This window comes from Primulina tabacum, chromosome 8 (genome assembly GCF_025594145.1).
Source record: "Primulina tabacum isolate GXHZ01 chromosome 8, ASM2559414v2, whole genome shotgun sequence".
Lineage (NCBI taxonomy): Eukaryota > Viridiplantae > Streptophyta > Magnoliopsida > Lamiales > Gesneriaceae > Primulina > Primulina tabacum.
Window position 1 is genome coordinate 33,771,299 of NC_134557.1, and position 72,089 is coordinate 33,843,387.

The following is a 72,089-nucleotide window of genomic DNA, read 5'->3' on the forward strand; positions in this document are numbered from 1 at the left end:
GGATTTCAAAGTATATCAAATGGATGTTAAATCTGCATTTTTGAATGGATTATTAAATGAGGAAGTTCATGTAGAAAAACCACCTGGTTTTATTAATCACACTTTTCCTGATTATGTTTACAAACTGGACAAAGCTCTGTATGGACTGAAGCATGCACCAAGAGCATGGTATGAAACATTAACCAAATTCTTGCTTGAACATGGTTTCTCAATTAGAACGGTTGATAAATCATTGTTTACATTCTCAAAAAATGATCATTCATTGTTTGTACAAATATATGTGGACGAGATTATTTTTGGATCAACTAACCAACCCTAAGCTATGTGAGATGATGCAGGAGTAATTTGAGATGAGAATGATGGGCGAATTAAATTACTTTTTAGGACTGCAAGTCAAGCAGTCCGCAAATGAATATTTATCAATCAAGCCAAAGACACTCGAGATATGCTAAAGAAGTTCGGCATGAAAAATTGCTCTCAAGCTTCCACCCCAGTGAGCTCATCAATTAAACTGGATAAAGATGAAGGGAGAATCTCTGTGGACACAAAAATGTACAGAGGGTTAATAGGTTCTTTGCTATACTTGACTGCCAGCCGACCAGACATTATGTTTGCGGTTTGTTTATGCGCACGGTTTTAAGCTAAACCTATGCAATCTCATTTTATTGCCTCTAAACATATCCTTAAATATCTTAAAGGAACTGCTAATGTGGGTCTTTGGTATCCCAAAGATTCAAGTCTTAATCTTGTAGGGTACTCAGGCGCAGATTATGCTGGGTGAAAGATCGACAGAAAAAGTACGAGCGGTTCATGCCAGTTTTTAGGCGAACGGTTGTTTTCGTGGCTTAGTAAGAAACAAACGTCAATAGCTACATCAACCGATGAAGCAGAATATCTTGCGGCTGGAAGTTGTTGTGCTCAGATGCTTTGGATACAACAACAATTGAAAGATTATGGCATCCAAGCTACTGAATCACCCATTTTCTGCGATAACACCAGCGCAATTGCAATCACATACAACCCAGTTATGCACTCTCGGACAAAACATGTTGATATCAGACATCACTTCATCCGAGAACACATCATGAAGAAAGAAATACTGCTTGAATATGTTCACACGGATCAACAAACTGCCGATATTTTCACAAAACCATTACCAAAGGCTAAGTTCTCTCATTTTCGCAATATGCTTGGATTAATTGATTTATCTTGATATATTTAGTTCTTGTGTGTGTTTAGTTTGTATTGCAGGAAATAAATGGAAATATAAAGAGATAGTCGGTAATACAAAATAAAAATTTTCTTGAACAAATAGACGGCATCGTGCATCCCTAACTTCATCTTCTACCGTCCTCAACCAGTTGCGCAACCAAGCGGTCAGCTTACCGGTGGAGGTACGTAAAAAGTCATCTGAGCAAGCAATCTTCCTCAGAGTCCTCTGCTCTTTTAAGAGCATGAGGAGGTAAATGCCATCATCAGAGAAGGCGTATGATGCATCAGCGACATAAAGGAGTCGCTGATATTTCTTCAGGAGAGACATCTCCTTAGCAGTAACGCCTCGTCCTCCATCAATGGAGGACCGAAGCTCTTCGATCTTTGACCAGACTGCCAGCGTCTTCTCAAAAACGCTATCTTCATAAGCAGCCTTGCGGGAGGCTATCATTGACTCCATAAATTCTTTCACTTGATCTGGCTCACTTGAACTGCCTGCTTTCGCCATGTTGATATTTGTTGTGTGTAAAACTAACTTCTCTACCTGTTTTTATAGATAAAGTGATTGAAGGGTCTTTCTCTCTCATGTTGACAGACACTAGAATTTAAAAAGGCTTTCTATCTAAGCTATCAACGGTTCGTTATCCAGGATTAGTCTTCAATCCACGTGTTTAAGGGGAAAAATGGTTAAGTCATTAATTAAATAGACTTCTCAACCGTTTCCTCCTAACTATATTACGCATACGGTTCATTTTACTTGGGCGAGATACTTCCACGTCATTGCGTAAAAATTTGTTTCAGACTGACGTGATAGTTTTTACTTTTGAAATTTCAAAATTAATTTTTTACCGCCGCCCAAAATTTTTCAAATATTACAAAATTCTCTCACTAACAGTCCTCCACGTGGACTGACTGGTGAATATCTAAACCGCACATACATACTCTACATTTGCAACCTCGCTGAGCTTACCTTGCTATTGCAACTCCATCGCATTCTCATTTAACTTGCAGGTGCTGACGTTCAAACCCTTTCGATATATCAAGAAAATGGCGGCTTCTATCGCTCAGAACACAATCGTTGTTAACTTCGCGTCGATATTCGCCATGCCCAACAAATCGATGCAAGCCATGTTTCGCAACTTAGAAAATTCCGGGCTTCACTCCTTTCGGGGCTGCAGCTACAAATACTCAGACACACTACTTAAGGAATTCTTCGAATCTGCGCATATGAAGAACGGCGAAATTCTTTGTGTAGTCCAAAACAAGAAACTTCTGTTCACACAGAAGATGTTTGCTGAATTTTTCCGCTTACCAACGGAAGGAATAACTAATTTCTCTACACTGCCTAATGGAAATATTGATATCTGGCGTAGTGATTTCTCAGACACAAACTCTCCAATTTCACATCCCACTTGTCAGAAACGTGACTTAAAGATTGAATACAAACTGCTAGCAGATATCGTCGCCAAAGGACTGCTTGCCAAAGCCGGTGCTTATGATAAAATCACTTTGGAGAAATTTCTGATTATGGCCACTATCTCATCCAAACTGCAAGTTAACTGGTCCGACGTTCTCTTCAGAATATTGGTGGCCATGATCAACAAAGAAAACCAATCACAAGGGTTTGCAGTTCCAATCTGCCACATGCTGATCGATGCCGGGGTTCAACCGGTTGATATGATAGATGTTGGCAAAACTAATCTCTTCAACTTGATATCGGTTGAAAATTTTATCCAAAAGAATCGACCGGCTGAGGAGATAGTCTCCATAAAGACTGAAACCGGGGAAGAGTTTGTCAAACAAAAGAAATCATCTACAACCGTTTCAACCGCCAAGGAAACCAAGAGAAAGCTGGTTCTAAAGACAATCTCCGATGATGAGTCCAAAGATGACATCCCAGTTGCTCAAGTTTTTAAGAAAAAGAGAACTGCACAGCCAACAAAGATAAGATTGGTCAAACATCTTTCGGCTCCACTTGTTCCTGCCCCTATTCCTGCGATCTCAGTCACAAAACAAAAGGGGATTCGTATTGCTGAAAAAGAGATTGAATCGTCTTACTCTGGAGTCCCTATCATTCTCTCTTCAGATAAGGGCAAACAGGTGATGATCGAAAATTATGACTTTTATGATCCTATCCCAAAGAAGAGGATTATGACTTTTCTCGTATACGGTGATGTCAAAAAGGGGGGAAAGAGAGCGGCAAAAGGCAATTCAAGAAGCAGAACTATCTGTAATGAAGGAATTACGTGAGTCAAGAGAAAAGGAAGACAAAGCTAAATCTGGGGAACAAAGCTCAGGTTCAAAGAGGGGAAAGTAGTCATCTTGAACTATTATGAAACATTTTGAGACATTGTAATTTCATTCACTTAATGAAATACAATTCTTTTGCTACTTTAAATTTATGCTAAATAATCTTCCAGCTGGGTTTTGTCATCACCAAAAAGGGGGAAATTGTTGAAGAAAATATTATTCCCAAGAATTTTGGCGTATGACAAAAACAAGACAGGTCTGCGGTTCATATGTATATCAGTTCAACCGTCCAGCTCAAATAATGATGTATCTTTCTAACCGACAAAAGATAAAAGAAGTTTCAACCGCTTATCAGAACCGGATCATTTAAATGACCATTTATTACTCAAAGACATTCTCTGACCGGTTTTATACATTCGAAGTATTACACCATCTTGAAGTCAACATATATATATCTGCTCCAAGATTGATCCACATTTATGATCCTATCCCAAAGAAGAGGAACCAAGTATAGACTGCATGTTCTGATGCTAAATACAGTTACTATAAAAGGAACTCCTCAGGAAAAGCACTTCAGAACTGTGCTGAGCAAAAGGAAGATTAAATGCATTCATTAAAGGACATTTAATGCTCATAAAGACCACAACGACTCATCTGTTCAGAGATTCAGGTTAACGTTGCTATGTCCTTCCCAACCGTTAAGAAAATCGTATATATTAACGGAAGAGTGTGCCAAGCAGAACCAGTTCTTTTCAGCTCACATTTGAATCATAACAGCTTGCTGGCATACTTGAAAAGATCTCCGAGCGCTCCTAAAAGTTTACATACTTCTTCGCTCAAATCAGCACGCTTTGAACAGAAAATCATTTGATCATCTTAGGATCATTTTCGTGCTACTCATACCAAGCCGTTTATTCTCATCAGTAACCTGTTGGTTATTAGATCAAGTCTTGTTATCTGGTGAACTGAGTGTTCTTAATATCCAGAAGTGTAAAGTGATCACTAAGAGTTCCAATACAGGCAGTGTGATAAGTCCTGATTGGAGTGGGCTGTTGCAAATACGTTGTAAAGGCAAAGTCTTTTAGTGAAATCCTTCCTGGAAAAGGAAGAAGGGGTGACATAAGAGTATTCAATCTTCGAACATCCATAAAAATCTTGTGTTATTTACTTATCGCAAGCTCTTATCTTTTTAACCGCAATTTGTTAAGTCTGCTAAAAGTGTTTGAACCGTCATTTGAAATTGTGAACCGTCATTGGAAATTTTGAACCGTTTCCGCACTCATCAGCGGTTCAACTTTCCAACCGTTTGAGAAATAAATTTCAACCGCCTAAAAACGTTTGACAAACTTAATTTAAATAAGAAAATTTGAAAGAGTTCATTCACCCTCCTCTAAACTCTTTCTCGATCCCAACACATCTTAAATCTTTCAGGGATTTTCATATATATATATATATATATATATATATATATATATTACTATCGAGTGATCCAATTCAACCTGGATGACCTATTTCTGTTTTATCCAATATTGTCGATTTTTACATTCACCAAAAGATTTTGGTTCATGGTTTTCATTGTCATTTATGATGTCAAATGTCACATTGTAAGAAATATCTCATCAATTTCTTTTATATCTTTTCGGTTCCATATTTTTCCTGTATTAATATAAAAGAGATTTCACGATTCTCATCAGTTTGTGTGGTTCTAACAGAATATTTTCATCATCATGTGTTTCTGCCGGAATATCATTCTTTATTTTGTGATCATCGTGTTTCTCTATGCATTTTTTTTAGAGGATTTTTATCCTTGGAACCGATTGTCCTTCCACGCTTCAATCGTTTTATGACATCATGAGTGTCTTCATTTTGTTTATTTAGAATTTCAATTCGAGTAGGGGCATTTTCAGCATGTATATATGATTTAGTGACTCCTTTTGTGTCTGCAAATACATCTGTTATTTGATTTGCTAATCTTTGGAAGTGCACAATTTGTTGTACAACTTTTTTACATTTTTAGTTCTTGGATCCAAATGTAACAATGATGATGTATACCATGTAATTTTCTTTTCGTTATGTTTCTTTTCTCCCCTAACATTGAGAAAATTTTTCATTAAAATGACAATCAACAAAACGTGCTGTAAACACGTCGCCTGCTGAGTCTCAAGATATCGAATGATTTATGCTCTATCATAACCAATATAAATTTTGATCTTTCTTGAAGGTCCCATTTTTTCCGTTGAGGCGGTGCAATAGGCACATATACTATACATCCAAAAATTCTCAGATGAAAAAATCTGGTTCTTTACCAAAGGCAAGCTGCAATGGGGAGAATTTATGATATGCGCTTGGTCTGAATCATTGATTAAACGCCTACAACTGATTGTTAGACCAATGATTATGAAAACAAAACTCCATATTTCTATATGGGACATGAAGTTTTACATGTTGCCGCATTAATTTGTATGAGACCAAATGCATATCATAAATACTCCCCATTGCAGCTTGCCTTTAGTAAAAAAACTAGACATTCCTCATCTGAGAATTTTTTGATGTGTGGTATATGTGCCTATTTCATCGCCTCAACGAACAAAAAGGGAACCTCAAAGAAAGATCAGAATTTCTATCGGTTATGATAGCCCATAAGTCATTCGATATCTTGAATCTCAGACAGGTGACGTGTTTATAACACATTTTGCTTACTGTCATTTTAATGATGAAATATTCCCAATGTTAGGGGTAGAAAAAAACATATCGAAAAAGGAAATTAAATGATATACATCATCATTGTTACATCTGTATTCAAGAACTAAAAAATGTGAAAAAAATGTCCAGCAAATTGTGCACTTGCAATTTCTTACAATACGTGGTTCTTTAGTTCGATTTCTTGCAGACGAATACCTTGTAGACTCATTGTTAGCCAAAAACCAAAACAATCGATGCAAGGAGGGTTGAGTAGAAGAAATGTTTCGTGAAGATTGAGAAAGAATGAAGTGAGATATGGATTGAGTTGATGATGATTGGGTCGAATAAGTTATGTATTTAATTAAATTATAAATATTATTATATATAAAATTAAAATAAAAAATTTAAATACACTGATGAAAAAAATTAATTTTTAAACAAATTTAAAAAAAATAAAAAAATAAATTACATTCAATCCCTCTCTCTTAATAAACGCTTCTTTCCATCTCGTTTTCCTCATTTTCCCCTATTTTTGGTGTATTTACGAAGCGAGTATAAGGAGAGCAATTTTCAACTCCAGCAATGGTGAAGATGGGCTCTTGGCGGCAGAAGGAGCTCGCATTTCTCGTACTATACGCCGCCGTTTTCTACATCTACCTCGTTCGCCGCTCTCTTCAGCTCTCCCACGGTGCGACTTCTCTTCCACCTCAGCTTGTGTATGCATTGTTTTTTACGAATTTCGTTAACTGTAATGGCAGATCATCACGCCAAACTTTATGGTCTGCGTCACGGCTGGATCGCTGGACGACTTAATGTATGTCAATTTTGCTATACTGGATGTTGTTATTTGAATTGTTCTTGACTAATTTTAGTTCCTGACTGTTTTCTTTTTCTTATTGATTTGAAACAAAGTTTGTGCCTTTTGAACAAGAAGACTATGCGTGACAGCATTCTGATGCTACTTTAATGAACTTAGAGCTAATTTTAGACAAGATTTTTATTTGATTCTGTTGGTATCGGGCACTCGTCAATGTTGTTTTTTCTTTAGATATCTTGATTTCCATTTTTTATTGATTCGTAAGTTATTTGGGATTATAAATTTCTTATGCATTTTTTTTACTTGTGCTTCTCTCCTATTTGTTATATAGGATGTCTCCGATGCCCAATGGAGAAATTTTCGAGGGAATTTACCAATTCTCGTCTTGGTTTTTGGGATTTTCACCTTGGTCGCCAGCATTTTCAGAAGATCATTTTGTTTAGAAGCAAAGGGGATGTCTATTGTTTGGGTTCTGATTTCTTTAGCTTATTTATCGTATCTACATGGAGCCTGGTATGCATTGTCAATATAGGAAAGATATATATGTTTTCTCCTTTTTATCAGCATTTATATATATTAAGATGTGTCATTATGATGTTGTCTCCTTTTTTGCAGCATTATTTTTATCATCGCCATTGCTTCATTTAATTTTCTTATAGTAAAGGTCCGTTTTCTTCTAGCTCTTGATATTTTCTCTGCCATTGTATTGTATTTATGTAAAGTTCTACTGATTTGTAGAATACTGATGATTTATAATTTTCACTTATTCTATATGCTCTTTTTAATGAATCATTAAAAGCATGGCCTATGATTTAGTTATTTAATTTTATTTTTGTGGGATAACAATGTTGTACGTTGCAGAGTTAATATTCTCTAAACTTCACTAAAAAAGAGTTAATTGGACCTGAAAATGTCAAATGAAATAAATAAATTTGGTGACAAAACTTTCTCTGTTTTAGATGCCTTGCTCTTTTTTTATTTTGTTCAAGTCTCAGTCATTTAGGATGGCCACTTTGTGTGTTAACTTCAATAAAGCTTCATGATTTGCGGGTTTCACTTTTTCATTTTGATTGCAGTTTATATTTTTAGGTGAAGCTGCTATTCTTGTGCATGTAATAATAAAACTTCTGATCCACTAATGTTTACCCTTTAAATTCTGCAGATATTTGGAAGGACAAGATATTTCCCATTTGTACTCTGGAGCTTTAACTTATTTTTTCTATTATTCAATCGTGTTTATGAGGGATACCGATTCTCTAGTTTTGGGTAAGGTTTGTTTTCTATATGATCTTTTTGAACTTTAAAAAAATGTGTTGTTTTAAATATTTTTATCCATGATCGTTTCAATTGTTTTTCGTGTTGTAGGGAGTACTGGTCTTACTTGGATAACTTTCGAGGAACGTTCAGATGGCATATCTGCTTTAACTTTGGTAGAAATCTTGTCATTTATTTAGATTACCTTATCTTAATATTTGTTCCACCCATGAATGTTGTTGTTTCCCTTTACCCTGAAGAGATGTTTTCGAATGCTTGAAATGCATACCTTATCATGATTTTAATCTCCTGTATATATAGAGAGAGAGAGAGAAAGAGAGAGAGAGAGAGAAAGAGAGAGAGAGAGTGTCACACTGATTTTTAGATGGCCGCCCCTTTCCTGTCTAGAATGATTTCTTCAATTATTTAACCGGCCTAAAATATGGGCGCATGCTTTCAGGTGTCTTATGGTCCTCACTCTATCACTGATTATTGCAAATTGTTTTTCTCTTGTCTGGCCTTTCTTCACACTCTGTTATATTTTGGCAGTTGTTCTGCGTATGATAAGCTTTGGTTATGACTACCATTGGGCTGAACAGTACAATCGTTTTGATAAAAAGGTATGGAGTAAAGCGTTAACTATCTGTCATTACTTATCCGTAAGGGAAATGCATGAGGTATAGCTTTTTTACTTCTCTGTTGCGCAGAGATGCGGGAATCATTCACACATATTGTCTTCCCCAGTTATATCTTTTGAAAAGCAAAACATAACTTTTTATCCTTTTTTGTTTATTGAATTTGCTCTAATCACATTGAGAGGTGTTTGTTTGAGCACTCAAACTCAGCTCAATTAAAAATTCATAATTTTACTAAACATCAGAGTTCTCAGAAGGGCAAGGGGCACTAAAACAGGCATGGGTTTTGGGGCCTAAGATCTAGACACTAGCTCAGATCTTTCCCTTGTAGTGAGACATACCGTAGAATGATATTTTTGAATTTAGCTATGTTAGGAAAAGTATATCATATATCATCTAATATGAACTTTACATATTATTGAATTATAAAACAAATATTCATTAATATATAAGCAAATATGAAAGTGTATAATATGATTTCATTTAAAACACAAACACAAGGTGCACAAAGAGACAAACTTCATGGCCAAGGTGTACGCTTCACTAAAAAGGTGTGCCTTGAAATGCCAATAGCATTCGTTGGGCCTCCACTGATGAGCTTTTAATAACCATTCTTTACGTTCAAAACCTTCAGTTGGTTGGATTTTTTAAAATTTTCAATCAAATCGTTATCTTACATTTTGAAGTATTATCTAAAACATATTATTTTATTCCATATTTTTTCTGCACCTCTTTTGTCCAATCAACATTTCGAAAAATACTCCAAAATGTTTTTTTTTGTAATTTCTAGTTTAGTTGAGTTGAAAGTCTAATCAAACATCTTTTGTTTTTTTCTCGCTTGGGTTTGTGTCTGAATGGAAAGAAATTAGTAACAAAACTGAAAAGGAAATGCTCTTTACGAGGCGAATAAAAATTGAATGTGTGGTGAGGTTAAACACAGTCCATTTTGACAGATGTATGTGATGTTTTTTCTGTAACAACTGGACTAGATTTGACAGTTATATTGCTTGTACAGTTCTAATTTTATAATCCTAGCACTATTTCCCTATTCCTGCAGATCTTGTGTGGTTACAGTGATATTGACAATGAAAGTGCTTGTTATGTTCCACCTATAAATAGAAGGAACAGAATTAGAAATGAGGAGAATGATAAGTAGCTAATTGTGATTCCAAAAGCAACTTTATTTGAAGGCGGGGAGCTAAAAAAGGGAAAGCGTTGGGGAGCTACGAATGAAAGACTTAAAAGCTGGGGATCTACGATGGAAAACAATGTAACAACAATGGATTTACATTAAATGATAATCAGGACTGTTAAAGGAGCCAACTTCAAACAATTTCTACTCTCTCTTGTCTACCAATTTTTAGACTTGCATTTCTATTGGCTTCCTGCTCTGCCGATTTTCTCTGATCAATGCCCTTTGGAGAACAATGATCATAACTGCCATTTCCTTATAGACCTTCCGCTCTTTAAAAAATGTGGTAAATGTGTTGGTGAAAAAATTCACCTACGTTTGAAACGACCTCAACTTTTTAAATCATAAACTCGAAAATACCAAATAAAATAAACTTAACATTTTCATAAATCATAATAATTTAACATTTGAAATCTCAAGTGCATAAAAATATCCATAAATCATCAACTAACCAAAAATCCTACGTCGACCTTTAAAAAGATCAACTAACCCATAAAATAAAGTATAAAAATGTCTCTAATAAAAACTTTAACATAATCTTTCAAATCTCTTATCTATCAAGCTAGTGCGGAAAATAAAGGTCCCTCGGGAGTGCACTGCCGCACTCGATCCACTCAAGCGTCAGCGCCTCTTCCACTTATCAAATCCTGCATCATCAAACCTAATGAGTCTAATGACTCAGCATGATCTAAACATGAGTAGCAAATAATACATATACAATCACATGCATTGAAAATCATACTTTTATTTAAAATAATCTTTTGAACATAAATAAACCATTTAAAATAATTTTAAGCATAAATAAATCATAAATAGTAAAAATCATTTAATCGTAAATCTTTCAATCCTTTATCATTTTGGGTGAAGTTTGATCCTTGAAAGCGGCTAGCCTTTATTCTTTGGTCGACTGATCAGTTTTCAGCTCCACATGGTCCATGGGGACGGGCACTAGGCTCTGCCGTGGAAATGCAATCGTCAGGGTCCCTCTGGGGCCTTTTCCCATAAACGGGGTCCCTCTGGGGCCTTTTCCCTCACGACATCCCCACAAAATTGTAAATTCACCGTTCCTTCTTAAAACGGATCCCTCACATATCATATATCATTTGTCACAGTCAATTCACACCCCTCAAAATATTTTTCATTTTCTTTAAAAAGTATAAAATATCGTAACTTTTCAAAAATAGCATTTTAACCGTAAAAATTGCACAGCTTTACCATAAATCATAAAATATCATATTTTCATCAAAATCAGCATTTTAAATCATAAAATATCATTTAATATGCATTATGATCCTTCGGGACGCTGCCAAGATTTTACGAAATTCCCAAGTGTAAAATGATCGTTTTGCCCCTAGACGTAAAATTTCTCGATTTTGACTTTTTCTTACTTTTAATGACATGAGCTTATCCCAAATAATTATTTAAGCATAAATCTAGTTTTCATAATTTTATTCCGCTTAAATTCGAGGCTTTCTATTTAATTTTTTAATTAATAATTCGTGAGGCGTTTAATTCTCAAACAAATTCAAAACTTAATATTTTGATCCCAAATTTTAAACATAACATTTTTATTTCCTAAACTACCCTTGTGAGCCATGAACCACCCCCGTGAACCCATGGCTCCAATTTTTATTCTTAAATTCGAAATAATGACCCTTAGCTAAACACACCGAGCCATCTCCCTATTTACTTGAGCCACGCCCGAGCCACCTCGAGCCAAACCCGAGCCAACCCATCTAGGAACCCTACTGACCAACCCTGACCCTTAGAACCTGACCATAGCTCGCGCACAAGCCCAGCAACCGAGCCCTACAATTTGCGCGCAAGCTTCCTTCGAACCTAGGACTCCTAATGAACTAGGACTCTTCTAGTCGAGCCACCACCGAGCCCACCTGACCTTGGACCATGCCCAGACACAACCAAGCCTAGCCCAGACCCTGAACCAGCGCCGCGAGCCACCTGAACCAGGAACAGCAGCCTGCGTGCTCCCTATGTGTTTTCTCACGTCTTGCTCGAGCTGCGTCGAGCCACCCTGCACCAACCCATGACTCAACCCTTGGCCAACCTCCCTTGACCCTACTGGACCAACCCCGAGCCGCCCAGCCCTAGCAGCGAGCCCCCCCTTGGCCGCTGCTGCACTTACACGTGCGTGGAGGAGAGTCCTAGTTCACTAGGACTCTTCCCCAGCCCAAGACTCGAGCCCTAGCCCTCCTAAGATTCTTCCTAGGACCTAACCACGACCAGCCCAGCCACCTAGCCAAGCCCTGCCCAGCCATGCAAGCTAGCCACCCCTTGACTTGAGTGCAAACCCTTACAAAACCCTCGGTCCTCTCCTTAGCCTTTCCTTCGGTTTTCCAGCTTGTGTTTCCCTTTGAATTTGTTCAAGTTTTATTCAAAACTATCCCTAGTTGGCAGCCTATCCCTTGGAATCATAACTTTTTCGAAATCAAGCATTAAATCATTGAAACTTTGAAAATATTTGCCAAAACATTGAACCAATCGTACAAACGTATTTTTCATGCATAAACAATTAAAACACGCATAATATGATTTGAATGATGCTTAAAAGGGTTTAGAAAACGTGCCTTTGCGTTTATATCGCTCGAATATTCACTCGTCGGCGAGGGTGTGAAGTTGGACGACCGGATGACGAAGAACCCTAGCTTTTATTCCCAATTTTTTTTCGAAAATTAGTGTGTGCAAGTGTGTGTTTTTCGACTGCTACAAGGTGAATTATGGGGTGGAAGAAGCCCTAGGCACTTATTTATAATTTTAATCAACATGTTAATGGGCTTGAGTTTTGGGCTTGCAAGCTTAGGAGCAATTGAGCCTACTTTAAATAATTAAATTGGGCTCAATAACACTTATTTAATTAAAACATAAAAGTTTATAAAATTTAGTTTTCAAAAATAATATTTGGATCTTTTAAAAACTCCTTGTTTGTCCAAAATCGACTTCCCGGGAAAAATCGAGCTCGATTCGTAAAATAATTCGAACTCTAATATTTCTAGAAAAATTAAATCATTTTTTAATCATATTAGGAAGTCTTGAAAATATTTAGTGAAAAATAAATATTCTTGTTTTGGTCGTCTCCGGTCTCCTTTCCCCTGTCTATTATCGAATATTCGGGTAAAATCCTCAATTTTATGAAACCATGTTATATAATCATTTAATCATGCAATCATACCTTTAATCATTTAATAAATATCATGCAAGCATTTAAAATCAATTAAATAAAACAATTAAGCAATTTAAATAATCTTGCATGCATGTGGCTTACGTAGGTTTGGTTTTTCGGACGTTACAACGTCCATGCTGTACTCTCTATAGGTTATGAGGAAGTTGCATGGTCTAAAATACGCACTTGGTTGGAAATTCCTCTGTGAGGTCTTTAATCTGATCAGACACCTACAGCAAAATAAGTCAGTATGCCACACCTTAAGGACCAGATGGCAATTTTTGATGGACACATCAGTTGGCTAATGTTTTTAAACTCGTCTACACTTTGCCTTGTACCCTAAATGTCAAGACATGTTAATGAGAGCTGCTTTAGAATCTATAATTGGAAAAAAAACTCAAGTTTCTGGTGATCCAAGTAAGCAGTACATTTTAATTTCCGTGGATTATGCGAGGCATGCTGTATGTATCTTTATACTACTAACTAGGAAAAAAGTGCTTGTCATGTTTCTTGATTCTTCAGAACATTGCTAATTAGTTTAAAATAACTCTGAAATAAATGGCTGACCTGTCACCATGCATAATCTAGTGTGGTGTTAGTTGGTCTGCCTAACAATATTGACCAAGGAAATTGCATACTTCTATTTTCTGGCACCTTTATGATAATGTATTTATTTTTCCATCTGAAGAAGCATATTCAGCATTGCGACCATTGTTCATTGGGCAAGACTTGTTACCTGTTCTTACAGGTAAATTGTCTTAGCAAGAGTTCTTCTTGTAATTAAATAGATATGTTGAGTTACTTCAACCTTTTTTAATGCTTAGATTAGATTCTTTTGGTTGGACTCTAATCTTACATTTTCAGGAACGAAGTGTCACCAATGACAAGTTCTCATTTTCAATATACTTGTGCTACTTGGTGTATGCGCCTCTTTACATAGCTGGTCCAATCATTAGCTTCAATGCATTTGTTTCACAGGTATTTTGAAAAAAGTAATTTTTGTTTCTATTTTGTTATGGAGGGTTGTATTCAGTACAATAGCCTGTATAGAATTTTTAAAATTTTATTATTATATATGATTTTGAATTGTATTATTATTATTTTTTTTCCTTCCATATATTATGAAATGGAATGCTCTATGTTTGTCATTTCCATGAGTGACTTCTCATCTGGATATCAATTTTGGTTTTCCTTGTTGAATGAGGCTTTCACGTTTCAATTTAATCAAATGTCATTATACGGATATGATTTTCTCTCCAATCCTGCTTCATAGAAGAGACTTCAAAAGGAAATTATTATCTTTTTATATGAAACATATCATTAATGGTAAAAAGAGAGTTGAAGGTACAAGTACACTGAACATATCATTATTGACCTGTGGCCAAGTGGTAATGAAGTTCTATCTATTCATATAGTTGTACATGGTTTTTATATTTAATCCAAAAAAAATACCATATCATGTTATTTGCTTATCTTTTACCACAAATGGCATTTCTTGACCTTTAAAACAACATAATTTTCCCTGTGATCAATATCTTATTGTACCATGATTGATGTGACAGGGAAAAAAATATGACTGACTCATTTTTGTGGCAGCTAAATTCTCCCCAGTCAATCTACTCATCTCGTGAAATCGCTTTGTATGGATTTCGCTGGGTTTCTAGTCTTTTCTTGATGGAATCGATATCACATTTCTTTTACTTTAACGCCTTTGCCATTAGGTGAGTCTTGTAAAATCAATGACGCTAACTGCTGTTTGCACTCAGTTATTTAACTTTATCTTTTGAAAATCATTTGACTTCTCTTTTTTTTCTTTTTCTTTTTTTTCTTTTTTGCTTGCAGTGGCATGTGGAAACAATTATCTCCCATGGACATCTTTATCATTGGATATGGGGTAGGTGCTGATATTCTTCTCGACTTTAACCTGACTTATGTTAGGATCAATTTTTTCTGGCACTTCAAAAACAACAAGATGAGTAACAGAATTCTAGTAATGAGTACAGACTGAAGTAGATTGATTCACAGTCCGAGTACTGTCATGCAGACAAAGAAATTATTCCTTTACAACAGGCAATACAATATTCTCTTGCCCTAGCACAAGCTAGCCAAACAGGAAAATAATACTTGTATGCTCCTCCTAACGAACTCCAATCTTGTATATTTCCCTTTTTCCTCTGTCAACCTTTCCTCCTGGCCCAAATAACTCCTTCGAGGCCCAATTTATTCGAGCCCTTACTTTACCACCCTATTCAAAATCAGCCTTGTCCTCAAGGTTGAAGCTATGAATTTGATTTTCTATGGCGCAAGCATCCTTCCAAGTTGCCACTTTTGATGCTCGAAATCTATAAAAGGCCAAAACTTTCCCTCTTTTTTTGTAGCTAGATTCATGAATTCAAGTATAGATTGATGCCAGACTGAACAATCTAAGATTCTAGCCCCTCTCCTATTAAGCCACACTACTTCTTTCATATCACTGTAAGCATAGAGAAAATCACCTGCTTTCTCCAACCCACTGATGCTGTTGGATTGGGAATAAATAGTAGCGACTAAAAATCTTTCATGAAAAGTCTACTCTACTTTTACCATTAATGGTGCACTCTGCTGAAGGATAGTCAAGTGGGTAGATTGGGTCAGGTGGAGGGGTTGGCATGGTGTACTGTTGTTGTAGGAGGTTTTTTGGGTGGTTGGAGGTGCGAATGAGGAAATTGGCAGAGGTAGGAGCTGTACAGTAAATAATAGTTTTTGTCTCTGTTGGATTTACTTCATTCGATATTTATCATTTCCAAAGTTTGAGTAATTTATAGAACAACAGGTTTTCTGTGATATTCGATTTGGTTAGATGATGTATTTAACCAAAATAATTTAAAATATAAAAGGCTATTCATTGTGCACTATATCTGAAGCTCTTGGACTGGTAGTTGTTAGATATAATACTCGCCTAATGATCGGTAGAGTCGTCGATTTTCTGTAGCATTCTTCTGGCTTTTGAAAGTTTAATCATGGTATAATGTTCATAACCTTATGGTATATTGATATTAACAGGTTCTAAACTTCATGTGGTTAAAGTTTTTGCTGATCTGGCGCTACTTCGGATTCTGGTCACTGGTGGGTTTTGACACAATCGCTCATTTTCCTGGTCACGGCAATTTAACAGTTCCATACATGTGGCATGAGAGAGTGCCCTTAACATTAACATATGCGTGTAGATTAATGGCATTGTGGCTCCTGAGAATATGCCAAGGTGTATAAATAACTGCCATAACTTAGAGAGTTTTTGGAAAAATTGGCATGCTTCATTCAACAAATGGCTTGTTAGGTAGCAATCTACTTTCGAGGTTTCATTTATTCTTGGTCTTATCTCTTTAGTCAGGCATATATGACATCTTATTGCGGTGTTAGGTATGTTTATATCCCTCTTGGTGGTGCTCAAAAGAAGATGCTCAACGTTTGGGTCATCTTCACGTTTGTTGCAATATGGCATGATTTAGAGTGGTACTATTTGCTTCTGGGAATTAAGCTGAGTAAATAAAGTTATTTTTACTCTATCACCACATAGTTGCTTATCTAACATCAGTTTGTGTCTATTAAAGGAAACTTATTTCCTGGGCATGGTTGACATGTATATTTTTCATACCAGAAATGCTGGTAAAATCAGTGGCTAAGGGCTTTCAGGTATCTCCATATTTCACTCACATATTTTGTCTCCACACATAGGTAAATTATCTACTTGTCAGTTAAATTTCAATTTGCAAATTTGTTTCGAGTTTTTAGGATATAGAATAGAACGGGTGGGTATTGTACATGATTTAATTGGAGAAAAAACTACCTATATTAGTTATCTGTTGACATGAGGGACCCAAAGCATTGAGAAATTACGGTCCTAGATAGAAAGAAAAATGATTGGGATAGCAAGGCTTTAACTTAAATAACTGTGCCATGAAACTACTGAAGAATTGCATGTAAGAGATGCAAGTAAACTAACTAAGAGACGAAGAAAAATGGACTATTATATGGAAAACAAGGCGGAATCATATCAGAAAATTTCATTTTTATTTTCTATTAGAAAGCGTGTTTCCTAAATAAGGAAACCCTATGTGTGCTGTAATCTTGGAAGACAATTAATTACATATGGGATAGTCGTTATGCAATTTCTGGGCTTTTCTGACATTTTTGAAGGGGATAATTATGTTACAACTCATACAGGACTTACCATTTCTCCCTAGCAAGCAAGTAAATTGATTAAGTAAACAAAGAGAAAATTATGTGCATGCTCATCTTTATGAGTTGGCAACTCATCACAATTGTCACATGGTTTTGTGTCACATTTATTTCAGGTGGAAGGTGCTCTTAGCAGATTTATTTTCCGTGAACTAAGTGCTGTTGCTGGTGCAGTAACTATAACATGTCTCATGGTTTGTCTTCAGCTTATTCATCATTCAGCCAAACAATGCATATTTTATATTTTTAAAATCATCATCCTGGGTATATGAGAGGCATCTAGGAAAATTTGTTCATGTCAGTACAGTGTTGTTACTCTTTCCTAGTCACGTCTAGTCATAATAAATTAATAGTATTTTCCAGAATAAGTCCACCTGTGAATAGAATTTTTTACCATATATGCCTATTCTATCCACCTCTTACGGAATGATTTGTTCTCAACTTTGCGGTGGCAAATTAACTGAACCATGGATCTTGAAAAAAATTATCATATTATAGTTATTTTTGGGATCTTTGCAAAAATTTTACATGAACTTATGGAAGACAGCAATATTTTATGCTTTGAAAGTCGAATGAATATCAGATTAATCAAGTTATTATGACCTTGTTAGCACCTTTGTTGATTATGAACACTCGAAATTCAAATCAGGAGAAAGTTATTTAGATTTTTTCCTGAAGGTGGCTAATCTTGTCGGGTTTGTCATTGGGCCATCGGGCATTAATTGGTTGGTTTCTGGATTCCTCCAGGAAGAAGGTTTGTTTCTCTTACTTCTTGTCTTATAAATGGTATATTACTGATTAAAAACTACAATTTTCTGAGTTTTACAGGACTTGGTACGCTTGGTGGCTTGTTATTTTCATTTTATGTTGGAACCAAGGTGAAGTGGCCCTGAAGATTTTTAACTGAATCCTTAGTTTCTTGATTCTGTTTAATTTGATTTCTAATCTAAACATGCAGCTTATGTTTCACATATCTGATGCTAAGAAACAGAAGAACAGATTAGATGAGACATAAAGGTGCATTCTTGTCCTAAAGTAAATAGTTAAGTACCAATGTGGAATCTACCCTTATGTTAAATCAATACTATGAAGGAGAATGGCTTAATTTCCTTTAGTAGTCGAACTATTTGCTAGAATGGGGACAAGTCTCATTGTCTTTATCGTAAACAGGACTGACACTTCCTAGGAGGCTTAAATATAGAATCTTCCATGAGGTTTGAATAACGATCCTCTGACTCATTAAGGGTATATAAATATGTCTTTACAATGTGTAATTGTAGTTGCCCAACCTCCTCAAGAGGAGCATGTTTAGGCTTATCTCACAGGGTGTTGGTGTGGAAAATAGTATGTTTCTTGTAGTACTCAGTTCACGACATCTACATTGTTTCAGAAACTTGTCATATTATTGGAAAGAAAAGACAATTTTTTGATGACTCGGTTTGGTGACGTCTTTGATGCCTTGGGACCCATTTTATCATTTTTTTTCAATACACTACCAGATGCTGTTAAGCTGCACAAGTTTGCGTTGAAATTTGGTGGCGATAACTGTCAGAATGCACATTCTAATTCCTCGGAAGTAGCTTATTTTGTCCACAAATTGACTGCTTGCTGTTTGGTGTGCTCCTTACTGCTGGAGGATGCTCCTTACTGCTGGAGGATGTCCACAAATTATTTATTTTTATTTTAATATTTTAGGTTGTACTAACATACACATTTGCAGGGGTGTCTCGTCTATTCTATGAAATTTTGTTCTTCTGCCCTTTGTTTCTATTGTAGTTTCAGTTAAGTTAGAGTTCAGTTCTTGGTTTCTTGTTGTTTCCTCTCAAGGCAATTGCAGCTGAACATAAAAGAGGAAAACATGTTTGTGGATCTAAATTATTATTTTTAGGAGTGGGTTTTTTTTTTTCCTTTTTTTTTTCTTATTTGGTTAGGGACATGTTTTTCGATATTATGGTAGTTTTGGTATACATTGATTCAATTTCAATTTCAATTTCAAATTCGTATATAATTCCTAGTCAAATCAAGATCCAATCAACGATATAAAATGGTAGGCCAAGAAGTATCCATGACGATGGTTCGAAAATTGATAGTTTCGGTTGTGGAAATAAAACTGAACCGTTTGGATATGGTTCCGGTTTATGGGGATTTAGGTTTGGATTGAAATTTAACTATTAAAATTTTAAAAACCATAAAAAAAAAAAAAATTTGTATGATTTGTGCAGAAATGAAACTTACTAAAGTTTATAATTTGAAGATTATATTATAAAGTATTCTAAATATTATTTTATTAAAAAAGCAGGATCCTACGTATTTTGAAGTTCTTTCAATATTTGTAATTGTATTATATTTTTTATTTAAGGATTTTTTAACTAAATATCTTTGCCTTATTTATGCTAATGGTTGAATGTTTCTTTGAGTTTATTTTCTACCAAGTAAAATTCACTTGGAATGTAATATAATATGTATTCATATCAAAGTGAAGGGCCAAATTGTAAATTTAAAAAGTGGATTTGCACCAGAAATAGAATTAACAAAAATCCATGGGCGGCAGTTGAAAATATCTCAAACCGTTTCTGCTTCGTAGCTTTAAACATAAGCTACGAGGTTAAACACCGCTTTATAACTAAGCTACTCGTCACGTCAACCCTACCCCACCACGGCCCACGCCATATATATATATGTATATATATAGATATGTGTGTGATACTCACGGGAAATTTAGGGTCCGATCCACGCAAGCGTCACTAATCCAGACACGGGCTTCAAAATTACCCTGGGCCTAATATCACAAATAAGAACGTTAGGAGGGGGCCAGGAGGGTGTGCTGGCGTAGCCCCTCCGACGCTCAAGTCAGAAACTGAGGATATATGGGGGAGCAGCTAAGGGCGCTGCTGAGAACAATAGAGTGAATCCAATAATCATACGCTCCAACCTGGTATTTATAGAAGAATACCTGGACTTGTCATGGGTCATTCACCTGTGGACCTTAATGATGGGCCGGGAATTTGGGCCGGATCTTGATGGTTCATCCGTGGGTATCAGCGTGTTTATATGTGTTGAAACACACAGTTTGTGGAAGAAACTTTTGGAGTGGCACTTTTCCAATATTCGTCATCTTGAATATTTCCCTCTACTAAACTTTTTGTTTTCGAAAGATGGAGACTGCTTCAAGTTCTTGTAAGTTTGATCTTTCCCTCCCTCTCTGTATATCTCGTTGTGATTCTGGGTTTTTTTGTGTTGAAAGCTGATTTTGGTTTTTCTGAAACAAATTTGATGTTGAATTGCTGCATGGCTGGAAGCCTGGAATCTTCTCGTTTTGAGATTCTTCCTGTCGCCTTCTTGCAGAACAAATAGATGGTCTTATGTTTTCAGGGATTTATGTTGAATGAATGCCTTTGAGACTGTAAACAGATTTACTGCTTTTGTTTCTTGCAGTTGTCTTGGCTTACTGAGATTTGTTTTTTGTTTTTTGTTTTGTTTTTTTTACTTTTTGTGATGAAATTTTTGTGCTAATGATGGGTTCCCTTGTTTTCTTTGCGCAAGGTTCCAACAGAAGAGAAGAGGGGAATTTACTCTTTTTAATATCTTATATTCTTGATGTTTTCTGCTGAGTATCAATGAATTTGTGAGATTCTTCGAGGGGAGGGGAATGCAACTGGGGGTGGAAGGACCCGATGTTCGGAACGAGGGTTGACTGAATGATTTTTAGGGGCAATGTTTTTATTGTTACAAAAATCTTGGATATTTTTTGTTTGATGGAAGTAAATGTGCCTACTTGAAGTTGCAGTATGAGAAATACGAAATTCAGGATCTTGTTTTGTTTCATATTATATTCTTAGCATGTTTTAATCTACTCCCCTTATTAGTTATTACAGAAACATGCACGATGACAAGTTATTTTTACCTTGCAGGGAATATGTTTTCTAATCAGAACCAGCCAAATCCATTTCAACAGCCAAACACTCAGTTCGGTCCTTTGACTCTCTCTCAGCTGTCAAACCAAACCTCTGTCGCCTCACCATTTGGAACAACAGGCCGAGTATTCGACACCCCACCGGCCAGTTACAAAAATCTTGATAAGCCTCAGAACAACTATGTTTCTGGAGCACCAAGCACAAATATCTTTGGTGTTCCAAGAAACTCGGGATGTGGTACACCTCCAATTTTCCAATCAAATTCAGCTCATGGTAGTACAAGTTCCATATTTGGCGTACCTAGCATGACATCTCTTGCACCGGAGAGTGCAAACAGTGGTTTTGGCACAATTATGTTTAGCCATCCAAATACGAACAACACCATTGGATCTAGATTTCCTTTGTTTGGCTCAACTTCATCATCTGTTAGCAGCGGCTTATTTGGACCTCAAAGTTCTAGATTTTCTTTCTCGACCCCATTTCAGAATAGCTCCAATTCAGCTTCAACGTTCCTTAACAGCAGCAGCAGCAGCAGCGCGTATGCAATTCAGAATTCTGGTGAGAATTATGTCTTGAAAAAATATTGCATTTTGATTCTTTAATGACATTAGAAACCTTCATCTTAATTTTACATATCATACTGCAGGATCACAGGGTAAAACATCGCCATGGGCAATTGGCTCAATGACTGGTAAACAGTCTGAAGGAAGTAGTGTTGCGCCTTATTCTGCAACACGTGAAACCAATGGAGGCAGTGATAGGAATTATCTTGAGAAAATGCAGTCCATTTCTGCAATGACTATTTATAGTGATAAAAGTCATGAAGAGTTGAGGATGGAGGATTATGAGCTACGGAATAAAGGTAAAACTTTTGGGCTTTGAATCAGCCATTGTTGTTCTTCTTTGCATTTAGATACAAATAAAAGTTCTAACTATCCATGATATTAGTTTCTGCAGGTGGAAACACTTCTCGGGGTGGTCAATCTGGTTTCAAGCATTTTGCTACAAAAGAAAGTATCTTCAATCCAGCAGCATTTGACTTTTGTGCTTCTAATACTCTCTCTAATTCTCAACATTTCTTTAGTCCAGTTGCTACGACCTCCAGTGCTCCAACACTTACAAAACCAGCGAATAGCTTTCCTCCTTCCTCCTACACATTCTCCCCTCAATCACATTCCTTTCAATCTCAAAGCAATGTAACATCTTCTATTTCTTCATTTACCTCGGCTCCAAATCCGTTCTCTTCATTAAATCCTGTTCATCACCCAATTCCGTCCAATAATCATCAACTCACACCATTTTCCACGGCATTTACTTCTTCGCCTTTTAACACTATTTCGTCAAACAAACAACTGTTTACATTTTCGCCATCTATACAGTCTACCTTTCAACCTCAAGGCACTGTAACATCTACTAATCCTTCATTTTCCTCAACTCCAAATCCGTTCTCTTCATTAAATCCTGTTACTAAGTCAATGACAGCCTATAGTTGTCTCCCTTCATTATCAAAAGCATTCACTTCTTCGCCTTTTGACCCAGTTTCTTCTAGTGAACCATCATTCACGTTTACGCCATTCGTGCAGTCTGCCACTCAACCTCAAATCTCCGTAACATCCTCTACGCCTCCTTTTACACAGTCTATAAATCCATTCTCTTCTTCAAATCTGGTTGATCAGTCAATATTGTCCAATAATTTTCTATTTCCCAAATCATCTCCTGTCCTAACTTTTCCGCTGGTCAGCAAGATTTCTTCATGTGAACCTATATTCGCATTCTCACCCTCCATATTGTCTGCCTTGGAAAAGACATTAGGCCCTTTCCCATCTTTTCTGAGTACTTCACATACTGGACAAGCTGTTCCAAATGCAAATTTCTCATTTACTACCAATCAGAATGAACCATCACTAGGTAAGCGAATCTTCTAAACGTATCATTCATTTTCAAAGATCACTTGACATTTCATTGATGTGACTTGTTTTATATATAATATTGTTTTCCTTTGGATCAGCCCAAACTGCCTTTACAAAGGTCTCACAGGTTGACAGTCAGAACGTCAATGTACAACAGTAAGTGTCATTTGCTTATTCGCTCTTTTTATGATATTCTTGAAATTTGTCGTTACACAAATGATTTGTTTGGTATTTATAAATTGGTTGTGATTTCTGAATGTTAATAGGTTTGTGCCTTCAAGCACTGTGAACGAGCAGCTATCATGTATCCAAAATCCTTTTGGCCCGCAAGTCGAAGTAAATATATCAAATTGTCAACCGGATTCAATAATATCCATACAAAATGGAATTTCAAGCTTATCTGTAAGTCTTTCAGTTCGCCGACTAATTCTTAGTTTCATACCTTGGAATTCTCTAAAAGATGTGAATATTCTTGTAAATTTCATCATTAATTTTTTAAATGAATGTGTGCAGGTTTCAAATAATCTTTCACCTGTCAGAAAGGCAACCCGTTTGAGGATCCGACATCGGTCCTTAAGACAAAACAGGAATCCTGCTCTAGGACTCAATTCTGGAAGCAAGGAGGTTAAGGTGAGAATTATGATGGTGCATCATCATTTGTGATATTCAGCCCCACACGTTTTGATTTTTTATCACAGAAAACCTGTCTATCCTGTATTTAATTGTTTCTTCTTTATCTATGACAATTAACTTTTGTCGCAGGTGCCATTTTTCAGAGATACAGAAGACAAACCTTGTACAGTAGCTCCTTTGATGCCACGGATGAACCCCAGATCTTGGGTTCTAAACTCATTGCATGTGGTCGACAATAAACTTCTTAATACTTGTGACAACAGTAAGTCTTCAATTAGACTATCTCAGTATATGATCTTCCGTTTCATTCTTTACTGAATTCGTTTTGATAGGTGCATGAACAGAATCACTTGATTCTTGAGCTAGAGTATACCACTTTTGAGTTATCGGCACTGAATTCTAATTATTAAAATCTGCCGAAGGTACCCTTATAATATAGAATTTACCAGAATTACAACATGATCTTGAATCATAATATTGAGCCACTAGCACAATTACATCAATTATAAATTTCAGTAGTAGTCATTGCGGCATATACACTTATCATATTTTAGTTAAAGGAAAACTTGAACAAATTGGAGAGTGAGTGACATAAGGATGTCTATTAACTTAATTACTTCTCTTTCTATCCCCGAATATTGTTCTTTAGTTTCATTCTAATTCTCGATGTTTTATAATTTCAGGTGCAAAAAGTTCTGAAAACAAAGGCTTGGCAACTTCTTCCTCCCAACCAGAGGGGACCTCCCCTGAGGCGACACATGAAACTTCCATCCAAGAGAAAAACTTTGATGATTTGGTACCACTACTTCCAAAGCTCAGACTTGGAGACTATTATACCGAACCTCCAATCAGCTTGCTGGCAGAAAGTGAAAGGGCAGAACCAGGATTTTGCAGCCATGTGCGTGATTTAGTGGTTGGCAGGCGGGATTATGGAAGCATCAAGTTTTTGGGAGAAACAGATGTCCGTTACCTTGATCTTGAATCTATTGTCCAGTTTAACGAACGTGAAGTGATCGTTTATCTAAATGATCTTAATAAGCCTCCAGTGGGACAGAGCCTAAATAAACCCGCTGAGGTCACATTACTCAATGTCAAATGCATTGATAAAAAAACAGGGATTCAGTACATGGATGGTGAGAAGGTTCGCAGGTATACAGAAATGTTGATCAAGAAAACGGAAGAGAAAGGAGCTGAGTTCGTTTCATACGATCCAGTTGAAGGGGTGTGGAAATTCACGGTGCAGCACTTTTAGTCTATATTAGTTCACTGAGTGATTCTTGCAAGAATTTTCTGCATTTTTTGCTGTGTGGTTGCTACTTTGCAATTATAGAGTTTGTTTCTGATTGAGGCTTCAGTCTTCACCAAAACCTTTGCTAATGTTTCTGTAAATCAACTTCTCGTCAGTTCCATGTTTCAAGTCCTTTTGTTCGTTTGAATCATCTTATTCCGATTAAATTCAAGAAAAAAATTTATGGCATGAAATATCATAAATTAAGAGGAAGACAATGTATTTTTTAAGTAAATTTACATTTTCAAACAAAATGAATATGAAACAGACAATTTTTTTTTAATCTCCTGGGAAGTGAATGTCGGCTTCGCTGGAAAACACCTCGGACTGTAAGAAAAAGGGAAAATCGAAAAAAAAAAATAAAAATATTTTGTTGGTAAAAATGGTAGATGTCCCCACCATACATTGACAATGAAGACAATATAGATATGATTTCATTTCCTGCAGAATGCCCAAAAGTCAGTTGAAAGCTTAGTTCCAACACCTTATGACAACATAAAGAGGAGAGATGAGATGTCTTGTATTGCTAAAATGGGAAGTCACTGCCTTTATTATAATATAATATAAAAATTTAAATACATGCTTAAGAAACAGCTTATGCCATCAAATTTAAATAACATATAGTAGCTAGATTATAAAGTTACAGAATGGTTACAATACAAGTATAAATAGATTGGTTATTTCTATTGATAATAATAATAAAAAATTAAAATCATAACAAATAATAATGATAACAATAAAGTAATGTATTAAAAAAAATCACGAGTGACAAAACTACAATAATAAGATATTAGTGGGTAATTTTATGCATATAATAGATGTTCAATACCAAAGTAACATCCTTTGCTACATAAAGAGAAGAAATGTCTTGCAAGGAATTGAACTACTAAACCTATATTTCAATATTATAAGATAAGATAGATACATCTAAGTTAGGTGATGCAATACATATGTATTTTCATAATTGAATTAACTTTTTTTTTAAGGAAAACAAAATATAATAAGATTGAAATCCAAACATTAACTTTAAACATAAAAATTTACTTTTCTTGGTTTATTATTTATTTATTTATTATGCGTGCACTAATCAATTTAATACTTATATTTTTATGTATCCATCATTCATCCCTTAACTTTGGGTTTACGAAGCCATGTTGTTTCGTGCTTTAACAAACACAATCTCCCACTTTCCACTCTTTATTAATTTAAGGGGACTCCCATTTTTCTAGGCATTATTATAAGTAACACACCAATATCTCTCTTTTACCATCCTTAAAATTAATTCTGCATTATATATTATTACACCCTTTTCAGCACTGTTTATTTACACAAGCCAGCAATGGTTTATTCTCGTGGAGCTGGGATATTTATGTTTTTTGCTATAGCTATAGTCGTGTTTACAAGTAGCGTTTCTGCGGATCCAGACTTGCTTCAAGATATTTGTGTTGCTGATCTCACTTCTGGTATGTATTCATTATGTGATATTCATTCGTTGCATGTCGAGATTTAGTCAGTGGGTAAAATTGGGAAAATGGCTAAGTTCATATGTTTATTTTCCAAATTAGGGTCGCGAAATTATGTACGGTGGATTCGTTGGATCACGTCGATCGAATCCTGAACCAATATTATTGATATGATGTTGATAATTGTTTGGCGTAATGTCGGATTTTGTGAACAATAATTAAAAGTTCAAAAGAATCCAAGATATTGTATTAAGATGAGTTCTTTAATTAGAATATAAAATCAATTTAGGCCAGCACTAAAATTTTAATTTGCTTTAGTTAAGTACACACCAACTTTACCACTTTAGTTTCATCTCAATTTTTCTCTCAAAATATCTATTTATGTTGGAGTGTGTACATTTAATTTACTTTTTTTTAGACTAACTTTTTTTTTAAAAAAAAAAAGAAAAAAAATTGGGCACTCAACCAAGAAAAAACAAATCAAAGATATTATTACAATGTAATATATTAATTAGATGGAATGAAATCATATATGTTCCTTTATGTATAATTTCATTCCATGTAAATGTATGTGGGACAAACATAATCGATCATTTATTTTTGCAAATTCTTGTATATAATTAAAAAAATATTCAAAAAATATATATTAAATCTCTCTCATTGAATAGCCGTGAAGTTGAACGGATACCCATGCAAGTCCAACGTGACGGCGGAGGACTTCTTCTTCGCCGGCCTAGCCAAACCCGGTGCCACCAACAACTCCGCCGGGTCCCTGGTCACCTTAGCCAATGTACAGAAAATCCCGGGCCTCAACACCCTCGGCGTGTCCCTCTCACGCATCGACTATGCCCCCGAAGGCCTGAACCCGCCGCACACTCACCCACGCGCCACTGAGGTTGTGTTCGTCCTCGAAGGGGAGCTCGACGTGGGCTTCATCACCACCGCCAACGTCCTCATATCAAAATCTATCAAGAAAGGGGAAATCTTCGTCTTTCCCAGAGGACTAGTTCACTTCCAGAAGAATAATGGAAAGGGCGCCGCCTCGGTGATCGCCGCCTTCAACAGCCAGCTCCCCGGAACGCAGTCTATAGCCGCCACTCTGTTTGCTGCCACGCCGACGGTGCCGGATAATGTTCTGACGAAGGCGTTCCAGGTGGGGACGAAAGAGATTGACAAGATCAAGTCCAGATTCGCACCCAAGAAATGAAAAGAGCCAAGGCTTTTAATTGTATTTGTATTGTTGCTAATCATCGTTAAAGAAAATTAATTCCATGACTTGTATTATTAATGTGGTGAATATTTTATTTCAAAATTATATAAATGTAAAAATAAATTGTTGTGGTGTTTAGTTGGTGGGGATGGTCAATCATTGGACATTAATAATTCTAAATTTAGTCATTTAATCCATATTATATCATAAGCTATTATGGATCATCATCAAATCTTGTCTAATGAATAATGTCACACCAGCGATAACAGAGAATCAAACCGACATTTCCGATTAGAATAAAAACTGCAACCAAAGCTCAATTATGTATAATTTGGAATACAACATTCATTCATACCAAAATCGATTGTTCCAATTTCAATAGAAGATGGAACCAAAATCAAGATACTCCTTTGTTGGGTAATTTCTTGAACGACTCGCTTTAATGGACCACTGAAAATAAATAAGTGCAAAAACAGTCCGGTTTGACTTTTGATATATTATTTATTTGATGTAATTGATAATTAACAAGAAACGGCTAGATATGTAAACGAATAAAATGTGTAAGGTAAAAAAAGACAAAAAAATTATGAATTTTCGGAGATGAATACTTTTACGTCACCCATTATTCATCTTAGAAATGATTTCATTAAAAGACTTGGATTTTACACTCTTTGGAACAACAAACTTCAATTATGACTTATAACTGACTAAGTTGAAACTCTTAGTGTTCAATCAACAAGTCCTGGATGTTTAAAAACCATTGGTTTACCAAAAAATTCAGTAATACTATCTTACGTTCAGCTTTGAATGACTTGAGTTGATATGTACTAACAAACGATCAACTTTGAACGAATTGAGTTCGTAGGTTAGCACAAGATGATCCTTGAAAATCTGATAGATGCATGCTAAGTTGAGCAGCTTAAAGTTTGATCGCTTAAGTGTGCTCGGATATCTTGTATATGTAGGCTGTAAGATCGCGTACTTTTATTGATAGGTAGGTTCACAGCAGAGAGAATTTTTCTTCTATCTTGAGTCTGCATACTTATAATTGAAAAACTCAAAGGGTCGGATTTTCTTTTCAACAATCATCTGTACTCTTTCCTGATATAATAGCCTTGTCGCTTTCGGTACATCATTAAATGGGATTAAATTCCCATTTAATGCTTATTTTCTTTTGTGACTTTTAGCTCCTAGCTTTTGAAAAAGTTGATAGACCATTGATGGTTTAGGAAACTTTATGTAAATCGGGTGTTGTTCGGGTAATGTGTAATCATACTATAAATTGTAGTTGTTGAATGACTTGAATTGCAATATCGACCTTGATTTACTCATATATGACCAATTGCAGTTTAACAATTTATACTCATGCACTTTGTTTAGGACTGATCCGGTGATGTCAAATGATCTCTTGCAGTTAGAGTTCTGAACGGCTTGAACACTTGGTAATATGTTTGAGCGGCTTATCTTGATTTAGTGGTTGGAAAACCTGTAAATATATATGAGAAAAAGCAGGATCCTGAAACAACTCGGTACCGTTTATTTGTCAATCACAAAAACTTAGGGTAAAAGATATTATAACAATTCTCTCTTCTTTTTTATGAAAAAATCAAGCTGCAAGACTAAATATATCTGTTATAGATTAACAGTTAATTAACAGAGATGTTAGAAACAAATGTATTTCACTGAGTACACGAAATATCATTAATACAGGTGCAAGAAAAACACAGAAAAATATACCTATCACGCCTTAATAAAACTTATCTACGGTGACTTGAACCCCTGCAACCTCCTCTTCTTTTTCTTTCTTTCTTCTTCTTCTTCTTATTCTTCATGTCTACGCCTAACTTCTTTAAACTTATCTCTATCTGCTTTTCTCTTCTGATCTTCTAGTTTCTTATGATTTTTTCTCTTTTTGACATCACCACACTGCATGAATTCAATAACTTCCTACAGCTAGCTACCAAGAGTATTTTGAAGTAGATCAAGTTGTGCGTCCATATGAAGCTTGACTTGAGTTATTTGTGCAAAATGCTCAAGAGTTCATATTGGCGGCTTGAGTCTTCATTGATGTATGGATAGTGCTCATGAGTTGAATCATCCTCGCAGTACACGACTTTTAAAATTGTCGAACGCGACAGAATGTACAAACTGCTTAATCTCCATATTGTTGATCTTGGATGAGACAACGTGCATATGAGACATAATATTTGAAAATATGGCATTATTCGAGGGCTCGTCATCAAAGATAGGAATTTCATCATTTTGAGATAGAAAGAGAGAGACATCTTGAGTCAATTGAAAGGGTTTTGGTTGATTTGAGGTGGAGGGGAGGAAGCGGCATGAAAAATTAACTCTCCACTGGATAGATTTGCAGAAGAACTGGCTTCATGCAATACTTGTAGATTCAACAGCTGGAGTAACTAATGGAGTGGTTGATTCTTCTGTGGCTTGATAAAATATGGGTTGTGAATCAGCCACTTCTTCCATAAATTCTTGTCCTAGTTGGACCTGATCAGCGTCTGTGGTAAAATATCTGCGGACTACCATGTCCTCGTTAGTCAGATTTTCAGTAGAAATAATTTGATCATCGATTATCGGTTCGCCGGTTGGAGTGGTTGCAATTGATTCAAGATTTAAGTTTTTCTCAACATAGACACATTCTTGCTCAGCGGTATGGTCTTGGAACATTGAAGAAGAAGGGTCCATATCTGACTGGTCAAACTCAAACTGTGATAAGGACCTGAAAACTTCATCCACAATCGAATATGTGGGAGATCTTTAGTCTGAACCAGTTTTGGCGGAGAAGATGGAGGAATTTGAACGATGATTAACACATATGAATCAGGCTGGTTACCCTGACCATCAGCCTGAGTTATGCTTTCACCAATAGCTGGAGTTTGAGAGAGTTCTTCCACCTGAAAATTTTCTTTCGTGGGTATCTACATCTCAACATCATGTTGTTTTGTATGTATTCTGATATGGGTTGATTACCATCTTGACTTTCTCCTAGGTCAAAGAAGGCTGAGATATTTTCTTCTTCACCAGCTGGGAGTTCATACTCCTATCGTTTGACCTTGACCATAATTGATAATGAGAAGTCATCAATTTCCAGTTGACTTATGACTGATGTATCATCCTTAGTGGTTGGACCGTGAGCAGCAAAATTTTCGCTCTTTTGTTGGATAAGGTGTAATGCCCGAAAGTTAATCGCTGTTAATTAACGATTATTGAATTATAATTCAATGTGATTATGAAAGGGCCAACCGAGACACGATTTGAAATAACGTGTGATAATGTATGTGCGAGGACAGTACCATTCGCGTACATGCGCGGCAAGACGTGCGCACATGCGCGAAAGGGGCAGAGGGTCTCGCGCATATGCGCGAAGTGAGGGCGCGCATACGCGCGAGCCTGTGCAAAGGAATTGATGACGTCCAGAGAACCTCGCGCATATGCGCGGAAGTGGTGCGCGCATATGCGCGAGTCATCCGAGAAGCCAAAGGAGATTTCCAGAGGACCTCGCGCATATGCGCGACAGGATGGCGCGCATATGCGCGAGCTGTCGAGGAAGTCACGTGTTGCAACAGTATGTCTCGCGCATATGCGCGAGGCATGCAAAAGGGAAAATCGACATGTGGTGTATCATGCAACGTTGATGTATATATATATATATATACATATACAATTCATTCCTTGAGAATTTCAGAGGAAGAAAGAAGAACTCCCGAGAAAAGCTTCAAACTTGATTCCAAAAGTTTGGTTTTGGTAAATCCGTCCGTTAGATTTTGAATCCGACTTCGTTATTGTATTCCTATCGACGCAGGCTACAACTGGACGTAAGTTTTATTGAGTTTTGGTATCATTTGAAAATATGATGTTGTAGGAATTTGATATGATTCATATATAGTGTTCTGGATATGTTAAACATCGTAGAATCGAAGTCAGATAGAAAAACAGACTGATTATGGAATTGTTATGATTTTCTGATTATATTGATTTGAAATCGGACAGATTTGGATTATGGATGAATTACAGATTGTATCGGATATGAGTTATGATTTGTAATTGATGTCTGTTGATTTGGTATTGACGTGGATACTGAGATTGTGCCGTTATGCTGTTGATTTGACTTAAATCCAGATTAAACAGATTCAGTGTTGAATTAAAAATGGAATATTGATATTATGATTCTCGATATGTCGTTTCAGATTTACAGAGACAGTCTTGAGTTCAGAACTGATATTGCTTCAGACCAAGACTACAGACGAAAGGTATAAGTCAATGTGGTATTGGGAGATCGACTCAAGTAGGATATACTTGAGTTTCCCTAAATCACATACTTATTATTATGATCGTGTTTATTGATTTGATTTGATATGCTTGTTCTATTGATTTATAGGAAGCATGTATTAGACGAGTATTAGACGAGTGATCTTGTGACAGAAGTGCATGATAGTGGTGGGATCGCCACGGGCACATTGCACGATGTCACAAGATAGGAAATTGGTGAAAACGCCAAATTCTGTGACGGTTAGGTCAAGACACTGGATGTTTGGTTATATCGATGTGGATAGAATTGGAGTTTCTTCTATTACTGGTGATCGATATGGAATGCCAACGTCTGGAAACCGGGATCCCTAGACTAGGATTGAGTCTAGTCTGAAACGTGGAGTCACGAGTCTGATTGGCGATTTTATATTGATTATGTTTCTGATTTTGTTACATGTTACTGATATTTGTTACATGTTTTACATGCTTTTACATTGTTGATATAACTGCATGTTTCGTTGATTTATACTGGGATTTATTTCTCACCGGAGTTATCCGGCTGTTGTCGTGTTTGTATGTGTGCATGACAACAGGTAGGACAGGTTCAGGTCGAGGAGATGAAGAGAGATCGTGATTAGAGTGGAGACTACGGACTTTGATCTGAGATAGGGTTTGGAATACTTGATATGTAGTTATTAAACCTTAGCTCGAATGATTGTATATAGTACCCGACTTGTACTTTTAATATACTGATATGTATATTTGCATATATTCCATTACGTTCCGCAATTTTAAAAAAAAATTTTAGACCTTGTTTATTATAATTGATTAAATTCCTAATGATGATTAAGAACATGATTGACATCCGGGTCCCCACAACAGGTGGTATCAGAGCGATAGATCCTTTAGATTGAGATAGGAGCTAGGGAGCGAGGTAGAATGTGTGTTCTTTCCTGCTTTTGATTGCTAGCATGATTTACTGCTTTATAATGCATGTTTATCTGTTTATCTGACTTGATTTGAAAACATGTGTTATTGAGAATGAATCAGCACCGATTCTGGATCAGCAGTAAGATGATCGGATGAGGACTGAAACATATTTGTGTATTTGGTTACTAAACCTTTTGATTATCAGATATGCCTCCGAGAAGAATACCAGAACAGGGTAGTACTTCGAATTCTCCAATAGACGTTACAGCCACTCCTATGGAGACATTATTGAAAAGGTTTCAGTCGTTCCATCCACCAACTCTGAAGGGTACTGAGAGTTCAGTGGATTGCGAGAGTTGACTAGATGATATAGAGATGATGTTTGAGTCCTTGGACTATACTGATGAGAGGAGAGTGAAACTGATAGGGCACCAGTTGCATGATGTGGCAAAGAACTGGTGGATTACCACAAAGCGGGCCTTGGAACATCGAGGTACGACTATCACCTGGAATGTCTTTAGAACTGAATTCTATCAGAGATTCTTTCCAGTGTCGTACAGGAAGGATAAGGGAGCGGAGTTTGCAAACTTGAGACAGGGCCAGCTAAACATTGAGGAATATCAGACTAAATTTTCTACTCTGTTGCGATTTGCTCCACATGTGGCCGAGAATGAAGAAGCTATTGCGGATCAGTTCATCAATGGTTTGAATCCCGAGATTTTTACATTGGTGAACACATGGCGACCGAATAATTTTACCGATGCCCTGAACCGAGCCAAGGGAGCCTAAGCCGGTCTGATAAGACAGAGAGGAGCTTCATTTGTGCCACAAGCACCGAGACCACAGCAACCACCTCCTCGGTTTGAAAGTGGCAGCAGTAGTGGCGGAAAGAAGGATTTCTTGAAAGCTAGAGGGAAGCAGTTCAAGAAGTCTGACAGCAGTTCTTTCAGTTCTAATGGCTCGAGACAGACTGGTCGGGGCCAGAGTTATACAGGACCCTATTGCAGCACCTGTGGAGGGAAGCATTCCACTGAGCAGTGCCGAGGAGTGTTCGGCAGTTGCCGTATTTGTAGGCAGCAGGGACATTTTGCTCGAGTTTGTCCTCAGAGAGATTCTCAGAGATCACAGGGTACAGAGTCATCTTGATCAGTGGCTCAGACAGGGAGACGACCATCTGCTGTTCATTCTTTCCAGCCAGCACCGTCTACTTAGTCACAGCAGAGGCCAGGAGGAAACCAGACAGTGAGCCAGCCTCCAAGATAGCAGGCCAGAGTGTTTGCTTTGACTAAGGAGCAGGCACAGGAGGCACCTGACGATGTTGTTGCAGGTAATTGTTTTATTTCTGGTTATCCTGCATATGTATTGATAGATACTGGTGCATCACATACATTTATATCTGAGCGATTTGCTTTGATGCATTCTTTGCCTATTGAGTCATTGTCTGCTGTAGTGTCTGTCTCTTCTCCGTTAGGGACAGGTTTGATACCAGTGAAGTCTGTTAAACATTGTATACTGCAGTATGATGGGCATGAAATTGAGTTAGACTGTATTGTGCTTGGGTTGTCTGATTTTGACTGTATTATCGGTATCAATATGTTGACCAAGTACAGAGCTACTGTCGATTGTTTCCACAAGATTGTGAGATTCAGACCTGAGATGGCTGATGAGTGAAAATTCTATGGTAAAGGTTCTCGATCTAGAATTCCTTTGATATCCGTATTGTCTATGACTCGATTGTTACAGAAAGGAGCGGAAGGATTCCTTGTCTATTCAGTTGATTTACTGAAATCGAGTCTATCATTGGCGGATTTGCCAGTGGTGTGTGAGTTTGCTGATGTCTTTCAAGATGAGATTCCTGGTTTGCCTCCGATTCGAGAGATAGACTTCAGCATTGAGTTGATGCCAGGTACAGTTCCGATTTCGAGGGCTCCGTACAGAATGGCACCGATTGAGTTGAAAGAATTGAAAGAACAGTTGGAGGATTTACTGGCCAAGGGGTATATCAGACTGAGTGTGTCTCCTTGGGGTGTTCCAGTACTGTTTGTTCGAAAGAAAGACGGTTCAATGAGACTCTGTATCGATTACCGGCAACTGAACAAAGCAACGGTAAAGAATAAATATCCCTTGCCTCGCATTAATGATTTGTTTGATCAGTTGCAGGGTTCATCCGTATATTCCAAGATCGATATGAGATCTGGATACCATCAACTGAGAGTCAGGGATTCTGATATCCCGAAAACCGCATTTAGAACCAGGTATGGACACTATGAATTTATTGTCATGCCATTTGGTTTGACGAATGCACCGGCGGTATTTATGGGGTTGATGAACAGCATATTTCAGAGATATCTGGATGATTTTGTTATCATATTTATTGATGATATCTTGATTTATTCAAAGAATATGATTGAGCATGCTAATCATCTGAGAACTGTGTTGAAAATTTTGAGGGCTGAGAAATTGTATGCTAAACTGTCGAAATGTGAGTTTTGGTTGAGACATGTAGTATTTCTGGGACATATTATATCCGGAAACGGTATAGCTGTTGATCCCAGTAAGGTTGAGGCAGTGATTTCTTGGCCGAGACCGACATCAGTGCCCGAGATTCGTAGTTTTATGAGTTTGGCAGGATATTATCGTCGATTCATCAAAGATTTTTCTAGTATTGCCAAACCGATTACACAGTTGACTCAGAAGAATGCTCCATTTGTTTGGTCTGAGGAATGTGAGACCAGTTTTCTTGAATTAAAGAAAAGACTGACCAGTGCCCCGATTTTGACGATTCCATCAGGTACAGGTGATTTTGTGGTTTATTGTGATGCATCTCATCGAGGATTGGGTTGTATACTGATGCAGCGAGGGCATGTTATTGCTTATGCCTCGAGACAGCTGAAACCACATGAGACTCGTTACCCAATTCATGATCTTGAATTGGCAGCCATTGTCTTTACTTTGAAGATATGGCGACATTATCTGTACGGTGAAAAGTTTGAGATCTATTCTGATCACAAGAGCCTAAAGTATCTGTTTTCACAGTCCGAGCTGAATATGAGGCAACGAAGATGGCTTGATTTATGAAGGATTTCGATTGTGAAATCAAATATTACCCAGGAAAGTCCAATGCAGCAGCTGATGCACTGAGTCGAAAGGTATGTTTCTTATCCTTATCGACGATAGGTGTCTCGAATTTGATAGAAGACTGCTGTTTGTCTGGATTAGCTTTTGAAACGGATTGCCAGCCTCTGAGATTATGTACGATTCGAGCTGAACCATAATTGATAGTAAGAATAAAAGAGGCACAGAAAGTTGATCAGAACGTACAGAATTCGATTGCTATGGTCAGAGCTGGACATCAGTCAGAGTATCAGATTCGTGACGGTACTTTGTATGTGAATAATCGTATTGTTGTGCCAAATGTTTCAGAATTGAGACATCGAATACTGACAGAAGCGCACAACAGTCGTTTTAGCATTCATCCTGGTGGAAGGAAAATGTATAATGATTTGAAGACACAGTATTGGTGGAAACAGATGAAATTTGATGTTACTGAATTGGTAGCCAAGTGTCTGAATTGCCAACAGGTGAAAGCTGAGAGGAAGAAACCAGGAAGATTGTTACAGAGTTTGTCCATTCCTGAATGGAAATGAGATCACATTTCCATGGATTTTGTGACACAGTTACCACGTTCCTCCAGAGGTTGTGATGCGATTTGGGTCGTGATTGATCGATTGACCAAATCTGCATGTTTTATTCCATACAAAATGACATACAGATATGACCAGATGGCCGATATTTATGTCCGAGAAGTGGTTAGATTGCACGGAGTGCCGAAGTCGATTGTTTCAGACCGTGATCCTCGGTTTACTTCGCACTTCTGGCAGAGTTTGCAGCAGGATCTCTGTACGAAGTTACATCTGAGTACCGCATATCACCTCCAGACTGACGGACAGTCAGAACGGACGATTCAGACATTGGAGGATATGCTGAGAGCGGTAGTGCTTGACTTTAGCACTAATTGGTAAGATGCATTGCCTCTTTGCGAGTTTTCGTACAACAATAGCTATCAGACGAGTATTGAGATGGCTCCATTCGAGGCGTTGTACGGAAAGAAATGCAGATCCCCTCTTTATTGGGATGATATCTCCGAAGTTCCGAAGACTGGACCTGATATGATCAGAGATATGACGGGAAAAGTGAAACTGATTCAGAAGAAAATGAAGGCAGCTCAGGACCGACAAGCCAAATATGCCAACATCAGACGACGACCGTTGGTATTTGAGACTGAAATCAAGTATTTTTGAAGATTTCACCTTTCCGAGGAGTTGTCAGATTTGGCAAGAAAGGAAAGTTTTCTCCACGATACGTTGGTCCATATGAAATTTTCGAAAAGATAGGAGATCGTGCCTATCGACTCGCATTACCGCCTTCATTATCAGGAATACATGATGTCTTCCATGTATCTATGCTGCGGAAGTATATCCCCGATGAATCTCATATTATGCAGCCAGACGAGACCGAGCTGGATGAGACATTGAGTTATGTCGAGAAACCGATTCGGATTATCGATCGTAAAGAAAAATAGCTCAGAACAAAGACAATTCCGCTTGTAAAAGTTCAATGGACTCGTCATGGCATTGAAGAAGCCACCTGGGAGACTGAATCGGACATGAGACAGAAATTCCCGGCATTATTTCACTGATGTAAGTATCTATTCAATTTGATTGCATTCCTTCTTAATGATATGATTGTTTACCTTTGATTTCGGGGACGAAATCATATCTTATGGGGGGGGAGAAATGTAATGCCCGAAAGTTAATCGCTGTTAATTAACGATTATTGAATTATAATTTAATGTGATTATGAAAGGGCCAACCGAGACACGATTTGAAATAACGTGTGATAATGTATGTGCGAGGACAGTACCATTCGCCCACATGCGCGGCAAGACGTGCGCACATACGCGAAAGGGGCAGAGGGTCTCGCGCATATGCGCGAGCCTGTGCAAGGGAATTGATGACGTCCAGAGAACCATGCGCATATGCGCGGAAGTGGTGCGCGCATATGCGCGAGTCATCCAAGAAGCCAAAGGAGATTTCCAGAGGACCTCGCGCATATGCGCGACAGGAGGGCACGCATATGCGCGAGCTACCAAGGAAGTCACATGTTGCAACAGTAGGTCTCGCGCATATGCGCGAGGCTAAGACGTGCATATGCGCGAGGCGTGCAAAAGGGAAAATCGACATGTGGTGTATCATGCAACGTTGATGTATAATATATATATATATATATATATATACAATTCATTCCTTGAGAATTTCAGAGGAAGAAAGAAAAACTCCCGAGAAAAGCTTCAAACTTGATTCCAAAAGTTTGGTTTTGGTAAATCCGTCCGTTAGATTTTGAATCCGACTTCGGTATTGTATTCCTATCGACGCAGGCTACAACTGGACGTAAGTTTTATTGAGTTTTGGTATCATTTGAAAATATGATGTTATAGGAATTTGATATGATTCATATATGGTGTTCTGGATATGTTAAACATCGTAGAATCGAAGTCAGATTGAAAAACAGACTGATTATGGAATTGTTATGATTTTCTGATTATACTGATTTGAAATCGGACAGATTTGGATTATGAATGAATTATAGATTGTATCATATATGAGTTATGATTTGTAATTGATGTCTGTTGATTTGGTATTGACGGGGATACTGAGATTGTGCCGTTATGCCGTTGATTTGACTTAAATCCAGATTAAACAGATTCAGTGTTGAATTAAGAATGGAATATTGATATTATGATTCTCGATATGTCGTTTCAGATTTTCAGAGACATTCTTGAGTTCAGAACTGATATTGCTTCAGACCAAGACTACAGACGAAAGGTAGAAGTCAATGTGGTATTGGGAGATCGACTCAAGTAGGATATACTTGAGTTTCCCTAAATCACATACTTATTATTATGATTGTGTTTATTGATTTGATTTGATATGCTTGTTCTATTGATTTATAGGAAGCATGTATTAGACGAGTATTAGACGAGTGATCTTGTGACAGAAGTGTCTGATAGTGGTGGGATCGCCACGGTCACATTGCGACATCGATGTTTGGTTATATCGATGTGGATAGAATTGGAGTTTCTTCTATTACTGGTGATCGATACCATATCGATGTGGATAGAATTGGAGTTTCTTCTATTACTGGTGATCGATATGGAATGCCAACGTCTGGAAACCGGGATCCCTAGACTATGATTGAGTCTAGTCTGAAACGTGGAGTCACGAGTCTGATTGGCGATTTTATATTGATTATGTTTCTGATTTTGTTACATGTTACTGATATTTGTTACATGTTTTACATGCTTTTACATTGTTGATATAACTGCATGTTTCGTTGATTTATACTGGGATTTATTTCTCACCGGAGTTATCCGGCTGTTGTCGTGTTTGTATGTGTGCATGACAACAGGTGGGACAGGTTCAGGGTCGAGGAGATGAAGAGAGATCGTGATTAGAGTGGAGACTACAGACTTTGATCTGAGATAGGGTTTGGAATACTTGATATGTAGTTATTAAACCTTAGCTCGAATGATTGTATATAATACCTGACTTGTACTTTTAATATACTGATATGTATATTTGCATGTATTCCATTACGTTCCGCAATTTAAAAAAACAAATTAGACCCTGTTTATTATAATTGATTAAATTGTCCTAATGATGATTAAGAACATGATTGGCGTCCGGGTCCCCACATAAGGTATCACAAGGCACTCTCCTTTAGCTCAATTTCAATGAAGTCTTGTCTTTGCAGAGCTTCAGAGATCACATTTATTTCAGCCCATCTCAACATCTTCGGCTTAAGTGATGCCACTGCCTTCACCTTCTTCAATTTTCTGATCACTTCAAAATGGACAAATGTTCGATAATCAACCCAACTGTCAAAGGCGGCTTGCACATTCGAAATCCTGGATACCTCAACAAGAATTTCATCTCCTTTGGCTTTTGGATTGACTAGAGCTAAACCGGTCCGGTAACCAGCCTCTTCTCGTTTCACTATATTTACTCCTGTCAGATTGGAGATATGAACGACTGTGATTGAAGCTCGTATGAGTAATTCATTAACATTTTTGATTAGCTTGATTTTCTTCATCCTTGTTTTCTCAGTCTTGTCCTTTGGCTTGTCAGTTTTCTCCTCAAGGTCAATTACTTTCTTACTCGTGCTTAAAACTTGAGTAAGAGAAATTTTCTCTCTATAATTTTCGTAATCAGATGATAAAACAAACTATCTTGATTTCTCTTGCCGGTGTCTTGGCCTTGGCAGTTTCTTCTTCTTTTGTTCATGTTCTTCTCCCTTCTCTATCTTGACAGCCAAAAGTTCTTCACTGGTTGACATGCTCTTCTTCCGATATTTGTCAATAGTATTCCAATCAATCAGCTTGACTTTGTGGAGCTTAAAGAATTTTTACTAGCTTGATTTTCATCTGATCCAGGAGATAACACAATAGGATGGCGAAGCCTAGAGATTGCGCTTTTTTTTTCACCATGGCAATGAAGATCTTGAAAAGAATGTTAGTCGAGTTGACATTCACTCTTGATGCAATGGTAGCCATGACCATAAAATTTTTTTTGTGACATTATCAAAAGCTTTTGCCTTGGCTAGCAACGGTTTGCTCACAATGTCGGCATGGAGTCTATATTCTACCTTCAGGTAGTTTGCAGAAGAAAGAGGCGAACCTAACAATGAGAAATCTACCCTCCAGTGGGCAGAGTTACCTTCTTCTAGAGCAGAGAAGGAGCTCAAACCTACAGTTGGCAGGTTGAACATTTTAGCAAACCATTTCATGCAGTTCAAGGGGAACTTTAATAGCTTATGTGTGATGCAAAGGCATGAACATTGAACGGTGCATGGAACAGACCCATGCACCATTTTAGCAGCCTCAAAAAGCTCAATGATTAATTGATTATAGTCTCGAAGACTTGCAAATTGAAGCCCAAAAATTTGCGAAGACTCGAAACTTCTAACATCCTGAATATATTAACCATGGTCTCATCTTTCTTGGCCAGAACAGAGGCAAAGTTGATGGCGAGAGTGTTGCAGTTGTATAGCCCAAAATCAATACACGTAAAACTCATGCATTCATTTAATTGTTGAATTATTTTCTTAATTTTAAAATGATTATTAACGATGCATAATTTATGATATTTTTATTATTTTAAATTTAATTTATGTTTATTTTATGCACGTTAAAATGCTTTCTTGAGTTTATGTTTCAGGCGAATATTCGATGCGGGATCGGAAAAAGAGACCGGTGATGATTTAGACGATTATTGAAAATGTGGTATTTTATTTCAAATCAAAAAATGACATTTTAAATGATTTATTAAGTTTTTAGAATTTTTTTAAAGCCTAATTTATTTATTAGGTGATTTTAAGATTTTAAACTTTTAAAGTTTAACACATGTGTATTTTTATTTTTAAAACTAGAGGTGGGTAATTGGTTATTAGAAATTTTAACTATCTAATTAAATCCCTAATTACCCCTAATTTAACCAGACACACGTTACACTTATACACACAAAAACGCACGCACACACTTACTTTTACACACACCACACCCGATAGAAACACACACACATTTAATTTCATTTCCATTTCATTTTTTTAGAGAAAAAACTAGGGTTCATAGGTTCTTTCAGCAGCAACCTCTCCTTGCAAAATTTCTGAAGAATTTTGCTCATTGTCGAGCAAGAAAAATCGTGCATCGTCGTCTCCCGATCATTCCCCATGATCCACCGCATCGGTATTCGTTATCTTCGAGCATTTAGACGCAAATGCATATATATTCTTTTATTTCTGCATCAGTCTCGTCATAGTATATGTTTGATGTTTATTGTGTACAAAAATTCATGTATGTTATGCAAAGTTTGAGCAAAAATGGTTGGATTGACTTTTGAAACGATTTTTAGATATCAAAAACCGAGTTTACTGTCATTTTGATTACTTTGAATTTTCGGTTGGTTTTTCTGGAAAACTTTCAACATATAAAACATAGTGCTTCTCGATACCTTCGATTTGACAGTAAATTCGTAATTTTTGGACAAGAAATGAGTGAGTTATGATTGTTTTCGTGGGACTGCTCAAACTGCGATTTTATAAAAATATGTTCTTGTCGTTTTCTTGAAATTTGTTTGCTGCAGGCTTCGTTGGGAACTGTCGGGTGGTCGCTGCTGCATTTAGGTATACTGGGTATGATGTTTGGTCGACTTTTAGTGCTTCTTTTTGTGTCGTTAGGCACTTGGTTGCATTAGAAGTTGTAGGAAGCATTTTGTGTCGAAAATTCGAGTTTATGGGTTATGTTGCGTTGCATGTGGCGTGTCGTTGTTTTGGGGACGTTTGGGACATCTTTATAGGGTCGAGTCAGTATCATAATGTCCTAGGATGAGTCTCGATGCGTTGTTCACGGTCCGCATGATCGAGTTAGGGGAATTAAGCCTCATAGTCGCGAAGTCCAAAGGACCCGGCGCCCGAGCGGTAACTTCTTACCGCCCGAGCGTCACTACTGTCCGAAGGTAGTATTCCAGTAGACCTCGCGCTCGAACGGTAAGATGTTACCGTTCGAGCGCGGCACCAGCTGAGGGAAGTTTAACTTTTGTTTTAGTTTTAAATACAAATAGTGGGTCCGTGTCTTTCATTACTTGGGAAATGTTCATGCTTCATAGTAGGATTGTTTCGGGGTCGATGTCATGGTTTAGTACGATGATTAAACGAGGTCAAGTCTCAAGTGATCTAAAATGTCATAGTCAATCGTTTATTTCGGTGGTGAGCACGACTATTACGTCTAAGTTATGAAAATTAGGTGCTTGAAAATGTGTTAGTATGTGCAGTAGTGGCCCCAAGCGAGATCCAACGAATCGCTCAACGCCATGTGAGTATGTTCGACGTGCAAAAGAAATTATTTTATGTTTTGAGGTATGATAAATGTCTTGTGACCACTTATGAACGGGTTTGGAAGCCGGTGAACGTGGCCGGTGACCTCTCCACCCCGGTAAAGCACGACCGGGTTTAGATCAGGATTGAAAAGCGCTAAAGCATGACCAGGGACCAATCCACCCGGTAAAGCATGACCGGAGATCTCATGTATGTGGTAGTGGACATCCCTGCCAGCCCAGTACTGTGGTTTAGTCTGATCAGGCGCAATATGTTATGGATCACTTGGTTTGAAACATATTTCTACGCAAAATGATGATGTTATGTATGTCCAAGTATGTATGATACAAGTACATTTATGACAAGTTTTACGATATGATGCCACGTCTATGTTATGTATGTACGTTCAAGTTTAAGTATGTACGCTCTACTTTAAAGATGCACGTGGTTTTATTATGTATTACTTGTTATCTCCACTTTATACATGTTGAGTTTTTAAACTCACTAGACTTGATCGATGCAGGCGAGGACGAGTATGAGGAGACGAGGGGTGGGGACCAATGAGCCGGCTCGGTCTGCGCAGGAGGCTAAACCCGAGGACCGCCTACGTTTTAAGAATTTATGCACGTTGATTCAAATACTCTGATTTTCACGAGATTTCTTTACGTTGTTTAAATCATTTATTTTGCAAACTATATTTGTAACCTTTTTATTGCAAATATTTTGGACGAATAGTTTATCTTTATCGCAATTTGAATCTATTTAAGAAAATTTTATTTTTCCGTAAATTTTAAAATAGTTTAAAAGTACGGTACGTGACAGTTGTCATCTTTGAACTCTTAAAGTTGAAATAAAAAACAGTCTAAGTTGATCTGCAGAACGGTTAGAATACACAGAGAGCAAGAATGCAAACGTGAAGAGTTTGCAGAGTAATTGGAAAGAATAAAACGTACCAAACAATGAATTTATAGATGCGATTCGAATTTATAGACATGACAGTCCACGTGTTTGTATGTCAATGTCGAAATTTGAAAAGTCAAAATGTGACTTTGGCGATTCATATATCCAAATAAAAATAAAAACATTTTTAATGTGAATGATAACAATTAAATCAATATTCAATTCGAAATTTTAAATGTTAAATATCGGATTGTTTAATATGATAAGTTTGTTTCATAGGGAAATGGTAAGAACATGTGATAAGATTAAATTTCTACAAACTCTAGCCGGAGCAGATAGAGTTGTGTACTGACTTGATACATTATTTTATCAACTCGAATTTTTTTCTCTCTAAATTATGCATTTATTCAAACCAACTAAACAAAGAATATTACAGAAGTAAAAAATTTAGCATTGATTGGTAATTAAATTCAATTTGTAGTGGTTTAGTGAATGTCAGTAGCTTGATTGTCTTCCGAGATGTACTTTAACCGGATTCCCTTCTTCATTACATGGTCTCAGATGAAATGATTTCTAATGTCAATGTGCTTGGCCCGAAAATTTAAGACAATATTGTAGGTGATTTCTATGGCACTTTTGTTGTCACATCTATGACACTTTGATTGTCACAGAAGATTGGGATTTAGCAGTTTGGATTTCATATTCTCTTAATTGTTGTTGAATTCATAGTAGTTGTGCACAAAAACTCCCAACAGATATTCAGCTTTAATCGTTGATTTGGCAACTGATGTCTGCTTCTTGTTGAATCAGGAGATCAGTATGTCTCCTAAGAACTATCATGATCGAATGATACTTTTTCTGTCAATCTTGCGTCATGCATAATCTGAATTTGAATAACCAAAAAGGTTAAAACTCGAGTATTTGGGATACCAAAGACTCACACATGGAACACCCTTAAGATATCTAAGTATGCGTCTAGCTGCAGTATAATGAGATTGTAACGCTCAGTCTTCCATACGAATGATTTGCATTTATGATTATTTTTATGGTTTTATTAGTTAAATTATGCGATTTGAGAGAGATTGATATAAGATATGTTTTTAAGATTTACTTTCCTTAAGTATTGTGATATTTCTTTATGCCATAGTTTTGGTATGGATTGTGATATGAACAAGGATGGATGGGAATATACGGTTTGAATGCAAAAAACATCGAATCGATAAGGAACTTGGCATTTATGTAATCTGAGATGGGAGATTTGTAGTGTTGCATTGTCGCTATAGGTAAATATATTATTTACATGCTTTATGAATATGATGGTAGACATGCTATTGACATGAATTGCGTTTTAACTCATAGTGCGATCCATGTTTTGATGAAGTATAGAACATGAATGATGAAAGTGAGTAGTATTTATTTATGGAATAGGTGAATATGTTTACGAGTTATATGATAAATAAGTGCTCAAGATTATTAGCAATATGACTGTGAGATGAATTAATATACATTTTTAATGTACTACACTTGGATATAGAAATGTCAGTTTATTCATGGTGATGCTAATATATAAATATTTTGAGGTTGAAATATTGGAACGTGGAGATGATGGTTAAAAGTAGGACAATGACGACACTGTTTATGGAAATGAGATGATGGTTCAAAGGGAGAAATATTAAGGATTAAAGGGAATGAATATGCATGAAAGGAAAATGGAATGAATTATGTCGGGGAAAATATGGACAATGAACAAGTGTTGTACTAAAATATGATGATGTGAGACCGGGCTTATAGCCCAGTGTTCTCACTCACCAGATTAGCTAGCCCGCCCTCTCCCCGGGTTCGATTCCCCTTCCCTGCGTGAGTTGTAAAAAAAAAAAAAACATGATGATGTAATGAAGGTAATGATTAGTATTTGATTTTAGGTTGTAACTAATGGTTAATGATTGGTGTCAAAATAAAACTTGAAACAATTGCAGGTCAAAAGATCAAGTCACTTCTATTATCATGAAACAAGAATCAACCGACAGTCAAGTGTCTACATACGAAACGAGGTCGACATAACAAAGAAAATCAAATTTCAAAATAAACCAAAACACCATTTTGCACCAGCAGCCGACATTTAATTGAGAATATCTCACTAAGCATAAGAAAAACTCCTGTGCTAATCAACTGCACACATTTCATTTAACCACCACTTAGCAAACTGCCTTCAGCCAACTAAACCAAAACACACTCTTCGTAAATGGAGAATTTAGTACACCCTTGATTTCATGTATGTTGGAGTAAAAGTTTTACTATATTATTTCTATACTCTGGAAAAAAATCATTTGCTTACTTCTAAACTCTGAAAAAATTCAAATAATTGATAGGGATTATCTACTTTGAGATGGGATGGAACAAAGACAGAAGATAATAGTAAGTACTAATAAATTATTCATCCAATGTTCAAAACCACACCATAAAACACAAAAACATAACGAGGTCAAATACATAAGCAGGAATGGGGTTCCCGAGCAGCCAGCAAGCTATGTACCAGACATGATTCCTCTTTCATTTCCTATTTAGCAGTTCAGAGTGTTGGCGAATCAGATCATGCAGTCTCTTGCGAACGGTTCCCTGCAAGATCGGATTACATTGAATTAACCTTAAATTTTGCTTCTTTTTTTTATCAAGCCAGCAGCTAGACTGTAAGTAAATAACGAAATAAAGATGAGCATTTTCATTGGTACCTTAGAGCATTTCATAGCGGTTTGGAGAACAGAGTAGCCAAAAGGATCTACTAGGACAGTCGAGAACTTAGGACTGCTGATTATATCGTTGATGATTTGAGGGGCGTATTTCCGTTTGGATGCCTTCATCAATTTCTTTACTACTTTGCTTCCATATTTGTTCATCGACAGGCCATGGAAAACCCCTGACCATTTAGCCACTATCTCTTCTATCAGACATGGAATCTCCAATCCTATCACATGTCGCAGTACATAATTCCTGGAACCGGAAAAGGATGGATTTTGGATTTTATATGCAAATTTGTAAGAGGGATGTGAGGAGGAAACGTGCTTTGATGTATATGTACCCGAATGGTTCTGTAGACAGATGAGATGCATGCATCATTATCCACATTAATATGAAACCTTCTGGACGGTCTTTTGATATGATGGCCCGCAGAAGGTAGGATCCGCTTTCACTGACGGCGATTATCGAAATATTCCTACCTATCGCCACGAGTAGTGGCTGCGAAAAACACAAGAACTTTATAGATATGGTAAATTCAAAAAACTTGTATGAAATTCAGTAATAAAAAAGTACTTAGTTTCTTGTGCAGTGAAGATATGGAAGCAATGGCCAATTACGAGAGAACCAAACTGGTCGTTTGCGAGCGGAACCGAGAAGTGACTGAAGAAGCGTATCATATGAGATATTTGCTCGCTTGCCCTGATACACTCGAGAAATTTCTTCATGCACTCAGCTCTGCAAAGAAACAGAGTTATTACAGAAACAAGAAATCTAGGAATCGAGTTCTGAAAATACCCTTGAGGGTCAAGACAGGCAGACATGAGCAAAGCGGGATCAGCAGTGACCGAAAAAACCAACTGGTCCATCTGTTCTTCGTCGCAGACTTCGAACAGCTTTTGAACCACAAAGCTACTGGACTGATGGAACATCAACTTACATATGCGATATTTCAGTTTAGAAAAGATCTTTTGGATGTCTTTCGGTTTCCCTCCTTGGAGTTTCTGATGCAAGGACTGCCAACCGTATCGATCCATTGCTTCCGCAAACACCTTGCTGCCCTTCGAAGACGGCATCGGGAAATTCAACAGGTTGGTTGCATCCGATTTGCGGGAGAAGATATGAAATACAAGGATTTTCAGAGATTCAAGCGAATTGCTTATTAGGGTTTCAGAAAGCCGACCGTTTATTTGGGGGGCAAAAAGATCTTACAAACAATTCCCCTCATCACTTTTTTATGTCTCAGTTAATCAACTTTTTTTGAATTGTTTTCTCTTTGCCGTATAAGCGAACTTCTCGATTCGTCTCGAAAAATCTTTGGTTAAATATTTGAATAAATATATACTAAATAAATTAATCTCCAATTTTTCGAATATATTTGTTTTCGAATAATAGTTCGAATAGTTTGTAAACATGTTCAAATGTTCGAGCAGAACTCGAGCTCTTTGAATCGAGCTCAAATATATATTTTCCGACCCTCGACAGTTTTCGGTATACTTGACTCGATTCGATTTATTTATATCCTTAATTTATTCACGTAAAAATAAGTTGCTTTCACAAAACTAATTGCAAACTCAAGTCAATTTTATACAAGTGCAAACTTATATAATTATTAAATCAAAAATATATGAACCATAGATTAAATATGGAAAACTTTAAAAATTAAGACCCAACAATCTTGTTTGTAAATGAAAATACCAAATTTTATAGAAGAATTTCGAACAATTTCACGTAGCAAAATTGAAAGACCCAACAATCTTGTTTGTAAATGAAAATACCAAATTTTATAGAAGGAATTCGAACAATTTCACGTAGCAAAATTTTCAATTTTGCAAACATGCTCAACTAATGTCTAAAATTTGACTTAACAATTTTGCAAACATGCTCAACTAATGTCTAAAATTTGACTTAATATTTTAATTCAAACTTTATTCGGACCAAGCATCTTATTTGTATTGGGATTCACGATCACTTGGTTAGGAAATAAAGACAAATCGGATTTTAACGTAGTTCCCATATTCCTTTTAATTTGATTGCATTCTGGATCTTGTGCTACTCATTTGAAACTTTCTTATTATTTTTCTTATAAAATTGTGATGGTGAACATATATATGTAGCGTATAGATATTATATGTGTCACGATTCATGGATGTTAGACTATAAATTTTAAAACTAATGTAAAATAATCCGAAGAGCGACTGAGAGCAATCGAATGACTGAATGATATGATATAAAAGGTCAAATTCATGAGTTATAACTATTTACTATATTATAGTAGACTTTCATGGATGTTAGACTATAAAATTTAAAATCAATTAGTGTGAAATAATCCAAGGAGCAACATAATGATCATATTACTCAGTCGTCATTCAGTCACTTTTTGGCTTATTTCACGCTATTTTTAAATTTCGTAATCTCTTACTCATGAAAATATATCGTAATATAGTAAATCATCTATAAAACATGAATTTGCTCTCTTTAGTATATCACCCAATCGTCATTCAATCGTCTTCAATCGCTCTTTGGCTTATTTCACACTAGTTTTAAATTTTATAATCTCATGTACATGAAAATATATCTTAATTAATATAATAAATAGTCTGTAAAACATAAATTTACATTTTGTTTCACTACATAACTCAGTCGTCATTCGATCGCTCTTACTCGGACATTGTCTTATTTTATACTAGTTTTAAATTTTATATTCTCTTACTTTGGAAAATATACCATAATATAATAAATGGTCTAAAAATATAGATTTGCTAACTTTTTTTACTATATCACTAAGTCGTCATTCGACCGCACTCAATCACTATTTGGCTTATTTCATACTAAATTAAATTTTATATTCTCTTATCCATGAAAATATACTATACTATAATAAATAATCTATAAAACATGAATTTGCTTGTTTTTTTTAATATATCACTCGATCGTCAATTGGCCGCCTTCAGTCACATTTTTTGTCTATAATCCAGTCGTCATTCAGCCACCCTCAGTTGTTTGTTGTCTTATTTCACACTAGTTTTAAATTCTGTACTCTTTAATCCATGAAAATATACCATAATCTAATCTAATATCTATATAAAAGCATGAATAAGAATCTCAATTGTGTATTTACATTTGTGTCATTTGATATTTTTAGATTCCGATATTGCACGTTGATCATTGGTATTCCACCTTTTAGTGTTTTGGATAATTTCGATTCATTAATTTATAATATTTATTATTATTATAAACTCATTCATACATTCATTGGAAGATAGGATAAACATTTCAGTATACGGTTGATTAATTGCATGTGGACGAGAGTCGAAGAAGTGTGCAAGCTTTATTATTTATATGGTACATGTATTCATTAACGTGTAGGCTTCTGCAGAAAAAAGAGTTTGAATCCAAGAAAATTAGACGGTAGGCAACGACTTCTAACACATGCTGAGAGGCTACTTGTATGGCAGATCAGCTGTGTTCGAAATAGGAACTGCCTGGCTGTCTTCTATTGCCAATCGGCTGTTTGGTGAAGGAGTGATCTTTGGTGAGAGACAAAAAGGTTTCTCGAGGGACTGAAGTTGTGAGAGAAGGTGATGTAAGGTATTAAGACCGCGGATGTAAAGGCGTTGTATTCCACGGCTTGTGGATTATGTCCTTCATTGAACAAAATGTCGTTCGGATCATCAACTGCAACACTGCATATACGCTGCTCTTTTCCACAGTTTTCGAAACTTCGAGTCCAGGTTGCATCGTGGTAATGGAGGAAGCGTAGGAATATCTCTCTGTTTTGATCCTAAAAACACGAAAAAGAATTTATATATGTAATTTAATTACAAAGATTATCATGTGGACAGGTGTCGAAGGGGTGTGCATGCTTTATTATTTATATGGTGCATGTATTCATTAACGTTTTCCACTTTATTAATTATATTTATATTATATGGTGTATGAATGTATTATTTCATCGTCTTCCTTTCTATTATATATATATATATATATATACACACACACACACACACTAGACCGTGCAAATTGCCTGAAAGTTCCAATTTATATCAAGGTACACATTAACTCTTGAGAAAAGTGTGCCGAGGCATTTCAAAGGGATCCAATTGCGAAAAGTGTTTTGAAAAATTCAACCGGTCGGTCTATTTGTTAAAATAATTCCTCGATATGAGAGTATTGATATGATCCCAATATTACAAATATGACATCAAACATTGCTATAAAACACTTGTTATTGTTGTCTTGGCTCTCTGATTAAAAGACTAAAATTGGGAAAATTAAATTTATTGCTTTAAAAGTGAAATATGACTTAAATATCTTGGATGTTTAATTCTTCATCTAGAATTATAGTTGTTGGAGAGAGGTTGATTATATTTGGTAATGCAACTAACGATCGTCTATCTCGCTGCCACTGTTTGAATCGTCATTTCTCGGAACATTGGTTACGAGGCTACTTCATGAGTCAATTTTGAAATGACACTCCTATCCAACCCGAATCATGAAAAAACATTGTTTTTCACTCTAGAAATAGACCCAAAAAAGACCAACTAAAAAATAGAGAACTATAAGTTTTTCAACAAGAGTGTAAACTTCATTTTTTTTATTCGCATAAAATTCATTAATTAATGGAAAAAAGAAAACAAAAAAAAACGGAGGCTAATAAATTTCATTGTTTTTCAATTAATTTTAAAATTTCATTCAATATAATTAGAGGCTAAATTTATTTTTCTTTAATTTAGTTAAGAATCTATTAATTCAAAATAAATTGATGCTAAGTTTTATTTTTCTTCAATTTATTTTAGAATAGATTAATAGATAAAAAAATAAACAAAGAACACGTATTTATTGTTATTATTTAACGAGGATAAGGACATACATGTCTGATAGAGTTATTTAAGTTGCATTTTATGGTTTCTTCGGAAGGTGCAGTTGATTTTACAGGATGCCACGATATTTCAAAATATTTTATACTCTTTTGTATTTACTTCATAATATTTTCATGGAGATTTATAATTATTTCATAGAATTCAATGAATTTTGGATATGAAAAATAAACAAAAACAAAATTATTATAAATGAAATATAAATTTTTAATAATACATCATTTTATTAAATAAATAATGTTGTACTTGAATTAATGCACAAGAAATAATCAATATATATTCAAGAAGTTAAAAAAAATAATTTTTATTTATTAAATATGAGCTATTATTAATTTTAAATATAAAATTTTGTTTATAAAAAATGAGCTATTATTGCTTTTAAAAATAAATGATTATTTAAAAAAATTTCATTTGATTCCAAATTGTAAAAAAAATTGATTAATCGGCAATCTATAAGATAAAAAAAAAAAATTTCTATAAAATTTGAAGAGGAAAAAAGAATTATCAATTAATTCTAATATAGAAATGTGGAGAAAAATTGTATTAAAACAATATGCAAAAATTCGAAAAGCAAAATACCTAATGCATAAAAATAATTGCATTTACTACTTGTTAGGATCAAGCGCTTACCACTAGGTCAAAAGCTATAGTTGTTAGCTAATACACAACTTTATTTTTTTATACTTGTAGCACCGCAGAGTGCACCTACTTGGGTGCTAATGGGTCGTGCTATTAGACCTATGATTTCAAGGATGTGCGTTTATATATGTTGTTGTTGTCTCATATCCTTTAGAGATCAATCTTACCATTTCTCTACCACCGTCGACTTCCCCAGCAGAGAAATATATTATCCGTTAAGATCCGACGTCACTATTTTACGGCCTACCTAGCCAACCTGATCAAGCGGTGCAACGCCACCAGCTTAACGCACGAGAATTTTCTAGGAGGTCACTCATCTCAATACTAATTTCACTCATACACACTTAACCCAACACTGTCTCATTTAAAAAAAACATCTGGCATAAAATCCCTTGTAAATAGGGTAAAACACATGATTAAATATGTTTGATTTTAAAAAAAAATAAGGACATATTAGTTTATTAATTTCTTTTATGAGCTCTTATGTATTTCATACATTTTTTAGAGAGCTGCAATTAACCCTAGAAATGTGTTGAAAGAGATAAACTCGATTAAAAATTTGAATATCCTTTAGACTATATAAAATATTTAAATATCAATATTGAATATCTCTAACTTTCTAAAACTCTACAAAAGTCAATTTTTGATACTAGAAGACTTCGATAAAATGTATAAAAAAAGTATAGCAAGACTTCGATAAAATGTATAAAAAAAATATAGATTGAATATCTGTATATTTTAAAGTTTACAAGTCTCTTTAAAAGCTATTAATTCTCCACATTGAATACAGCCAACTTAGGAACAATAAGCATGATAGTCCATAATTTCAATTTTAAAATGAAAAACTATATAGTAGGTCTCTTGTAAGACCTTTTCATAGATGAATCATGTCGGAAATTCATCTCGATCTATATTTCTTGTGAAAAGTAATACTTTTGAGATTTAAAAGTACAAATGAATCATGTAGGAGATTCATCTCACAAAATTGATCGGTGAGACAATCTCATAGATGTTATATTAACCAATTAAAGAATTAAAAAAATAATAATTGCATCACATAGCTACCATTGTGGTGCATTTTGATTTGCAAAGGGGAGGAGATAATTTTGTCTTTCACAATTGAAACCAGAATCGGAATTAAGATTTCTGCTATGTGGGGCCGTCAACAAAAATATATTTTTATCACCTCTCGGTCATAGAAGGTAAAAAATTTGAATTAGAAGGATTTAAACCCGGATGTCACAAATTCATAAAACTTTGTCCACCACTAAGATCAATAATCTTTTATATTATTTATGAGGGTTGTTAGGAATAATGATTGACAGATGTAAGATTATATAATACCAATAGTGTTAAATTGTGAATTTGTGTTTTATCAGAATTAAGAGTTGTGCCGAATGTTACGACATTTGGGACAACATGCAGCGGAATATTAAAGTTTGTAACACAAATTGACTTTTAACTAACTAGATGAACACGATTAAATTTGCACAAGTATAAATACTTGCGCGGTGCCTTATGGCAAAACTTAATCACTTGAAAACAAAATCGTTTACAAAAACCAATCACTAGTGATTATGACTAAAACTAATTTCCTCAACACGTTGAGAAAATAAACGCTTTCCTGAAACAAACAACTAGAATAAACTTAGTCAAGAAAGTAAACAAAAGCGTGATGCCAAACAGGAGAAACAAAAACTATCTTCAGCCAACTTCGTCACAGATGTTGTCTGCAGATGTCTCCAACATTCAAGGCAACACGCGATATCTGCACACTTCAAAATTTCACGTCCCTTGAAGAATGTTTTCTTCTGAAATTTCACCAAGCACGAGCGTGTGAGTCTATGACTGATCGAGAGTGTGTGCGTCTATTACTCTCCTCGCTTCTCCTATTTATAACATTCCTCACAATCAAATCTATAAGATATGGAAGATAACCATTTGATTAAAAAATAAAACCTTCTTTTAAATATTGTTACCATATCATGATAATACTTGCATACTTATCTCATTATCTAGAAAGACGAAATCTTATAAAATCAAATCAACAAGGAAATATAATATTTGGAAAATTATTTAAGATAAGAAATTATATCAATTAAATAAAGAAAATATACTTCAATCTCCCCCTTTTTTGCCTTTCTGGACAAAATCAAAGCAAACTCAATATCTGAGTTAAACTCCAGTTAACTCCCCCTCAATATGTGAAATTTTCTCCCCCTGAATAAAAACAAGTTAGTACGGGTATTGTTAGTTATGTTGGCAACATATGAGACAACACCTGCAGAATATCAGTTCATTAACAGAAAACAGGATTTCATCAGGAAAAGCAAAACACTGATAACATAGAGGAGAACAAAACAATAGAATTGATCAAGGAACCAACAAGGAAGCACACAGAAAAACTATCAGAGCTCAGAGCTGTCAGGGGCAACAATGATGTGATCCTTTCAGTGTTTTTCATTCCCGTCATCAGCATCTGCATCACCACTTTCTGCACCAGCAGCATCTTTGGTTCCTGAGGGTCCAGCTTGAGTTTGTTCTTCCCTTTTTTGTCCAGAATGGACACCTACCTCCAAGAGCAGTCGATAGTTTGCAACCAAATTCTCATAATAGGCTATATCAGCTTGAGCTTGAGCAATCTTGTCCAGAGCATGATAAATTTGTGCCTGCACCTCTGGGACAGTGAGCAATATAAAATCAGTGGGTTGTGGAGGAGCAGAAGAGCTTGGGGGATTATGAGGTGCTGCAGGAGCATTGCGAGACTCGGACCAAGGAAGATCGACCTTCCTATTTCCCTTGAAAAGAGTAGAGACAATCTTCAGGGGCTTGCTGACTTCGGAGGATTACTCAACAATATCATGGATGAACCCTTGAGGTTCAAGGATCCCATAAATGAGGGACGGAAATTGCAATTTTGATGATTTCATCCCACCTTCAGTGTATTGGAGAACTGTTTTGAACATCAGTCTCCCAAAATTGAGCGTCCTTGTCCCAGGGGCAAATAATGTCAATGCTTGAGCTTTTGTTAATACCGTTGTGTTGGTGGATAATGTCCAGTTGCGGATGGCAACTTTGTGAAGCACTGAGTACATGGAGGTGAGATTTGCAACAAAAATGCGTTCTGGATGTTCGGGAACTCTTTGATCAATCCCCCTATCAGTACAAAAGTGACTACGTGAAGGTCGGGTGGAGGACCATCATCAATCTCCGGTGTGTTGTAATAGGCATTGATGACCCTGGGATTGAAATTGTACACCATGTTGCGTACAAATACTCGGCCGTACTTGACAGATCTCTCATCACTCACTCCAGGTGAGATGTTGGTGTAGAATTCAAGCATTGGTCTGCGACAAAATGGGAGTACAACAGTGACTGTAGATAACATACCTTGGGCTTTGAGGAAGCTGATCAGATTATTTCTTTCAAATGCGTCTGAGTCGATGTTTCATTCTTCTATAAAGTCCCGGTGTATATAGAGGGGCCATTGTGAAACAGCACGCACGGTGTAGAACTTGGGACTAAAGGCGTTGTCAAGAATATAATCGCAAAGATCAGTGTTGTCTGGGATGTTGGCCACGCCTGGCACAACATTGCCTGTATCAGAGGAGGCTTCAGTATCTTCTGCCATCAAATCATTTGTGCTTTTTGAGGAGGAATCAGTAGGCCCAACGAGGTTGCTGTCATCAGATTCTTGCATCATCTCAGGATTGGGCTTTGCAGCCGGTGACTGAGCAATGGATGCATGGGCAGAGTGCTTGGCCTTTCTCAAGGAGTCCATAAACTGGGCCAATGATACTTCATCCTCATCAGACGAGGATTGTTCTTGTGGTGCAACTTTTGGGGTTTTATCAGAGGGGTTTGAGTCTTCCTTACCAGATGCAGAGGAGGAAGATGTAACAGTGACTCGTGGTGCGGGTTTTTTGCGAGCGACTAACTCGTAGTCCCCGTCATCTGAATCATATCCTGAGGTTTCTGCTGGATCAACAAGCGACGAGCGAGTGGAGGGCTGGCCCTTGTAGCGAAATTGCTTGCCGGGTGTGAGATCAGGGTTATATCCAGCCTGTATTTTTGATCGTCTTACTGGTGGTTGTGGTGGATCGGCAAACCTAAAAATAGGAGGATTTTCAAGGTTTGCTGGATTCCATGCCTCTCCTGGGGCAATGACCTCCAATGGTTCTGGCGTTTCAATGGCAAGGATAATCTGTAGATTTTGAGCAGTGGGTGTTTCATCAGATGTTGCGGGAGTTGGGGCAACATCCTCCGCATGACCCATCTCACTTCGAATGTCATGTGGATCGTAGCCCTTGCCTGCCATTGATAGAGTTTAGATTGCGAATGAGAAAAATGAAGAATGCAGAAAACAGAGAGAAATCGCGTGACAAATTGCAGGAAGAAGAAAAAAAACGAAATCACGTAGGATTAACTTTCAAAGATTTGTAAAAAGGTATCAATGACGATAGTGTAAACGAGGCGGTGAAGGAGGATGTATTAACAGCTAAGTAGCACAATTATCACAACGCTAAGAAAATCAAAATCTACTCAGACAATTCCTACGATTCCAACGGTAAAAAAAATGTAACATAAAAATTTAGCCGTTATCACCTTCGAACACTTTCTGAGATAATTTTGTTCAACATCATTTCAGAATCATTTCCAGGATTAAAACCGACATCGAATTAACACCACCGAATCATCAAAAATCACAAATATTGGATTTCTAGCAAAATCTGGATTTTCCCCGAATTTTCTCCGTTGAAGTACGCATACCCTCTTGACATAATAATATTCACAATGTTATGTTTATGCATGACCTATTTATACCTAATACCAGAATGTAACAGAAATAGAAACATGAAAAAAATATGAGATATGTTCACAAATGAAGTGTTTTCACAAATGTTGGCAACAACTTCAAACAATACGTCCAATTCCAGAAAAAATAATTTTGATTTGTCTTCACACGCATTGACTTAACAACTTTCTGAACATAGAATTGATAGCTCCCATACTAGAAGAACATTCCTCATTGGACTATTCTAGGTAGCTTTTTTCCAATTTCTTATGTTTTTCCTTATGTATTAAACTCAAAAGAGGTAGCTCCCACACTAAAAGCACAGTCTTCATTGGACTCTTTTAGGTAGCTTTTTCCATATTTTCTTCTGATACAGAGCATATGCGATATGCAAAATTGATTTGTCTTTTTACTCCATCTTTTCAAGTAACTTTTTGTATGGGACAATGTCATGGAGTACATGATCATCCTTCAACTACTTTTTCATTTAATCTTATTGTTAAGCATATCCAAGTGTGTTAAGGTTAAATAAAACAAGAAATTGTAAGTGCACCAGAAGATTATGCAACATTGTGATAACACATCATATAACAGTATGCATGCAAATGCAGTATGTCTAAGTCCTAGAGTTGCACATGCATGTTAGGTGTTGTCCGAGATGTTGTAACATCTGAGACAACATCTATAAATGTTTAGGCAGAACACATGCTGAGAGATTTTCTAAGGTTGGAGAATCTCTCAAAATCTAATGCTTTTGTAAATATATCAGCCAGTTGGTTATTTGTACCAACAAATTCAATTCGAATAAATCCTTTTTCTAATAAATCTCGAATAAAGTGGTGTCTAATGTCAATGTATTTTGTTCGAGAGTGTTGTACTGGATTTTTTGAGATATCAATTGCACTAGAGTTATCAAAGTACACAATTAAAATTTCACTTTTAAGCTCATAGTCTTCTATCATTTGGTTCATCCATGAAAGTTAAAAACAACAACTTCCAGCTGCCACATATTCAAATTCAGCAGTTGAAAGTGAAACACAATTTTGTTTCCTACTATGCCATGAGATCAAATTATTTCCAAGATTAAAGCAACCTCCAGATGTACTTTTTCTATCATCTAAGTCACCAGCCCAATCAGCATCAGAAAATCCTACCAAATTCGAATTGGTTTCACGTGGTACATAATCCTAAGTCAATGGTTCCGACTATGTATCGTAGGATACGTTTTACGGCTTTTAGATGAGAAATCTTAGGATTGGCTTGATATCTAGCACAAAAGCATACACTAAACATTATGTCAGGGCGGCTAGCAGTCAAGTACAAGAGGCTTCCTATGATGCTGCGGTATAAGGTGTTGTCAACATTTTCGACAGCATCATCTTTGGATAATTTTTCACTCGAGCCCATAGGTTTCTTCATGTGCTTGATGTTCTCATTAGAAAATTTCTTTACCAAATTTTTAGCATACTTACTTTGACAAAAAAAATGCCATCATGCATTTTTTTGATTTGAAAACCAAGAAAGAAACGCAATTCACCAACCATACTCATTTCAAATATAGATGAAATGCATTCAACAAAATCATTAGCATGCTTTTGAGATGAACAACTAAATATTATATCATCAACATAGACTTGACAAATAAGTATCTCACCTTTGAATTTTTGAATAAAAAGAGTTTTTTCTACCTCACCTCGTTTGAAGCCAATTCCAAGTAGATATTCAGTCAAGCTGTCATACCAAGCACATGGTGCTTGCTTCAAACCACAGAGAGCCTTTTTCAACTTGTACACATGATCCAAATGACGTGGATGTTCAAATCCTTTAGGCTGTCTAACATATACTTCCTCACACAAGATACCATTCAAAAATGCACTTTTAACATCCATTTGAAAAAGTTTAATTTTCATATAGCATGCAATGGCTAGCAGTAGTCGAACTGACTCAATGCGGGCAACATGAGCAAAGGTCTCATCAAAATCAACCCCTCAACCTGTGTATACCCTTGAGAAACCAACCTGCTTTGTTTCGAATGATGTTACCCGACTCATCAATTTTATTTTTGAAAATCCATTCTGTACGAATTATATTACCATGGTCAAGAGGTGGAACCAAATACCAAACATCATTTCGAACGAATTGCTTAATCTCATCATGCATTGCATTAATCCAAAATTCATCTTTTAAAGCTTCTCTAACATTTTTGGGTTCGACATTGGATATAAAACAAGAAAATCTAACATGTGAGTTGGTAGAGCTCATGCAAATAAGTCCAACCATTATTCGGTAATCTACTTTTTCTTTCTTTCGATTTTGAACATCTATAACAATAGGTGTAACGCCCCAGATTCGACGACTGTCCTCACTGTACCAAGACGAGTCTTTCTAGCGTGCTTATGTCCTCACTCACACGGACCCTGGGAAACTTTCCAGGAGGTCACTCATCCCAAAATTTCCCCAAGTCAAGCACGCTTAACTTTGGAGTTCTTATGTGATGAGCTACCGAAAAAAAATTGCACCTTCGTGATATGAGTAGTACCAATCAAATCTTTTAAGCCCTCTTCAACTGTACAGTCCATTACATTGAACAGTCTCGGAATTCCTCTCATTCCGGTGTGAGATCGGTTCATTCATGTTCCCTCCACCTAGAAGCCTGCCAGGAGCCGCTCATTGTCCGTGCAACCTCATGGCACCGGCGATAGACCGGAGAAATTTCAGGAAAAATTATTTTATTACACGAGTTATTTTTATAAATTAAGTGGAAGCGTTTTTTAGTGTATTTTTCAAAAATGGAGATTTTTGGGTATTTTTACCCGCAAGTATTTTAATTTTTATCGGTACACAAATTTTATCAAAACATGGTTTTTTTAAGAGTTCGGCTAATATTTTCGAAACCTTTTCAATAGGAAATATGTTTCGGGAATATGATTTGATTTAATGAGCCTATTTTATGCTTATTGTGCTTAATTAATTTTGTTTAAACTTTTAATTATCTAATTTAGGTGCATTATCTATTATTCAATCATTTAATTAATCCTAAACCTTATAATTATACCTAATTACCTCCCTTAACTCCCCACTAAACCTAAGTGCCTCCCAACAGCCGCCCACCTCCTCCACTCACAATCAGTGCTCTTTTTCTTTCCTCCAATTCCTTTCCTCGTCCGTGTCATTCAAGCGTTGGTGCATCAAGATCATAAGGCACGTTTTGTTCCATTATTTCTGCATCACACATGTTTATAATACTGATGTATGTGCATTCATGCAATAAAACCTTCGATCCAATCATGAACCAGAAGGGTTTTCGGTTCTTCATGTAATTATGCATTCTATGATTTGTACTCACGTTTCTGGTTTTGTTGTTGCAAGGGGCTGTCGTAGTTCGTTGGTAAGGGGCTGTCTAGGTTGTGATTGATGAGATTCTTATGCTGGTGTGCAGATCGATCGGATTTTGATAGGATAGAGTGAGGGCCGAACGGTTGTAAGGGTGAGGTGGGTTCGATCCATGCCTTCCTGCTGCACCAGCTGTGCGAGGGCCTCCTCCTGCACTATACCAGGTCCTGATGGGGCTGAGTTGGAGTCTGGAGCGGCCTGAAACATGCTGGAGCGACAGGAAGCTCGATCGGACCAGGTAGAGGCGCTTTGGGTCTCGGTAGGGGGCTTGGTGTTGCTCCTCGGTTGTTGGCTGGTAGGAGTGTGCATGGGGCGGTGGTTTGAGTCGGTTGGGTACCTTTAGTTCTGATCTAAGTCCCTGGTGTGTGGGCTCGTGATTGGTGCGTCGGGTTGAGGGTAGAGGCGTGAGTTTTGGGAAAGGGTAGTGCATGAGGTGGCGTAACAAGAAGGGCCGAAAGATTTGTTCATGTTCTGAATTAACAGCCGAGAGTTTTGGGCCTAATATTGTGATATTATGAGCTTCATAGTGTTTTTAAAATATAATAGTAAGTTGGGAAAATTTCGGGTAAGTTTCGAGTCGTTTCGGATTAAAACCGAGACCCCGATCCAAGTTTTTAAACAAGTCGGTTAAGTTCTAATTTTGGCTCGAGTTTACGTCTAAGTTTACTTTTAAAAATGTTTTGGGACATTTTAAGGAGTTTGGTAAGTTTCGGGTCAATTTTAGAGGTCCAGGGGTGGAATGATAATTTTCGGGTTTCCAGGGGCAAAATGGTCATTTTGCACTCGGGGTGCGATTTTAGTCAAGGCAGCGCCCTGAGCATAAATATATGATATTTTAGATATTTATGCATCATGTTCATGATTTTTATAGAGCTAAAGATAAATACGTTGCATGCATGGTTTAAAGGAAAAGTTACGCATATGCATGTTTTTATTAAGTGATGAAAATGATGATATTTTTGAAGGATGTGAATTGGTTGTGACTGACGATGTATATGTATACGATGATATGAGATATGATGAGCTGAGGCCCGGGCTCAGTGGGCGGGTAATGCCGTCGCTGATGTCCCCTGCCGCCGGGTACCACGGTTTTATAGATGGATCCATCGATAGAGCTGATACGAAAGTCACAACTAATTAACTGAATTCAATTAAAAGAAAATGTTAAAGTTTATGCTGATTTGATGAGCTGTTTTGACACGTATATGATGATACGACATGACATGATTTGACACGACATGATTTTATACGACACGTTTATGTTACGCTTTTAAGCTCATGAAAGTTATGTTGAATATGATATTTTTCACTGCTGTGTGCTACGTATATGTACTTGTTATTACTGGTACATGTGTGTTGAGTCTTTAGACTCACTAGGCGTGTGTGATGCAGGTGAGTTCGATGTCGAGGAGACTGCAGGTGCTGGACTCTGAGTCAGGACCTGGTGGGCGACACGACCCGAGGACCTATGACTTTTTCCGCACATTATGATTTTATGTTTTGGAGAGGATACGATGATTTTATACGCTGTTTTATTTCATAGTTGATGTTAGGATTTTACTCGTCTTTACTCCAGTATATTTTATTGGTAATTACTCGTGATGATTTTTTAAATGATGTTTTTAAGTAGGAGTGCATGCATGCGATTTAATTAAATAATTATTTTCAAAATGAGAGCTTTAAAAAAAATAAAAAAATTTCCGCACTTTTTAAACGGTAGTGTTTCAGTTGGTATCAGAGCCGACCTCTCTTAGTACGGTGTGGTTCGGGACGAACCAAGCGAAAGCTGGTGGGCATGTGAGGCCCGGGTCCGAAGAGGGCGGGGGGTGATCGCCGGTGCCATGAGGTTGCACGGATAATGAGCGGCTCCTGGCAGGCTTCTAGGTGGAGGGAACATGAATGAACCGATCCCACACCGGAATGAGAGGGATTCCGAGACTGTTCAATGTAATGAACTGTACAGTTGAAGATGACTTAAAAGATTTGATTGGTATTACTCATATCACGAATGTGCATCTTCTTTTCGATAGCTCATCACATAAGAACTCCAAAGTTAAGCGTGCTTGACTTGGTGAAATTTTGGGATGGGTGACCTCCTGGGAAGTTTTCTAGGTGCGTGTGAGTGAGGAGATAAGCACGCTGAAAAGACTCGTCTTGGTACAGTGAAGACAGTCGTCGAATCTGGGACGCTACATGTAAGGTCCAGGAATTTAATTCACGTAACCTGACTGCATGCAATCTAGGATTTTATTTTTATTATATGTTTAATTATTTTTATGCATTTTATGCATGATAGGATCTAAATCATGAAATTTTTAAAGTTCACGCATTAGGGTTTTTTTTGGTGCATTTCACGCTCGAACGAGGATCAGAGACCGGAGAAGTTTCAGAAAAATTATTTTTTTCACACGAATTATTTTTTAAAATTAATTTAAAACGTTTTAAGTGTATTTTTTAAAAATGAGAATTTTTGGGTATTTTTATCCGTAGTATTTTAATTTTTAACGGTACGTGAATTTTATCGAATCAGTGGACGTTTTGAGGTTTCGGCTTATATTTTCAAAATCTTTCCAAAACGAAATATTTTTTAGGAGTGCGGTTGGATTTACTAGGCCTACTTTTAAGCTAGTTAGACTTAAAAGTTTTTTTAAACCCTAATTATAATACAAGGATCCATTAATTAATTGATTAGCTATCTAATTATTATATAATAAACCCTTAACCTCCCATAACCCTCCACAACCGATGAATGCCCCTCACGTTCCCCTCATTTCATAATGCCCATGGTTTCAAAGGAAAGCAATCGGTTGAAGACCCACTATCCATTGTTATCTATATAATTAAGTATCATTAACTCTAAACCTATCATTTCCACCTCCACTCAGCCGCTCACCCCTCCAATCAGCAACCCTCTTCGTGTAAGCAGCAGCTAAGGAATTCGGACATTCAAACTTAAGCACCTCCTACACTTCGGTTCCTTCGAGCATTGGGGATTATTCCATCCTACTCTTGTAGGCACTGCCTGCAGGGTACATCCAAGAGCCGGAATTTTTTCTGGCCCAATTTTTTTTTTTTTAATTTATTTTTTCCCATGAAGTGGAATTCCAACCATTCATATGGGGTGTGGGCACTGCCCTCACACCCAGGATCGAACGAACCGAGCATTGGTGCATCTTAAACACAACAGGCACGCATAGTATCATCCTTTACTCATCATATACGCCATATACTTGCTGTAATATGTATATTTGTTGGTGAATTTTCCGATCCAAGCGTGAGTGCTCATGGGTTATGATTTCTCAAATGTTTCTTACATTCTTGTGGTTTGTCACTCACGTTTTTTTTGTTTCAGTTGTGTAAGGGGTCTGCTGTAGGGTGTGGTTGAGTGGAATGGTAGGCTGGAAACGAGATCATCACAGAATTGTGTAAGGGTGGTTCTCGGTCCTTGTGTTCTTTTGGTTCGACAATGGATTCTATCGGTGTAGAATGGTTTCGGCCGTGCATGGGCTTGAACCAAGCTATGTATCAGTCCTGGTAATGTCTGGTAAGATGTTTAGAAGTGAGCCATGGGTGTTTGGTTGAGGGTGAAGCTCGGCCATGGGAGGTGGAGATCGACCAAGAGGAAATGGGATAGGCTCGACCGATGTATTCCATGGTTCGTGCAACAGCTTTTGTTTGGGTTTAGCTTAGTTTAGATGGAGTCATTAGGTGCCTAATGGTGTGTAATAATGGTTGGACAGGTGGTTGGAGAAGGGAGGACCGAAAGAATTATGGTTTGGGGGCCATGTGTTATGGGATTTTAGGAAATGGGTTGGCCGAGAGTTAGGAAATTTCTGGAAAGTTTCAGCCGTGTGTTAGGTGGCTAATGACATGGTTTTAGGAGCATTTTAGTATGTTTAAGATATGGTAGAAAGTTGGGAAGAATTTGGTAGAGTTTCGAGTCGATTCGGTTTAAAACCGGGATTCCGGTCCAAGTTTTAAAACGAGTCAGTTAAGTTCTGATTTTGGCTTGGGTTTATGTCTAGGAATACTTTTAAAAATATTTTGGGACATTTTAAGGAGTTTGGTAAACTTCGGATCAATTTTAGAGGTCCAGGGTTGAAACGATAATTTTTGGGTTTCCAGGGGCAAAATGATCATTTTGCACCCGGGGTGAGATTTCGGTCATGGCAGCACCCTGAGCACAAATATATGATATTTTAAATGTTTATGCATCATTGTTACGATTTTTACGCAATTATGATAAATACGTTGCATGCTTAGGTTTAAAGGAAAAGTTACGCATATGCATGTTTTTATTAAGTGATGAAAATGATGATATTTTTGAAGGATGTGAATTGGTTGTGACTGACGATGTATATGTATACGATGATATGAGATATGATGAGCTGAGGCCCGGGCTCAGTGGGCGGGTAATGCCGTCGCTGATGTCCCCTGCCGCCGGGTACCACGGTTTTATAGATGGATCCATCGATAGAGCTGATACGATAGAGCTGATACGAAAGTCACAACTAATTAACTGAATTCAATTAAAAGAAAATGTTAAAGTTTATGCTGATTTGATGAGCTGTTTTGACACGTATATGATGATACGACATGACATGATTTGACACGACATGATTTGACACGACATGATTTTATACGACACGTTTATGTTACGCTTTTAAGCTCATGAAATTTATGTTGAGTATGATATTTTTCACTGCTGTGTGCTACGTATATGTACTTGTTATTACTGGTACATGTGTGTTGAGTCTTTAGACTCACTAGGCGTGTGTGATGCAGGTTAGTTCGATGTCGAGGAGACTGGAGGTGTTGGACTCTGAGTCAGGACCTGGTGGGCGAGACGACCCGAGGACCTATGATTTTTCCGCACATTATGATTTTATGTTTTGGAGAGGATACGATGATTTTATATGCTGTTTTATTTCATAGTTGATGTTAGGAATCTCTCGATCTGCTCACCCACGCACACACACGACGAGGTCAGTCCCTCCTACGCTCACCTGCTCTCCGATTGGTTCAGTAGCTTACTTCCCTCACACAGCTCGACGCCTACAGCCCTTGGACAACACAACCCAGCAGCCCCTTGCACCAAATCACAGAAGAACATGAATAACATTTAAAAGAAATGCATGACATGGATGAAAACCGAAGAAATCCTTCCTGTTCATGGACCGATCGAATCATTTCATGTATCATACACACATCAGATATATATATTACGTGAATGATGCAGCAAAGGTGATACAAAGCATGCCTGAAATGATGCACAAAAACGAAGGACTCGAGGTGGAAGCCGGAGGGAGTTTCTTTACAAGAACTAGCCACAACCGTGCCTTCAGCTGGTGTTACTTTTCTGAAACAGAGGGCACTGAAATCTGAAAGGGGGGTGTCGGCTGTGGTGGGATTTAGGTTTAGGTTAATGAGCACCTTAGTTTTGCGACTTTGATTGTTGCACTCCCAAGAGCAGGTTGTCCACAAGTAGTATAATTCGATGAGTTCGAATATCGTATCCACGAGGAAGCTAAGGTAATTACAAGTCCACTACAATGTCTTTTTATTTATTTTTTCTTTTAGTTGTTTGAATTTTTAATTGATAATTTTTAATTGTTCAAATTTTAATTTAAGTTGTTGAGATTAAAGGATCCACTCTTGGTATTTTAATAAAGTTAACATTAACGAACATTATTGAAATCCACTTAATAAAATGGTTCCAATATATTAAATAATCATATTTATATTATGTTATATATTATTATCTTATAAGTATATAATATATACCAAAACTTATAAATGTGGTCAAGTATTTATTGTGCTATATATATTTGTAAACACTAAATCAATGTTTCCACTTTAAATGGTTGGTAAAACCAAACAAACATTTAAATGTTACCAATAAATTAATACTATGATATATTCATATATAATAAATCAAGGCATCCACTTTAAATGGTTGGTAATACCAAACTAACATTTAAATGGTTCCAAGAATTTAGTGTAACATATAGCAATAATAAATCAAAACTCCCACTTATAAGTAGGATATAAAAATGCTTAAAGAAATAAATATAACATAAACAATAAATAATAATTAAATAATATAAAACATAGATTCTTACCTTTTAGTAACCTTATTATCATGCCAAGAGTTTCACCTTTTCATCTCAACTTTAGGAAGTTAGCTATTCATTATTCAAAGTATAAAACTTTGAATATGAATTTAACATGCTAATTATATTTAAATGAAGAAATAAAGAAAAAATATAGAGAGAAATATTATGAACTCAAAGGTTTGTTCATAGAATGAGGGATATCCCAATACATTACAATTCACCCCTATTTATAGCCAAATACGGGGAGACAACCACAAATAAAATATTATTTTTTTACACAAAAGTCTTCATTGGTGTTCCAAGATATTATATTATATTACACATCACTTTTGAAAATCTTCTTCTCCGAATTTGCTTCTTCACATAAAAAGAAACATGTAGATAATTGAGTTGTCTAGTTGTGGTATTTTTTTCAAACCATTTGACCAAGTAATTTGAGAGATATGGTCAAAATACTAGAGCATGGTAAAACAGCAACTCCTTTAGTAACTTTATTTGTTGCTTAATTTGATCCCAATTGTGAGAGGATTTTTATCTCATGCTTGCCACCAATATTGTAGATATTAACATCAACTTTCTACAGGTCCAAGAATCATCTTAATCCCATTTGCAACGCCAAGTTTATTCTTGTTTTATCGAACCTGTAAAAAAATAGTAAAAACTTGTAATTACACAACAACTTATATTTTATACAATTTATTATAAAACATATAATATTTAAACATTAAATAAAACAAAAACTATATATTTATATTATAAAACATTTAATTAATGTACAATTTTTATGTTTATCACACCTCCCAACCAGCTTATTGCTAGTCCCTAGCAATTTAAGCGTTAATAGCAATACAAAACATATTGATTAATTTAAATAGAAATGTAATCAAAACTATCTAAGTGTTTAAATTAAATTTGAAAACTGTCAAAGTTATATCAAGATCATCATAATTATAATTTACGAAATAATTTGAGATGATCAATTCAAAGCTTATTTCAGGTAGTTAAATGTACACGGCCTTCAGAAATTCCTAGTAAGAGTCTCAACTCCATATCCTCACAGGTTAATAAATGTTTCAATTTATGGCAACGATTTCTCTCATGGAGTTGGAATACAGATAAATGTTCAGAAAAATGGTTTACAGAATGCAGACAGACAAACGAGCCAAACTAATCAAAAGATAGAAAATCCATTGATTCAAAATCTAGTTGTTCTTATTATATATTTTTTCCTGATTTTTTTTTTTGCATAACATCATGGAATCAGACTAAGTTTATGCTTCTTGACCACATATTTATTTAATTTGTACAATAAATTTCTCTCTCTTTTTTGTTTTTTGTTTTTTTTAATGAGAGATATATGGGTCGTAGCATATAACTTAAAAATTACATAGATCTTCAATATCTTTCTTTTTGTATTTTTCTCCCTTTTTTTCAGGAAATATCATTTTTTTTTCTTCAAAATAAAAACTCAAGATCTAAACAATAGATAGTCTCTCTCATGATCAATAAAGGCTCGAAAGCTGTTTTCTCAGTCCTCTCCACTCACTCACAAAATATGTGTGAGTTTAAAATTATAGGCACTCTTATAAGATATATCTTGGGCCATATACTTTAATACCTGATTTTATCACAATGGTTAATCACTCAAAAAGATTTCATAAATCATATTTTTATATTGATCAGAATATTAAAATTGACTTTTTTTTCAAATAAAAATTTAAACATTCTTAAATAGATTAATGCATGTTCTAATTTAAATCTTTCAAACATGTAATGTATGACATTTTTGCAAAAATTACTAAGATACAAACAATAAACATGATTTTATTTTAAAATAATATATATTATTTTTTTTATTTTTTTTTAAATTTTTTTTTTATAAGTTTGTTCTCCCCCCAATCAGAATATGACATTGTCCCTAATGTCAAAATAACTATTAATAAAGAGTACATAATGAAAGAGATATCACCTGGAATTTTATTGAAGATAACAAACTGAAACAAACGCAAACCAATCCACGACTTTTGAATCAATGATCCAACTTCCTTTTCTTACTGCTTGATTGCGACCAATTGATCTTTGTTATCATCGGATCAGGCTTATGAACAAAAGCTTCCAAATCATCAATTAATTGGTCAGCAGTCGAAGCACAGATGAGCATCCGTCGTGAATTTTCTGAAATGAAATTATGTTCCACAGCTTTATCAAGAAATGTCAACAAACTGTCAAAATAATTATTGATATTCAACAAGCCCACAGGTTTATTATGGATATTAAGTTGTGCCCAAGAAACAGTGTGAAAAATTTCTTCTAATGTACCAAAACCACCTGGTAGTGCGATAAAAACATCAGAATTTTCAATCATTTGAGTGATTCTTTCATACATAGAAGAAACTTTTAATTCCTCCCCAATCGTAACACCTGTAATATTTCCTTCAGCTAAAGCAGTAGGAATAATACCCAAAACCTGACTACCTCCAAGATGAGCAGATGTTGAAACAGATCCCATTAACCCAATATTACCTCCCCCAATACCAAGTGAATTTTTCTCTCATCCAATATCTTTCCAAGATTATTCGCTGTTTCTACAAACACTTCATTTTTTCCAGGACTCGACCCACAAAATACACAAATATTTTTCAATGTTTGTGCAGAAGATCCAGCCATGTTTTTACTTTCTTTTTTTTTTTCTGCGAAAATAGAGAAAAAGATGAGAGATTTTATAGGGGTAATATGTTATCATAACAAAAATATGGGTCACAGCTGTAAACAGAATAAATAGTAAAAACAATAATGACACACATGCATATAAACAGTAGTGTGATTGTGGCTCACAATTTTCCTCTGGTTTTACGTCCAGAAACGGCTTCAACGCCATCTATGAGTCGAGGATATGCTTCCCATCCAATTTTCTTATAAATTGGCAAACATGGTCTTTTTTAGTCGGATTCCCAAGACTATGACGCTCATCTTGGAATTGTTTCCATAAACGGAGAAGTTCGATATGCACATGTCCACTAGAATGCGTCTCAAGAGTCAATAAGATGTTATCTAAAGACTCATTCCTCAGCCCATTCTTAATGAAACCAATTTTATCTTCTCCGTTATTGGAAACACATCCCAAAGATCTGCATCGTTTGTCACAAGTCCATCTTGCACACTTATGACAAACCCCTAAACTTTTGGCCCTTCGTTTTTTTGCATAAGTGCTTTTTCCTAATCCAGGTAAATACCGAATGAGCAATGATTGTGGAACTTCTCCTCCAAATCGGACCTTAGCTTCTATTACAAGACGAATATCTTCTGGAATTCCTTTTTGCATTAGCAATCTCAATCTTTCACACCTTCCTGCATAAATTTTTCTTAGAACATTTTTAGAAATAGAGGGAAAATATTTACAAATTTTTGAGAGAATTTCATCCATTTTGAAAAGAAAAGAAATGATTTGATTTTTTTTTTATTTTTGTATCAGCAATTGTGGGAAACTGATTTAACCGACTATGAGAGTCACGGAGTACCGTTATCCGCCATTTAACCGGGAAAATAAAAATATTAAGAAAACCTGAAATAAAAACAAACAAACTTAAATGCAACAAAAAATAATAATCAAGGATCAGAAAGAGAAATAAACTCTTCTTGAAAGATTTCATTTTCTAAAAATGGTTTAAGCCTTTGTCCATTTACTTTAAAAATCACCATTTTTAGGATTTTCAATATCCACAGCTCCATAAGTATACACATGCTTTACAACATATGGGCCTGTCCATCTTGATCGTAATTTTCCTAGGAATATGTGAAGTCGAGAATTATAAAGCAAAACTTTTTTACCAATCTCAAAAGATTTTCTAAGAATTGTTTTATCATGAAATGATTTGATTTTTGTTTTATAAATCCTTGAATTCTCATACGCGTCGTTTCTGAGTTCATCAAGTTCATTAAGTTGCAATTTACGCAATTTGTTGGCATCATCCATGCTTGAATTTAAAGTTTTGATCGCCCAATAAGCTTTATGTTCCAATTCCACAGGCAAATGACAATGTTTTCCATAAACCAACCTATAGGGAGACATATTTAATGATGTTTTAAAAGCTGTTTGATATGCCCAAAGTGCATCATTAAGTCGCAGAGACCAATCTTTTCTATTTGAGTTAACAGTTTTTTCCAAAATTTGTTTTATCTCCCTATTAGCTAATTCAACTTGTCCATTTGTTTGAGGATGATAAGGAGTAGTTACTTTATGAGTAATACTATATTTTTTCATTAATGAAGCAAATGGTTTATTAACAAAGTGAGTTCCCCCATCACTTATCATGGCTCGAGGAATTCCAAATCTACTAAAAATATTTTCTTTTAAAAATTTGATGACGATTTTATGATAATTTTTTCGACATGGAATTGCCTCTATCCATTTGGAAACATAATCAACTGCAACTAAAATATACAAGTATCCAAACGACGATGGAAAAGGTCCCATAAAATCAATTCTCCAACAGTCAAAGATTTCAATTTCAATGATATGATTAAAAGGCATCATGTTTCTTTTTGAAATCGCACCCAATTTTTGACAATTTTCACAGATCTTGCAGATTTCGTGGGTGTCTTTAAACAAAGTGGGCCAATAAAATCCACAATGCAAGATTTTTGCAGCCGTTTTCTTTGAAGAAAAATGTCCTCCGCATGCTTCTGAATGACAAAATTTAATGACACTACTTACCTCATTGTCGGGTATGCAACGTCGAAAAATTTGATCTGGACAATACTTGAACAGATACGGATCATCCCAATAAAAGTTTTTTACCTCATTCAAAAATTTTCTTTTATCTTGGGAACTCCATTGCGGTGGCATTTTTCCTGTCACAAGAAAATTTTCTATGTTAGAAAACCAAGGTGTAGTAGTAACTGAAAATACATGTTAATCAGGAAAATTATCGTTAATTGGTGTCATTTCACAAGATGATCTTGTTACTAGTCTCGATAAATGATCGGCTACGACATTCTTGGTTCCTTTTTTATCTTTGATCACAATGTCAAATTCTTGGAGTAACAAAATCCATCGTATCAGTCGTGGCTTTGCATCCTGTTTGGTCAACAAATATCTAATAGCAGAATGATCAGTAAACACAATAGTCATTGATCCAATCAAATAAGAACGAAATTTATCTAATGCAAATATTACAGCAAGTAATTCTTTTTCAGTTGTGGAGTAATTCATTTGAGCATTGTTTAAAGTTCTACTTGCATAATATATCACATAAGGCTTACCGTTTCTTCTTTGACCCACTACTGCACCGACTGCATAATCACTCGCATCGCACATGATTTCAAATGGTAAAGACCAATCAGGAGGTTGCATGATAGGAGCTGATGTTAAATGTCAAATAATTTTATCAAAAGCATTTTGACATTCTTGAGTCCACTCAAATGCAGTGTCTTTTGTTAAGAGGTTACAAATGGGTTTAGAGATTAAACTAAAGTTCTTTATAAACCTCCTATAAAATCCAGCATGTCCCAAAAATGAGCGAATTTCTTTAATGGTTTTTGGAGAGGGTAAATTGGCAATGACATCAACTTTTGCTTTATCAACTTCAATTCCATGAGATGACACGATATGTCCCAAAACAATTCTAGAAGTAATCATGTAATGACAT

At 36.2% G+C, this 72,089-nt stretch overlaps 4 protein-coding genes across 22 annotated transcripts; 3 read left to right on the forward strand and 1 right to left on the reverse strand.

The window, feature by feature from the left end:
• The first annotated feature begins 6,667 nt into the window (after nucleotides 1–6,667).
• Nucleotides 6,668–19,197, forward strand: LOC142553929 (membrane-bound O-acyltransferase gup1). Of its 17 annotated transcripts, none has more exons than XR_012822053.1 (21): nucleotides 6,668–6,832; nucleotides 6,903–6,958; nucleotides 7,293–7,474; nucleotides 7,577–7,625; nucleotides 8,124–8,227; nucleotides 8,327–8,391; nucleotides 8,765–8,835; nucleotides 13,909–13,968; nucleotides 14,085–14,198; nucleotides 14,817–14,941; nucleotides 15,063–15,114; nucleotides 16,263–16,325; nucleotides 16,427–16,536; nucleotides 16,620–16,712; nucleotides 16,811–16,892; nucleotides 17,555–17,632; nucleotides 18,117–18,192; nucleotides 18,267–18,316; nucleotides 18,397–18,480; nucleotides 18,609–18,683; nucleotides 18,938–19,197. XR_012822053.1 is itself a non-coding variant. In XM_075664488.1 (21 exons), the coding sequence occupies exons 1-19, from the start codon at nucleotides 6,727–6,729 to the stop codon at nucleotides 18,451–18,453; spliced, it is 1,593 nt and encodes a 530-aa protein (XP_075520603.1). In that variant the 5' UTR covers nucleotides 6,668–6,726; the 3' UTR covers nucleotides 18,454–18,455; nucleotides 18,609–18,652; nucleotides 18,829–19,197. The 17 variants fall into 17 exon arrangements, 8 of the variants coding, with proteins under 8 accessions (XP_075520603.1, XP_075520604.1, XP_075520600.1 ...); XR_012822047.1 differs by having other exon boundaries at nucleotides 18,609–18,652; nucleotides 18,829–19,197; XR_012822049.1 differs by having other exon boundaries at nucleotides 18,609–18,652.
• A 1,288-nt stretch (nucleotides 19,198–20,485) lies between these two features.
• LOC142553928 (uncharacterized) lies at nucleotides 20,486–25,298 on the forward strand. Of its 3 annotated transcripts, none has more exons than XM_075664480.1 (9): nucleotides 20,486–20,615; nucleotides 21,350–21,910; nucleotides 21,999–22,214; nucleotides 22,301–23,260; nucleotides 23,361–23,418; nucleotides 23,529–23,664; nucleotides 23,776–23,892; nucleotides 24,025–24,157; nucleotides 24,579–25,298. In XM_075664480.1, the coding sequence occupies exons 1-9, from the start codon at nucleotides 20,594–20,596 to the stop codon at nucleotides 25,145–25,147; spliced, it is 2,772 nt and encodes a 923-aa protein (XP_075520595.1). In that variant the 5' UTR covers nucleotides 20,486–20,593; the 3' UTR covers nucleotides 25,148–25,298. The 3 variants fall into 3 exon arrangements, with proteins under 3 accessions (XP_075520595.1, XP_075520596.1, XP_075520597.1); XM_075664481.1 differs by having other exon boundaries at nucleotides 22,310–23,260; XM_075664482.1 differs by lacking the exon at nucleotides 20,486–20,615 and adding an exon at nucleotides 20,647–20,841.
• Nucleotides 25,299–26,394: 1,096 nt separating this feature from the next.
• Nucleotides 26,395–27,961, forward strand: LOC142552496 (germin-like protein 5-1). The gene is made up of 2 exons (XM_075662197.1): nucleotides 26,395–26,646; nucleotides 27,315–27,961. Exons 1-2 carry the CDS (start codon nucleotides 26,523–26,525, stop codon nucleotides 27,851–27,853), a joined length of 663 nt encoding a protein of 220 aa, XP_075518312.1. The 5' UTR covers nucleotides 26,395–26,522; the 3' UTR covers nucleotides 27,854–27,961.
• Nucleotides 27,962–46,290: 18,329 nt separating this feature from the next.
• On the reverse strand, nucleotides 46,291–47,861 carry LOC142552498 (pumilio homolog 12-like). Its single transcript, XM_075662198.1, has 5 exons — nucleotides 47,417–47,861; nucleotides 47,239–47,356; nucleotides 46,962–47,119; nucleotides 46,615–46,873; nucleotides 46,291–46,501 (listed from the first exon to the last, which is right to left on the reverse strand). The coding sequence occupies exons 1-5, from the start codon at nucleotides 47,692–47,694 to the stop codon at nucleotides 46,436–46,438; spliced, it is 879 nt and encodes a 292-aa protein (XP_075518313.1). The 5' UTR covers nucleotides 47,695–47,861; the 3' UTR covers nucleotides 46,291–46,435.
• Nucleotides 47,862–72,089: the final 24,228 nt, after the last annotated feature.

Coding starts and splice junctions, on each gene's coding strand:
- LOC142552496 (XM_075662197.1), top strand. CDS start 26,523: ATGGTTTATTCTCGTGGAGCTGGGATATTTATGTTTTTTGCTATAGCT. Junction 26,647..27,314: donor TGTTGCTGATCTCACTTCTG/GTATGTATTCAT, acceptor CTCATTGAATAG/CCGTGAAGTTGAACGGATAC.
- LOC142553929 (XM_075664485.1), top strand. CDS start 6,727: ATGGTGAAGATGGGCTCTTGGCGGCAGAAGGAGCTCGCATTTCTCGTA. Junction 6,959..7,292: donor GGATCGCTGGACGACTTAAT/GTATGTCAATTT, acceptor TTTGTTATATAG/GATGTCTCCGATGCCCAATG. Junction 17,633..18,116: donor TAACTATAACATGTCTCATG/GTTTGTCTTCAG, acceptor TTTTTCCTGAAG/GTGGCTAATCTTGTCGGGTT.
- LOC142552498 (XM_075662198.1), bottom strand. CDS start 47,694: ATGCCGTCTTCGAAGGGCAGCAAGGTGTTTGCGGAAGCAATGGATCGA. Junction 47,120..47,238: donor ACGACCAGTTTGGTTCTCTC/GTAATTGGCCAT, acceptor TGTTTTTCGCAG/CCACTACTCGTGGCGATAGG. Junction 46,502..46,614: donor CCGCTATGAAATGCTCTAAG/GTACCAATGAAA, acceptor CCGATCTTGCAG/GGAACCGTTCGCAAGAGACT.
- LOC142553928 (XM_075664480.1), top strand. CDS start 20,594: ATGGAGACTGCTTCAAGTTCTT. Junction 20,616..21,349: donor GGAGACTGCTTCAAGTTCTT/GTAAGTTTGATC, acceptor TTTACCTTGCAG/GGAATATGTTTTCTAATCAG. Junction 22,215..22,300: donor TTATGAGCTACGGAATAAAG/GTAAAACTTTTG, acceptor CCATGATATTAG/TTTCTGCAGGTGGAAACACT.